We start from the raw sequence: 69,192 nt of genomic DNA, 5'->3' as shown, positions 1-69,192 counted from the left end.
CACCCAGACATTGTGACAGTACCATCGTCTGGCCTATGGAATTTCCACAGCACCTGCAATTTTCTAACACACAATGGTCAAATCCTACAGGGACTTCAAAATGTAGTGTGTTTTATGGATGATATTCTGGTCTCTGCGCCATCTCCCGAGGAACATCTGGAAGTACTGGACAAAGTGCTGTCACGACTACAACATGGAATAAGAGTGAAGAAATCAAAATGTGAATTCCTCTGTAAGTCTGTGGAATACTTGGGATTCAAGATTGATGAAAAAGGAGTGCATCCAACGGAGAGCAAGGTGGAAGCGATCGTGAAGGCCCCTGCTCCAACAAATGTCTCAGAATTACATTCCTTTCTGGGACTTCTGAACTACTATGGGAAGTCTGTAGAGGTCTGCACGGGCTTTAAACTGAAGCCCGAACCCGGCCCGTACCCACGATCATTTAACCCGACCCGACCCGACCCGACAATTACATTTACATGTTAAGCCCGAACCCGACCCGAACCCGAGGTCCACTCTGTTTCTAACACCAGCCTACCAAGACTACTATTTTTGCAATAGTGTAATGATTGCTTGAAACGGTAAGGCCATCCTTAAAAATATTTTGGTTTGCCGTAACAGCCAAAAAAAGGTCGGTAGGTCGGTCTGTATTTTTTTTTTAACTGAACACCGAAGAATAATATTATAGCGGTGGTAACGTGTTCATCTAACATAGGGTGCGCTGCCAATAACGCGCCTAAAAGCTGTCAGGGAAAAGTAGCCTAATGATTAGTATGTCAAATATATCAAGGACATTTCAATTGTTTATTAATAAACAAGTGTTTTCTGTGTCAAAGATAAATTTGACGATGCTGATTCGCGATCTTCGCAGTAAACGCGCCAGAGAGAAATTCACATTTCATTAAGCAGAGCACAGTCTGTTTTCTTTCGTTTTGAATTGTTTTGTTTAAAAGTACACATTTCATGCTTTCTATATATAATATATGTCTCAAGTCTGAGAGGCAAGTAGCTTATAGCCTATACGCTGTGTTTCGGACCAGCTCCAGTTCACGCGCCGGCGACACCGTGTCCTGATTATATTGCCTGCTATAGCCTATTTAGCCTCTTATTTATTAAATTCAAGAAATTGATTAATGAAAAATTGATTAAAATTAAGATACAATTAATACAAAACGAAATTCACTTTAAAGACAGGCTTTCTAAAAAAATAAACTTAATGAAGTGGTCAAAATCATGTCTGCCCACTCCATTTGTCTCCCGATATTTTCGGGATCATCTTATCTTATTCATGCTTTTCACTTTTCATATAATCTCAACATGAAATTTTAAATATATATATATATATATATTATTTTTATTTAAACATGAATATAAAACTAAATCGTTTTTTAATGACTGGGTTACAACACATATGTCATGGTTCATGAATTCACTGTTTTCTTCGTGTCTCATGTATTTGTTGTTCTGTGTGTGTGGGTGTGTGTGAGTGGGCGTGGCTGCTCATTTCAGCTGATCAGCGCTCCACCTGATCTCATTCCCCTCACCAGCTGCTGCCAATTCATTCAGCTATATAGACTCATCGCACTCTCCTTTCTTTGTCAGATCGTTGTTTTGGTGTCTTACGTGTGTGTCGTCGTGTGCCATTCCAGTCCTGTTCCTGTTCCTGATCGTGTTCCTGTTCGGTGTTCTCGTGGTGTTCGTCGCGTTGGATGTTCACTTCACTGGATTCACCGTCACCTGTCTTCACCATCACGCTGACCATCAAGTCCCTGCGCCACCAGCCCACCCGTGTATTTTGCCTTGTGTCTACTGGCCCTCAATAAAAGAGTACTTGCATATTTGCTTCCGCTTCATGAATCATGACAGAACGATCTGACCAAGCGATGGGAGCAGCAAGTGGATCCTCTTCTCCTCTGGATGACTTCATCAGAGCCACCATTTCTCGGATAGAGGCCCAGGAGAGGACTTCTAATGAGTCGGGTCGGGCCATTCAAGCTCTCGTGGCTCAGGTGTCCGAGCTCACCCAGCAGCTGCAACAACTACGAGCTCCCACTGCGCCACCACCCGCACCGCCCGCTCCCCCAGTACCACCACCGAGCGTCTCGCAGTCAGAACCCCGTCTACCGGTTCCTGAGCCGTATAGTGGTGAGCCGAACTTTTGCAGAGCATTTCTAACACGCTGTTCAATGCATTTTTCTCTGCAGCCCAGAACATTTGCCACCGAACAGAGCAAAGTGTCGTTCGTGCTCACACTGCTGACTGGGAGGGCAGCTCTATGGGGGACGGCGGTGTGGGAGAATCAAGATCCGTGCTGTGCCTCGTTCCAGACACTCGCCGCCGAGATGAAGATGGTGTTTGACCGCGCGGTCGCGGGAAGAGAAGCCGCACGAACCCTGGCGGACCTCAAGCAGGGAGGTAAATCTGTATCGGATTATGCCATTGAGTTCCGGACCTTGGCGGCTGAGTGTCAATGGAACGAGGAGGCGCAGTGGGACATGTTCCTGCATGGGCTGGCTGACCGCGTCCTGAAGGAGATCTACAACCTTGGATGTACCTGCTACACTCAATGGACTTATTGATCTGGCGCTTCGCGTGGATTCTCGTCTCTCCCGAGTGGAACGGATGAAGTGACCAGCTCGGGCTTCTGCAGTCACTGAGACCACGCAAGCCAGCGGCGGGGACGCGGTCAGCCCCGTCTACGATCACGAGCCCATGCAGGTCGGGCGAGCTCGGCTTTCCCGGGAGGAGAAGGAAAGGCGGAGATCCCAGGGCCTTTGCCTGTACTGTGGGACTGCTGGTCATTTCGCGTACAACTGCCCGGTAAAAGGGCAAGCCCGGCAGTAAATCTGAGGCTACTGTCGGGTGGGATCTCCGCTGAGAAGACCTCATCAACATCTACGCTACTCCCGGTAAGACTTAGTCAGCCAACACTCACGACTGTCTAGCACTTTTGGATTCCGGGGCAGAAGGTAACTTCATGGACTACACATTCGCTCACAAGATCCACGTTCCCCTGTTACCCCTCACCCACTCCATTGCTGTTCACGCCCTCAACGGTCAAGCTCTTCCTACCATTTCATTCACCACTGGAGCCATTACACTTACCGTATCCGGAAATCACACAGAGACTACCTCATTTTACATCCTGGACTCCCCTCTTGCACCTATTGTTCTCGGTCACCCCTGGCTCATCAAACATAATCCCAAGATAGACTGGCAGCAGAGATCAGTGTTGGAGTGGAGCAGTTTATGTCATGAGTCCTGTCTTGTGTCTGTTTGTCCGTCTGTTGTTGTTTCTGCGTTACAGGAGGAGGCAGTGGATTTGTCAAACGTGCCCACGGAGTATCTGGACCTGAAGGAAGTGTTCAGTAAGTCTCGGGCTGCTTCTCTCCCTCCGCATCGTCCCTATGACTGTGCAATAGATCTACTGCCAGGTACGTCTCCGCCTAAGGGCAAGCTTTACTCTCTGTCTGTTCCCGAGAGGGAGGCCATGGAGAAATATATTTCTGATTCTCTGGCATCCAAATTCATCCGACCTTCCTCTTCTCCAGCGGGGGCGGGGTTCTTTTTTGTGGGGAAGAAGGACGGTTCTCTGCGACCTTGCATTGACTACCAAGGGTTGAATAACATCACGGTAAAGAATACTTACCCTTTGCCGTTGATGTCTTCAGCCTTCGAGAGGTTGCAGGGAGCGTCGGTCTTCACAAAGCTGGATTTACGTAATGCTTATCATTTGGTCCGCATCAGGAAGGGGGATGAATGGAAGACCGCTTTTAACACCCCCAGGGGGCACTTTGAATATTTGGTTATGCCTTTTGGGCTGTCCAATAGCCCGGCGGTCTTCCAGGCACTCGTCAATGACGTGCTGAGAGACATGGTCGATCAGTTTATTTATGTCTACCTGGATGACATATTGATTTTTTCTTCGTCTCTCCAGGAACACGTTCAGCACGTCAGACGAGTGCTTCAGAGGTTGCTAGAGAATGGGCTTTTTGTCAAGGCGGAGAAATGCGCTTTTCATGCACAGTCTGTTCCTTTCTTAGGGTACATTGTGTCGTCTGAGGGGATGCGTATGGATCCTGAGAAGGTTAAGGCTGTGGTGAATTGGCCAAGTCCAGATTCCCGTAAGGCCCTACAGAGGTTTCTGGGGTTCGCCAATTTCTTCCGGCGGTTCATTCGCAATTTCAGCCAACTAGCCTCACTTCTGACCGCCTTGACCTCCCCCAGAACTACGTTCAGGTGGTCAGACGCAGCTGAGGCTGCGTTTGCCAAACTGAAAGGCCGCTTTGTTTCAGCCCCCATCCTAGTTACCCCTGATCCATCACGTCAGTTCGTGGTGGAGGTCGACGCGTCAGAGGTGGGGGTAGGTGCAGTGTTATCCCAACGTTCTTCTACAGACGACAGAATGCATCCGTGCGCGTTTTTGTCTCATCGTTTGTCCCCTGCCGAACGTAATTATGATATTGGTAACAGAGAGTTGTTGGCAGTCAAGTTAGCATTGGAAGAGTGGCGTCACTGGTTAGAAGGGTCGGGGGTACATTTATCGTTTGGACCGATCATAAGAATCTGGAATACATTAGAACCGCTAAAAGATTGAACTCTAGGCAGGCTCGGTGGGCACTTTTTTTCGGACGTTTTGACTTTACTCTCTCGTACCGCCCGGGCTCCAAAAACATCAAGCCCGATTCTTTGTCACGCATTTTTGACCATTCCGATCGCCCGTCTACTCCCGAGTGCATTTTTTCCGGAGACCCTAATTATCTCCACACTCTCATGGGAGGTCGAATCAAAGGTCAGGACGGCCTTAGAAGGGGTAACGCCTCCGCCCGGTTGTCCACCGAACCGTTTATTTGTGCCAGAGGAATTACGGTCCAACGTCATTCAGTGGGGTCATTGTTCCAATGTGGCTTGTCATCCAGGAGTCAGTCGCACTACGTCCTTAGTTAAGCAACGATTTTGGTGGCCACGCATGGCTTGTGACGTTCACTGTTTTGTTTTGGCTTGCTCAGTTTGTGCCACTGGTAAGACTTCCAATCGACCCCCAGATGGGCTCCTTCAACCGCTGCCGATCCCTTCGAGACCCTGGTCCCATATCGCACTAGATTTTGTTACCGCCCTCCCACCCTCTCAGGGTAACACGGTAGTTTTGACAGTGGTGGACCGGTTCTCGAAGGCGGTCCATTTCATTCCCTTGCCCAAATTACCCTCAGCCAAGGAGACAGCGTTAACAGTCGTTAACCACGTCTTTCGGTTACATGGCCTCCCGACAGACGTGGTTTCCGACAGAGGACCCCAATTTGTGTCCAAATTTTGGCAAGAATTTTGAAGATTACTGGGTGCGACAGTTAGTCTGTCCTCAGGGTTTCATCCCCAGAGCAATGGCCAAACTGAGAGAGCCAACCAGGATTTGGAGAGAACGTTGCGATGTCTGGTCTCCAAGAATCCTTCCTCATGGAGCCAACAACTGTCAATGGTGGAGTACGCCCACAATTCGTTACCAGTATCATCTACGGTCCTATCGCCGTTTGAGTGTAGTTTAGGTTACCAGCCACCAATTTTTCCTAGTCTGGAATCTGAAGTCGCGGTCCCCTCCGCTCACGCCTTTGTCCAGAGGTGTCGTCGCACTTGGACTAGAGCCCGTGAGACTCTTCTCCAAGCGGGAGCGCGCACCAAGGCTAAAGCCGATCGCCACCGGTCTAGGCCTCCCGTATACGTCATTGGTCAAAAAGTGTGGCTTTCTACTAAGAACATTCCTCTCCGTTCCGTCTCTAATAAACTAGCTCCCAAATTTATTGGCCCATTCACTGTCACCAAGATCATTAGACCGGTGGCAGTCCGCCTCAAACTCCCTCCAGTGTACAGGAGGATTCATTCCGTCTTCCATGTTTCCAAAATTAAGCCCGTGTTTCATTCTCAGTTTAATCCGCCTGCCCCGGTTCCTCCCCCGCCGCGTCTCGTAGAAGGGGAACCTACGTATTCGGTTAATCGTATTCTGGACTCAAGGCGGAGGGGACGCGGATTCCAGTACTTGGTGGACTGGGAAGGTTACGGTCCGGAGGAGAGAAGTTGGGTTCCTGCTAGAGACATCCTGGATCACTCTCTTATCGATGATTACAATCGACAGGTAAGGGAGTCTGGGGACGCCAGGAGGCGTTCCTAGGAGAGGGGTACTGTCACGGTTCATGAATTCACTGTTTTCTTCGTGTCTCGTGTATTTGTTGTTCTGTGTGTGTGGGTGTGTGTGAGTGGGCGTGGCTGCTCATTTCAGCTGATCAGCGCTCCACCTGATCTCATTCCCCTCACCAGCTGCTGCCAATTCATTCAGCTATATAGACTCATCGCACTCTCCTTTCTTTGTCAGATCGTTGTTTTGGTGTCTTCAGTGTGTGTCGTCGTGTGCCATTCCAGTCCTGTTCCTGTTCCTGATCGTGTTCTTGTTCGGTGTTCTCGTGGTGTTCGTCGCGTTGGATGTTCACTTCACTGGATTCACCGTCACCTGTCTTCACCATCACGCTGACCATCAAGTCCCTGCGCCACCAGCCCACCCGTGTATTTTGCCTTGTGTCTACTGGCCCTCAATAAAAGAGTACTTGCATATTTGCTTCCGCTTCATGAATCATGACAACATAGGCCTATTAGCCTACAAAGAAATTTAATGTCGGTGCATCTTGCCGGTGAGCATGAGGAGGGAGAGATAGCCTACAATTTTAGATCACTCATATTATTTTGCTCGATATGCCAATTCTTAATATTTGATGTTTTAATGCCTGTTTGAGATCTCTGTGAAAGTTTTAATTGTAGTGCCGCTTTCAGAGCTATTTACACAAATATATCCTTCTCAGTATGAGTTATGAAGGAAGAGAACGGCATTGACAGTCTGTGTAGCCTATGCACATTGCACATCTGCGCACGCATGTAGGCTACTTTCTCTCTCGTGCATGCCGGTCACCACAACACAGAAAGCAGGCAAAGCACACGGCATGCAAACTATATATAGCCTATTTTTTTTTTCTTACAAACCCGAACCCGACCCGAACCCGAGGCTGTTCATTAAACATTAACCCGAACCCGACCCGAAACCCGCACATTTTTCGGGACCCGTCGGGCTCGGGTCGGGTAGCAGACCTCTAGAAGTCTGTAGCAAATCTTTCCACACTGTTGCACCCACTCCACCGACTGTTGTAGGCCAATGTAAATTGGCAATGGTCTTTGCAGTGTGCTCAAGCTTGCAACGCCTGTAAACAGTACCTGTTGTCAAGTAAGTGGTTAGCTCACTATGATCCCAAAAAGCCACTAAGACTCGCCTGTGACGCCTCTCCCTATGGCGTTGGCGCAGTAATCTCACATGTGCTACCTTCAGGGGAAGAACACCCCATTGCATTTGCATCGAGGACTCTGACAGCAAGTGAAAAAAATTATGCGCAGATTAAAAAGAGAGCCCTGAGCATAGTCTTTGGTGTGAAAAAATTTCACAAGTATCTGTATCGCCGCAAGTTCCATCTGCTAACTGATCATAAAAATGAGGGTCACCCAGGCATAATAAGAATGAAAACATTGGCAATAGGATACCTCTGGTGGCCGGGTCTCAACCAAGACATTCAGAAATTTGTGAGTAAGTGCGCTCCATGTGAGTTGCGGCGAAACCAACCACCCTGTGCTCCTCTTCACCCAGGGTCCTGGACGACAACACCCTGGGAGCGCATTCACGTAGACTATGCAGAAATAGACAAGCAACACTTCTTAGTGATTGTGGATGTTCATTCAAAATGGGTGGAAAACTTTCCTACTCAGCTAACCAATGTAGAGAAGACTATAAACCTTTTGCGTCATCTATGGGCTGCCTATGGATTACCAAAAGAGCTGGTATCGGACAATGGCCCACCATTCACCTCCAGGGAGTTTGAGGAGTTCTTAAGGAATAATGATGTGCAAAAATAATATATAAATAGTAAACTATAAGTATAATGTCATGTTCACTTAAAGAAAACTTACAAATATACTTGCAGTATAAGCTACTAAACTAGTAGTTTACTAAGTACACTTAAGTGTGTACTTTCATAAACTAAAAAATTTACTAATATTAAAATAGTAAACTACTAGTATACTTATAAGTTCACTTGTAGTACAGATGCATTACAAATGAGAAACCTAGTTGTGTACTTAAAGTCTACTAATGTTACACTTATAGTACACTTAACGTATACTTTTATTTACTAAAAGTGGGCCAATTTAGTCCCAAGCAGTATTGAAATAATACACTTATAAGTTTACAATTACACATTGATATTAGTATACTTACTACATAAAGTATACTTAAAAATATACTTGAACATTACTTAAGTATACTTAATTAAATTAACTTGAAGTATATTTTTCGTAAGGGTTAGCTGGACAATAACTTTATTCTAGAGCTGCTGTAAAGCAAAAAAAAATTATGTTACTGTAATTTCCTATTATCACTGTAAAGCTGATTTGAAACAATCTATATTGTTAAAAGTGCTATATAAATGAAAGTGACTTGACTTGACCATCCCATAAATACTAGTGATGCTAGTATAACTCTCTAATTCTCTCATTTAAGTAGCTTTTTAAAATGTGCCATAGGAAAAAGAAAAATGACTATCGTGCATCTTGAGACAAAACAATGGCACTGACATATTGCAAGATATTTCAATGCAAGTTGCTTTCAGTTAAAACAGCTCAAACATGCAAACTCCTGGGATTAGGCTTAAGCCTTGTCTGTGAAAGAGGGCATTCTTGTTATACTTTAATGCATGACTCAAGGAAAAAATAGGCCAAAATATTCAAAAGCTTTATTCTGTCTTCATGAACAAGCAGACAAGTAGCATTTTTTAAATTTGACATAGGCTGGAAAACAATACACTCTCAAATGTAAACTCAGTATTTACAAAAAAAAAAAGAATAAAAAAAAAAGATTGAAAGATGTGGATTATGGAAATCCCTTTAGGATAGTTATTTCTTTCCAGGTGTAAAACAAACTGCAGTAGAATGTAATTAAATTTGAGAAATAATTTGAGGAATAGAGCAGAACATTAGATTTTTGGTACCTTTTTATTATTCGAAAGTAGCCTCCAAGTCTGGTCAGTGTGTAACCAGAGCCATAAAGAGAAAGAGTTGCGACACTCTTTGATGTCGCCGCTATGGCTGTCACGTGGTTCATGTAAGCCCCAATAGTTCTAAAACATACGCTGGCTGTCATGTTCTTCTATGGGACAGACAGCAGCGATTGCATTATTGAACGGTAAATATAAGATAAAACACACCCCAAGTACTTTTTCAGCTGTTATTGCATTTTGTTAATGTCAGTTTTGCATTTGGAGACAAGTTTTAGGCTATATTTTTGGAGGGAAAAGCTTAGTGTTCATGTTCGCATGGGTAGTAGCACTGGCTTTAGCGGCTCTAACTTAACTTTTCCATATCATTCATCTGATGATGGACGTCTCATATTTATTTTAGCACAACTGGGCTGTATTAGGCTATTGATTCACGTGATTTTGCTTATAAATTTTGATTCAGCCATTAGCCTACCTTCGTGATCACGCAAAGAGGTCTGCCGTGGCGGTCCGTTCAGAGTTCGCTTAAGCTAGCTCACTTCTTCTGATGAAAGTGGCCACCCCAGGACCACAACGTGAAACATTATCATGTTAAGACTAAGAATATTATTTTAATATTAAGCCATACACATTATCAAAACTATAACAGATTAAAAACGAATTTAAGCATTGCTGATACAAATGAAGGTTTTCAAATAAACTATTTTTATTAAACAATCAATGACAGACAACAAAAATGTATGCTTGTGTGAACAAGAAAAGCAAAAACCAGGGGCAGGTGATCCATGAAACAGACAGGACTGGTGATGGCCATAACAATCCTAGAGGTCCAGCATTGTTCTCACAAGCCGCCTCACTCAAGACAATAACATAATGAAAAGTTAGTATATCCCAAAAAATTAAATTAAATAAAAGTTGCTATAAAGGTGGCAGCGATTCATTACCGAACTCTTAACTGACGAAGTCGCGCTAGCTAACTAGCTAAGTTAGCAGGCAGTGCTTGAAAATTGGTTGAAACAACTAACATAAAATATAAATAATTACGCTGTGCATGTACAAATGAAGACCAGTATAAGCATCGCAAAGGGCCTCTGATACAAAATAGACAGTTGACAATTCAAAAGAGGTCGATATTTCAACAACTTAACTCTGGAACAACTCGACGCGCAGCAATGTAAGTGAATGGGGTCCAACGCCAAAATGACAGTGTTTAGAACTATTCCGCTCTTCAAATCCCGGAAGTGGGCGGTTAAAAGCGCCGCCATTATTTACAACGGAGGTCTATGGGAGTGTCGCAACTCTTTCTCTTTATGGCTCTGTGTGTAACCAATCATAACTGATTTACTCAATTAATGTGAATGTAAAATGTTTTCAGTAAATGAATAAATTATTAGACCAATTAAAAGAAAGTCTTAAATCTACACAACTTGGCCCTGACTTCAAAATATGTTTACAGGTGTTTACAATTGAATCTTCTGAAAATATTGTCCTGAAAATTATACACATATTAATAAGATAGAACAATAGAGGATCTGTCAGTCTATATTGTCTCTCATCAAGCTTGAATATTTACTATCCTTTTGTTTGACAATCCAGGGAGAAACACCAGGAAAACATTTCTTCATTCTTTATTCCACCCCTTTCATGAACTCCAGGAACTCTGCAGTAGAAGGATAGTGGAGATGCATGGGACAGAGAAGAGGATAGATTTACATCACATTGGAGGGTTGTGACACAAATACTGTATCTGTAGCAACATTGCAAAACGTTTAAAGCAATCTCACAGCATGGACACTGCCTCCTGAAACCAGTGCTGACTTTTTTTGATCAAATTGAGCTATTTTAACTCTTTCCCTGGCAGCATTTTTTTTTGTAAGTTCCCAGCCACCACCAGCATTTAAAAAAAAAAAAAAATTCACAAAATGTTCTGAAAAAAGTCAGAAAATGCAATATATCAAAAGAAAGACAACAACAACAACAACAACAACAACAACAACAATCTTCAAGCTGCATGCATTCTTTTTTTTATCAACACTTGAATGTGGGTAAGTTTCATAAAAATACATTTTTAACAAAAAGTTAAGAAAATCTAGTTTTATTTTTCAAAGACTACACCATGTGCATAATCAATGCTTCTATTGCTTGTTTCTGCTTCTTTTTCACCTGTGTTTTTGATCAGGAGATTCTGTACTCTTTCAGAAGATTTGTATTTGCGTCTCCTACCCCTGATGCTATGGGGACGTCATACCCACTACGCCATGCTGACCAATGCCTGCTTTTAGATATCAAACCAACAAACTAAGCACTAAGCTTGGAGGCCTCAGCCCTGAACCATTAAAGCAGAGGTCTTCAATCCTGCTCCTGGAGGGCCACTGTCCTGCAAAGTTTAGTTCCAACCCTAATCAAACACACCTGAATCAGCTCATCAAGCTCTTCAGAATCGCTTGAATATTCAAAGGCAGGTGTGCTAAAGCAGGTTGGAATTAAACTCTGCAGGACAGTGGCCCTCCAGGAGCAGGATTGAAGACCTCTGCATTAAAGTGTCAGTGTGCGAGCAGTACACCTTGCTCCCATAACAATGTTAGGAAGGTCCTGAAGCTTCAATGCTCAAAAGGACTCTAAACTAGTCTGAGGAGAATCTAGACCCCTTAGAGCAGAGCTACCAGAAAACAGACAGAGCCTCAGCTAAGCCAATGACCTCCTTTTTTCCCCAGCACCCAGATCTATTATTGTTTCTCTGCGCTCCCAGTTCCTCAGAAGAAGAGCTTGCTTTAGCCAGACTCGCCTTTTGCTCTTCTCCACAGGAACTTGCTCCTGGAAAGGGCACAGACAATTTAGAAGGAGCTGAAAGAAATTAAAAAAGGGGGGTAAGAGCTTGGGCCTCATCCCTGCTCAATCACATTCCTCTTTCTTTGTCTCATCCACAGCTCCCTGCTCTGTGTGCAAATTTCTCCTGTTACGGAGCCTTTGCCCCCACTTGCCTCTCTAAACCTGTCCAGAGTGTGTGCCAAACAGTCCCGAGGGTGAGACATGAGTCAAACAAGCACAGCTTTATCTGAGTCCTTGATCCCTGACAAATTAAGCCACAGATGCCACCATAGCAGCCATGGACCGGCCAATATAGCTAGATCGGTGACGGTGACTACCAAAGTTCAGAGACTGTTTTATGGGATAAGCCCTCCCCTTGATCCTGGTAAGCTTGCAGTACTGCCATCGCGTGTAAAGCTCCACCAGTTTCTCCAGCCGCCACATACGCTCTGCCCACCAACCTCAACGTTGTCTGATATGGTTTAGAGGTCAAAACGGGAGCCTCCAGCAATGAGGATGTACCCACGGAAAGGTAATTTGTTAAATTGCTTTTCACCTGAGGCATTCACCCATAACCCTTCTCACCGAGCCCCTCTACATTTGAATAACTCAAAGCCAAATTAACCAAACAAGCTTAATTAGATTCAAGCTTAATCGGGTTGAGTCATGAGCTCCCTTAGCTCATCGTATTCAGTGTGATGCTGCATGGAGCCGGAAACAGATCTAGCAGATCACTACTGACACCACATCCTCAATGCGAGATCCCAGACAGATAACACACAGCTCCTGACCATCGGCAGGCCTTAAAAAACAAGAGCATAGAGGAACACGGTGTTTGAACTGTCTGCTTGCCACATTCTGCTGACCTTCTATCCTTTCTTTTACACATACTGCTATCCTCACACAGCACGCAAACAAACTTCCTGAAGACAAAGAAGCTGATGACGTGTTCTCAGGCATCTTTCTGATACACTGGGGCGCACCTTGCAGCGTCATCACACTGCGTCAGTCATGTGTTTGCACACGTGCCACAGACACCGGGTTCCACAAGGGCACGTCCCATAGCTTCAGCTGCTGACACTGTGTACAAGTTCCCTCGAAAGGGAACATGGGTTGTCGGAAAATTTTGTCAATGGCGGGGAAGCATTGTGTCATAAATGATGGGAAATTGCATTAATGGCAAGTAAGGAGTTAAGTAAGTTGTTTTAATGCAGCATAATCAAACTCTGCAGAGTTTAAGAGGATTGCTCAGAGGGGAACATACTGAAGTTTCAGATTCCTAGTGTAATGGGAAGGAACTCTATATTTTCACTAATTGGGAAAGAACTCTATGCATTCATGGGGGGGGGGTGTTGTTGTTGAGGGAACTTGAGCATAAGACAGCAATAACACATGCTTACCATCATAATCGATTTTTCCATCATTGTTTTTGTCTCCGTCCCTCATCAGTTCCTCAATGTCATCTTCAGTGATGGTTTCACCTGTACCTTCCAGCATCAGCTTCAGTTCATCAAGATCAATGTACCCATCTGTATTCCTGTCCAGAACCAATTACAAACCATTAGAAACTACTAAACCCACCACAGGTTAGTTATCTTACTTTAGCTTAAGGACACACATACTTATCAAACATACGGAAGAGTTCTGCCAGTTCTTCTTCTGACTTTCCTTTACTGTCATCTTTCATGCATCTCACCATCATGACCAAAAACTCTTCAAAATCCACCGTACCACTGCCTGCACACATGCACAAACAATCGTTTTAGCACATGCTCATTTCAGAACTGCAATGACAGTACATGCACTGACATTTTATTTTTTATACACTATATACTGCATTTTAATGTTTTTCCACATTTTTCAAATCACTATTACATGACATGGTAATGTGGTAAAATGGTAAAATGACATACATTGGTAATGTGTACCAATAGGTGTAAAAAATAATCTTGTATTTTATATAAATATTGTGATTAATAATAAAGTAATTTATTATAACATAAATATGTATAAAATAAAATACCATGTAACATACTGTATATCATTGCATCTTGCTGTACATTTAGCACCACACCATACTACAGTATGTTTCCTTTCTGCCATCCTGCATTGGCTCTACACTCGCTTCTCACAGTTATGTGTTAGGCCTCACAGTTAGGCCAGTTAAAAACGTCTGGGTTTTGGCACAAATATAAAAAAAAAAGTACTTAAAACATTTGAAAAAGATAACAAAACACACATTTTGTATTAATATCATTCTAAAAAAAACAAACAAACATATATATATATATATATATATATATATATATATATATATATATATATATATATATATATATTGATATTTATATATATATATTTGTAAAGGTATCTATATCGATACTGCAGTATTGATGTGCCCATCCCTACTTGCTAGTTGTACAGATTACTTTTACACTTATGTCCTGAGTATATGAAGACAGAATCTTCATTTTTGGGGACCTATTCCTTGAATGGAGAAAGTTGGACTATAATATCAAAACCTCTGAGACTCCAAACAGATTGTAGGCTTTTATGAAGATTTATCATTGTAACTTGGTTAAAAGTCAGAGTCGCCTTGCTATTTCCTTTAAGATATAGGAGATTGCTACAATCTCCTATATAGTGTATTTTAGTTGAGATTAGTGTTACTGTACCTCATTTTTGAGCATTTCTTGAAGGTTTTGGTCTTGTCTTGTTCTCGACTGCATTTACACTTGCTCTTGTCTCTATCTCAGACTAAGAGGACTCACGATTTTATTTCAAGACAGATCAAGACCACAACAGTGGGGATCTCACTAAATTTAAAGTGTATTGGCCAATTTATTTGTTAACATCTTTACTGTGATTGGATGTAAACTTCCTGCAACAAATGCAATATTTTATATTTTTATTTCTGACCTGGCAAAAACAGTAACAAAATAAATCAAATTAGAAATGTTACTGATTATGATGCCAGGTCAGAAACAGATGTTGTGCCAGGTCAGATATAAACAAGGGATTAGGGGTGTGCGATATTGACAAAAAAGTATACAGTGTCTCGATATTTTCTGGGATTTTATCAATAACGACAATTAGACAATATTTTGCTGAGTGATTTTATTGTGCTGGTACCTTGCAGGTTTAGGACTGCTGTGGACAGCTGACTCCTAACGTTTTTGATATTCTACATAATCTATATGGTAGTCAATTTGCAGCAGTGACAGAAATCAACTTTTCCAATAAAGATTAAAATGATTTTTACCTTTTATGGGCATTTTTTTCCCTTTATAAAGCCATTTTTACCTAATTAATTTGTTTTGTCAAATTCTTACATTAAATCAAATTCTATTAGAATAATAAGACACAATAGGGCTGTTAACAATCAAATGAAATCAGCAATTTTTGTTTCTTTGTTTAATGCAGATCAGAGGGACATGTATGCATTTAACCTGCAGTTACATACGCAGAAATAATGTTTTAAAGTTTTAAACATAAAACGTTGAATATTGAGATTAGAAATAATTGAAAAAATGAAAAGGTGCTTTAATTGTTAAATTAAAACCGCCAATAGGTGGCAGCAAGTCACGGTTAATGAGTGAGTCATTGGGCCCTATCTTGCACCCAGCGCAATTGACTTTGTACACCGACGCATGTATCATTCCTATTTTGCACCCGCGCAAAGCACGCTTTTCCCTCCACAGAAGCACGTCGCTAAACTAGGGAATGAACTTGCGCTCCCTGGGCGGTTCAGTGCAAAAAAGGAGGCGTGTTCCAGCGCAATCGTTCCTTCATGCTATTTTGCAGGTTTAGAAAACAATTGCGCCACTAACCAGGAAAAAATAGTTTAAAGTCAGTGGCGCGTTGCGCATGTTATTCATATGCTATTTTAAGGCCGCATGCTTGGCCATGATCAATGTAGCGTGTGCACAACGCGCATACACTTTGATTCTCTCATCTACACAGAAGCAGGAGTTTTCATTTTTGCAAATCATACATTATTACGATAGATAGATAGATAGATAGATAGATAGATAGATAGATAGATAGATAGATAGATAGACAATTTATTATAAAAGCATACATCTAGCTTACACATTTACCCAAATTATCATACGCCTTTTTAACCGAAGTTAATTTGGGTGTGTTTCTCCATCCCCAATGTCACTTCTCTCTCTTTTACGGCCGTGACGAGAGCGTTGCTCTCCTCGGCTGTGAACCGCTCCTGGCGCGCGTGCCTGGAAAATCCGCCGTTATAATAGGGATCCGCTTTAGAAAAAGGCGTCTGCTCTTAAAGGGAATGTGAGATGACGCTCTGATTGGTTTATTTCACGTTACGCCCAAACCACACCTATGAATAATGAAGCTCTTCAGACCAACCCATTTTAGATTTGCGCCTGGCGCAAGAGTCATTTATCCCGCCGGGAAAATAGCAACAGCGCCAAGACCCGCCCACAAAGTTACTTGCGCTTTTCGCTTCGACACTTGCGTTTCAGATCGTTAAAATAGGGCCCATTGAGTTTCAACCGATTCATTTAAACTGCTGATTCATTCAGGAATTAAAGTCCACATGAAATCAAAATTGACCATATTTACTTTGTTTGCCTAAATTGATCGTTTTGTGGTGAACAATTCATCCATGCAAGTCAATCCACACAAAAATTTTTTTTGGCTTCGTAATCTTTAATCAAAATCTGAAAATGCCCCTCCCCTCTGCATTGGAGGACCTTCCCTGATGACGTGACGGCTTGGTTTGGGAAATGCTTAACCACTCCCCTCAAACCGTTAGTCTGTTATGAGCAGAGATGGAGAGGAGGAGTGCTAGAGTAAAACCCTGCCCTCTGTTCAATATTCCGTTTCACTGGGAAATACGTCACAACACTGGAGAAAAGTCGTTTGCAACTTCCGGTTCACGCGGACTTGAATAATTTGGTTCAAAGCAAAATGCAGAACAGTCCTGTGTCTTTGTTTGGAACTATTTTCGTTGGTGAAATGGCGCAAAAACAGGCAATACTGAGTCTAAAATGTAAGTCACTTAATATTACCTTATTGTTTATTGAACTGTTGTATAAAATCAATATCACAATTTTAATCGTGCTGAATATAAATTTGTGTAATATTGATTATGTACTGTATATTAATTGATATAAATATGAAAGACATACTGTAACGATCACCAGTGAGAGTGCCCGGGATAACCATCAGAGGGCACTCCAACCCGGACTATTACCACACATCCACAAACTACATTTCCCATAATCTTTTGCCCAGACTAATCAGCCATGATCATATTCACCTGTATGTCATTACCTTGTTTAGCTCACCCCATATAAGCCTGGTTTTCACATTCATTCCCTGCGAAGTCTTGTTAGTTCTTTAGACTGCATCTCTGAGCGTGTTTGTATCATGTTTCTCCTGTGTCCTGGTCACTTTGATTCTCTGCCTGTTTGGCATTTGGATTACATCTTTGGATTACCCTTTCAAAATAAGTACTGCATTTGGATCCTCAACCTTCTTCTCTCAGAGCAGTGCGTGACTGAAGACTTCGTCTTACATGGATCCAGCAGAGGAAATTTTGTTTCTACATCAAGGTACCTCTACTATAGAGGTCTACACTGAACAGTTCTGTGCTCTCACAAACCTGTTAAACTGGAAAGATGCTGTTTTTAAGGACTTGTATTGTCATGGCTTAGCTGAGCCTATAAGATCGCTTATGCCTAGAGGACAGAACAAACTTATTCTAGAACAATACATTATGCTTTTCTGTTTAGTGGAAGTTGAGGAGGACATGTCCCCTAAACGTTTTTTTGGGGAGGGGCATCACACTCCAAGATCCAGTGGCCATGGAGCTTGGCCCACCATAGTCACCAGCATGCCCGAGCCTGAGCTTCTTTGCGTCAAGGTCGCCCTTCCAGAGTCCTCGAACAAAGATGGCCGCTGTGCCTAAGTCAGCTCCAGATGATACAGCGCTGATCCTCATGGCCACGGCTTTTTTGTGTATGTGGGAAGCACACACATCCTGTGACCCCTCAGCAAAGATGGTCGCCACCGCACCAGAGTCCTTGCACAAGATGGCCGCCCCCACGCCTGTGTCTTTGGACAAGATGGCCGCCTCCACGCCTGTGTCTTCGGACAAGATGGCCGCCTCCTCGCCTGTGTCTTTAGACAAGATGGCCACCTCCATGCCTGTGTCTTCGGACAAGATGGCCGCCTCCACGTCTGTGTCTTCGGATAGAATGGCCACCTCTACGCCTGTGTCTACGCCGGTGTCCTCTGACAAGATGCCAGCTTCTATGCCTGTGTCTTCGGACAAGATGGAAGCAACTACCCCTTTGTCTTCAGACAAGATGGTCTACTCTATGCCAGTGTCTTCAGACAAGATAGCCGCTTCTAGGCCTGTGTCTTCGGACAAGATGACAGCTTCTATGCCTGTGTCTTCGGAAAAGATGGAAGCAGCTACACCTTTGTCTTGGGACAAGATGGCCGACTCTACGCCGGTGTCTTCGGACAAGATGGCCACCTCTGCACCTGAGCAACCGGCGCCTCCCTGGCCCCCTGAAGCGTCGCATTGCTCCTTGTCTTGGAGCAGTACATGACACATACAGAGGTATTTTTTCCCATTCTCTTAAATATTGAGGGCATTATAAATGCAATTTATTGAACTAAATCACGCAGTGAAAACATGCACTAGCGCAAGTGCACTAGTCTAACATACTAGACTAAGTTACATCACATAGAATAGGTGTGTTTTGTGAAGGACATACTTGTGAAGGACATACTTGATAATGTCAACCTGGCTAAAACCAAACGATTACATTACTTTAAATGAGTCCACCCCGCAAGATTACTGTTATAAACATGAGCCTCGTCTGAAACGCAAAGGGGGTGGTGTTGCTGTAATTTATAGTAATATTTTCAAAACCACTAAGAAATCAAGTTTTAAATATAATTATTTTGAAGTGTTGCTGCTTAATGTAAAAATATATAGCATAAACGATAAATCACGCTTGAGATTTATGCTGGCTACTGTATACAGGCCACCAGGGCACCATACAGACTTTATCAAAGAATTTGCGGACTTTCTATCAGAATTAATATTGACTGCAGATTAAGTACTAATTGTTGGTGATTTTAATATACACATCGATAATGAAAAAGATGCATTGGGATTGGCATTTAAAGACATTGTAAACTCTATTGGAGTTAGACAACACGTGTCAGGACCTACTCATCGTCGTAATCATACTCTAGATCTAATATTATCACACGGAATAGATGTTGATGCCGTTGAAATTCTGCAGCAGAGCGATGACATCTCAGATCATTATCTAGTCTCGTGTAAACTTCATTTAGCCAAGGCTGCAAAGCCGACTCCATGTTTCAAATATGTTAGAACTATCACTTCTGCCACTAAAGATTGCTTTATTAATAATCTACCTGATCAGTTTCACCATCTCAGCATCCCAGATAGCTTAGAAGAACTTGATATTGCAACAGAAACTTTTAACTCTCTCTTTTCTAGCACTTTAGACACAGTTGCTTCGTTGTGCTTAAAGAAGATTAAAGAAAATAGTCCAACAATGAGCACACTCGGGCCCTTAAGAGAGCAGCCAGAAAAATGGAACGCAACTGGAAGAAAACAAAACTAGAGGTATTTCGCATTTCATGGAAGGAGAGCTCGATTACTTACAGAGAGGCTTTAAAAGCTGCTAGATCTGCTTATTTTTCAACCATACCATAGTACCGAGACGGCTCTTGTTAGAGTCAAAAATGATTTGCTCTTATCATCCGATCGTGGTTGTATCTCTCTAATAGTGTTACTCGATCTTAGTGCTGCTTTTGACACCATTGACCACAACGTTCTTTTAAATAGACTCGAACATTATGTTGGCATTAGTGGAATCGCACTAGCATGGTTTAAATCATACTTATCTGACCGTTATCAGTTTGTAGCAGTAAATGAAGAGATGTCTCATCGATCACAAGTTAAGTATGGCGTACCACAAGGCTCAGTACTAGGACCGCTGCTGTTCACTCTGTACATGCTACCATTAGGAGATATCATTAGGAAACATGGAATTAGCTTCCACTGTTATGCTGACGATACTCAGCTGTATATTTCTTCAAAACCTAACGAAACTTATCAATTCACAAAATTAACAGAATCCATAGCTGATATAAAAAAATGGATGATTTGTAATTTCCTACTTCTAAATTCAGAAAAAAATGAGATTCTAATTATTGGACAAAAAACGTCCTCACGTAATAACCTAGAATACTGTCTAACACTCGATGGCTGCTCTGTTATGTCTTCGTCGTCGGTTAGGAACCTGGGTGTGCTCTTTAGTACCAATCTTTCATTTGAAAGTCATGTGTCTAGTATCTGTAAAACTGCATTTTTCCATCTTAAAAATATGCTCTCATTGACAAGTGCGGAACAATTAGTTCATGCGTTCATGACCTCAAGGCTAGATTATTGTAATGCTCTACTGGGTGGTTGCCCTGCACGCTTAAACGGACAGTATGGCATTTTTCGCCACTAGGGGTCGCTAACCTATTTACAATAACAAAGGCGTAGATTGATGACGCAACATTTGCTAAGAATTATGGATCTTGTCGTCAACGTCAAGCCGACCGATCTAATAATGTTTATGGATGACTGAATACATCGATGCTTTTATCATGACTGTGATATGAAGCAGTTCGGGATTGCTAAGAGACAGCTATCAGCTCCACACGTGACGCGAGTCCCGCGGATATAAAAGGAATATGGACATTTCATTCTACCGAACTACACGCAGAATTACTACTCACAGGTCAGTTTATTAGACAAATTAAACTTGTGAGGTAACGCAGCGCTGTTTCACTTGGTCTAACATTACACTATCACACTAAACTGCATTTGAATGTGTTTAAATGTATGTTTTAGTTTGTCTGTATGAGACTAGCAGTAAGCTTGATCAACATTAGAATAACATACAAATCATATTCTGACATGTTATCATTGTTGAACTATATAACATTGATTAGTTTTATGTAAATGTGCTCATCTGTTTAATAAAGCACATGTAGGAGCGGTCGAAGTCTCGGACGTGGAGCTCTCGTTTATACAGTATACTGTCTATGGGAGCTCTAGGCATCTCGAAAACACCGCACTGATATTGATTCTCGTTTTAGTTCTCCTTTTTTATCCAAAGTCTGCTTGCCATGGTCCATTATGTTTGAACGAAACAACAACAGCGTGCAGATAGACATTGCGAACTGCAAAGTTGTCCGCGTCAGTCACTTTGGCTACTATCAGAGGGCTCTGGTTGCTATGGCAGTACGAGCGGAAGCCAGGGACAACGCGGATATGATGCCATTGACAGCGACAAAACGGAAATAAAGAAACTGGACGTTTCTCGAATTAAATTACAAATTTCTCCTGGTTTGAAAGTTGTTGGAAACAGTCGGAATAATGTAAGTACACAACTAAAAAAATATAACATAGATATAGTTATTTTTGCTATTTTTAAAGCAAAAAAGTTACATATTGTGCCTTTAATAAACAAACTACAGCTGGTCCAAAACGCAGCAGCGCGAGTTCTTACCAGAACCAGGAAGTATGACCATATTAGCCCGGTTCTGTAAACACTGCATTGGCTGCTTATTAAACATCGCATAAATTTTAAAATATTGCTGATTACTTACAAAGCACTAAATGGTTTAGCTCCGCAGTACTTGAGCGAGCTCTTAACGCATTATAGTCCTTCACATCTATTACGATCTCAAAATTCCAGCCAGTTAATAATACCTAGATTATCAAAATCGACTGCTGGCGGTAGATCCTTCTCCTATTTAGCACCAAAACTTTGGAACAGTCTTCCTAACATTGTCCGGGAAGCAGACACACTCTGTCAGTTCAAAGCCAGATTAAAGACACATCTCTTTGACCTAGCATTCACATAATACATTATAGACTTCTATAATTTAATGTTAGGCTGCATAGATTAGGTCAGCCGGAACCGGGAACACTTCCCATAAATCCTGATGTACTCGTTACATTATGAGAAGAATGGCATCTACGCTAATTTTAGTGTCTGTGTTTATCCCGAGGTTTTCCCCCAGCCTGCCGGATCCAGGCCGTATACAGATCTGACGAAGGACCTTCGCCTGGACCCAATGACAACGCAGTCCTGAAGTGCCAACTAGTCTCTCCCTATGGAGGATCCCTTTACCACTCTACAGATAAGGCATTGTCGGGAAAATTCATTTCGCATTCCTAGTCCGAAGTGCCAAAATAAAATAAAATTCTTTATCAAAATTTATAAGGAAAGACAAGTATTTTGTTTAGGCTTGGTTTGTAGGGAATTCCAAACCTGCGTACATATATTCAAACGCACATAACTATAGATCCAATTCTAAATGCGCATGTGAACGCCATCAGCGTTTCTCACAGGTTCGCGTTTAAAGTCTGTGGAGAGAGAATGGTGTCGTCTTAGCGGCCCCTAATTTAATAACAAATGATCGTTGTGACGGAAGCAAATCAATCAAAACTAACTTTAGCTGGAAAATAACTTTATTAAAGAACTGCTATAAAGCCAAAACAATCTCTGTTACCTTAAATTATACACGTATCTCTGTACATGAACAAGAGAATTGTTTTCACAAAAATGAGCACACAGGCAAACGTGATATTGATTTTATATAAACGTTCAATAAACAATGTTATTTTTAAAACATTAATCTCAACATTATTTATCATAGTTGGAATTGTAGCTTCTGTGCCATCTCTGCAGTGCAAAGATGAATTTTGTTGTTAGAGATTTCATTTAATTGGTAACGGCTCTATAGATTGTCTTATTTTTCTAACTGTATTAAGACATCTCTCAAGCAGTAAATGGGGATTTTTTAGAGGAATTTGAGGAGACCTGGTCTGGTCTTAGTCTTGACTCGGTCTTGCCCTGCCTTGGTCTCAACCCCACAATGTCTTGGTCTTTTCTTGGTCACAACACACACTGGTCTTGGTCTTGACTTGGTCTCGGTCTAGGTGGACTTGACTAAAACACTTGTTGACATTACAGGTTTCTGGAATGTTACTTATTCTGGATTGTTCTAGACTTTACCATCCTCATCCACCTCGTCAATCATCTCCTGGAGTTCTTCCGGTGTGGGGTTCTGGCCCAGCATCCTCATTACCTTTCCGAGCTCCTTAGTGCTAATACAGCCATCTTCAGCATCCTGAATGAAAATATCAAATGCTGCGCGGAACTCTACAAAACATAACCACAGAACTTAAGCAGTCAGTTAAGGTTTTGTGTACATTATAGTGTCTCTGTCATGAACAACTTAATGATATTGTTAATTAATGTCAGTTTAGTAAATCTTTATTGCATATAGCCCTGCTGAAAAACCTAGCATAAACCAGCATTAATTCCATGTTGGTCCTGGCTGGTTTATTCTGGCTAGACCTGGAATAGTGCTGGTCTAGCTGGTGGACCAGCATAGTCATGCTGTTCTCAAGCTGGTGTTGCTGGTCCACAGGCACTCCTGCTTCCCCTGGGGACCAGCAAACCAGCATCCCATGCTGGTCCCAGCATGCAAAACATACATGTAACTTATGCTGGTGACCAGCATTGCTGAATTATTTTAGCAGGGAGGCTATAAATAATGCTGTTATTGTTTTTTATTAGTTGGGCATGGGTGTTAAATTCAGCCAGTTTTTGTTTTCGGTGGGAAACACCGATCTTGATTGGTCAAAAGTGTGGTCAGGTGATGTAGCATCAGCTGAGACCATAAATAGATGCCTGAAATGCACGTCACCAGCTTCTTTGTCTTCAGCAAGCCACTGTTTGCATGTGTGTGAGAAGTCTTGTTCTCTGTGTTAGGAGTTCAAAAAAAGAAACAAAAAGTTTGTCTACTGTCTTGGCCTCAACCCTAAAGAAACCCACACTACCCACGAGACATTGCAGAATTACATCCAGCCTTGTAGGTAAAGAGGGTCAGGCTGGTGCATTCCTGCAAACTATGTCTATTCTGCAGGTGTACCAGGCTGACCTGCTTAACGACTGTCATGGTCACCTGTTAGTCACCGTCTTCACTACATGTCCCATCATCCTCCCCGGCTCACACCTGCACTAACTTCACCATTACCCGCACATGCCAGCGATCATCATCATTACTCACCATGTTCAGCTGTTGTCACCTTGTCTTCCCATTTTCTTCTGTGTATTTAAGTTTCTAATTGTTCTCTGTTGGTTCTCGTCAACACTGTTGTAGTTTTGGTACGTTTCTGTTTATATTAAATTCCTGTTGTCACTTCATCCTGTCTTCTGAGTCTGCCTCGACGTGCCTCACGCAGCCTAAAGCGTGACAACGACCTGGACTCCGGTGAGGCTATTGACTTTTAAGGCAGTCAGGGAACACTGGCAGGCCACAGACCATGTCCTCCGTGCCCCTAAGCAGACGGTTGCTCTGTTGACTGTGCAATGGCTGCTATGGTTGCGACGTAGCAGCACCTGTTTGGCATCAGCGTAAAATGGTTTCGCTATCAGGCCTGTTCAGAGACACAGTCAATGCTGTTGTCGACAGGTTCCAGACGGCCAAAAAGCAATCGGCGGAGTTCAGACTGGTATTGCTTTTGGTTTCGGGGGCGAAGTGTACTAGGGATGTAACGATTCACTCCAAGCAGGTTGAAAATCGATACAAATATGTGACGATTCAAGTCGGTTGAGATGTTAAACTAATCGCGATACACATTTTAAACAGCAGAGGCGTTTACTGTTTACTTGCTTTACAGGAACGATAGCAGCAAGTGTTTTCAGTTCATTCCTAGGGAAGTTGAGTTTGTGAGCACGCGTGAGCTGGAAGCTCAACTTCTATAGGAATGAATTGAAATGCTCTCTCTGCTCTGCGCCAGTGTGCACGCACCTTCAAACAGAAGCAAACATGGCGACGGCAAGCATGTAGATGTTGACATTGACTCATTTAAATCAGAGGTGTGGCGGCATTTTGACATTCTGAAGACTAATAATCACCACAGTGAGACTGAGAAGCTCCAGTGCTCACCAAGAGAAAGACCAGCAGCACGAGGATGTATTCCAGAGAAATCTTTGCTGTTGCAGAACCAGGTGTTGTATCTCTTTCTTTTAAATGTCTACATGGATTTCAATAATTGGTTGATTATTATGGCAATTTTTTCTAAATGTGTTCTGTTTTTCTAACTCTTGCAAGTGTAATGATGCAAATTAAAATAATTAATAAAATAATATTCAAATCTTGCCTTTATAACAATGTGAAACCCCTGTCACTGTTGTACTTAAATTTTATAGTCTTTTTATTTGTGCAATTCCTCTGACTTTTTTGGCAATTGTTTTAAAATGTCAAATTAGTGTTGTTATTATTACATAAAATATATTTAAATTTAATAAAGAATTGTGCAGCATTTTGTCTGAGATATACAAAAGGACACTTTTTGTCTTAAATCTTAATTTGTAAAAATAACGTGAGAAAATCACATTGCAAAACCAGTATTGTGAATCGTATTGCATCGTGAATTGAGTGAATGGTTACATCCCTAATGTGTACCAGTATCGTCCTAGCTTTATCACCTCACACATTCACAAAGTGCATGGATGCAGCTCTGGCTCCTCAGCGTCCATGTTCTCAGTTATATTGACGATTGGCTCATACTCCCCAAGTCAAAGGACCTGGTGATTTGGCATCGAGTTGAGGTTGAACATAAAGAAAAGCATCCTTTTTCCTAGTCCGAGGACAACCTTTTTGGGGTTGGTATGGGATTCGACCCCCATACAGGGATACTAGAATGAATGTTAGAGCTCTTTCCACTAGAAAACTTTATACCATGAAGTGGTGTCTCTTTGAGTCTTGGTGCACAAGGCACCACACATACCCAGTATGCTGCCTGGTTGGTTCAGTTCTGGAGCTTTTACAGGAGCGTGTTTCGGATGGCTTTTCAGATTTATCCCCTGCTTAACTTAAAGAATATGTGGGCGCTATATCTGCTTGCCACAACCACATAGATGGAGTAACTGTGGGGAGGCATCCCCTGATATCTTGCTTTCTTCATGGTTCTAGACGGCTGAAGTCTACCTGCAGACCATTAGTTCCTTCCTGGGATCTTTACATAGTCTTGGAAAGATTATCAGAGCCTCCATTTGAGCCTTTGGACTCAGCATATGAGAGGTTTCTGACTCTCAAGGTGGCTCTGTTATTAGCATTAATTTCACTAAAAAGGGTGAGAGATGTGCAAGCCTCATCAGTTGTCCCATCCTGCCTACACTTCGCCTCTGAACTGGTTAAGGTCATATTACACCTGAGGCCGGATTACATTAATAAGGTGAAGTTTTTAACTGTTTTCGGTCATTCTTCTTGCTTTTTCTCCCCCGCCATTTGAATCAGAGGAGCAAGAAAAGCTTAATCTTTTGAGTCCAGTCAGGGCGCTGAGGATTTAAGTTGACCATTCAGCCTTGTAAGGTAAATCTGATCAGTTGTGGGTCTGCTTTGGAGACTTTGGCAGATGTTCCTATTCAGTCAGTCACTACGAGTTACGTTAGTGACTGCCAAATTGGGATCGCGCCTGAGAGCCTGCTGCGGGTATAGGAAATGATCAGAGACACATTCAGCAAGTTTTTGCTTCGGAGCCGAGCGTTTCTACGTTGATTCAGCTCTGTTTTCATCTAACACGTGTGGACTTCAGAACCCAGAAGTGTTCCTGTGTTGGTGTGACAGTGCGTCAGCGGTGATCATCTTCCTGAGAAACTTTGCTGCTCCACCCTCAAGGCTGGATGATTGGTACCCAGGGGTGGGGTCCACTGAGCAACAGCGCCCCGCTCTGGTGCCCTTCTTCCCAGAGGTGCACGAGAAGGTAACAAAGTCGTGAAAAGCACCTTTTTCTGCCCAAAGCCACTCTGGAGCCTTCTCCACTCCTCGGCCAAAGGGTACGAGGACATCTCTCAGGTGAAGCGTGCAGTTGCGGTTCAGTTTCTGCCATTGCTGTGTGACAAGCATATACCGGTCCGTACGGACAACACATCAACCGTTGCGTACATCAACTGTCAAGGTGGTCTACGTTCCCGATGCATGTCGCAACTTGCCTGTCATCTCCTCTTCTGGAGTCAGAAGCGACTCCAGTTGCTTTGTGCCATTCATATGCCGGGCGATCTCAATCGTGCAGCTAACGCTCTCACGACAGCTCACACTCCCGGGAGAGTGGAGACTCCACCCCCAGGCGGTCCAGCTGATTTGAGGTATCAGGGCTCACTCTAATAGGAGTGTCAATACTTCTAAGGCACTAGCTAAAGTGTGCTGTGGCAGGCTGGTCCTCTCTCCTTTTGGGTTAATTCTTCTGTATCAGTTCTCATTCCTTTGAGGCGCGCAAGTATGCTTCACTTTTACCTTCTTGAAGAAATATTATACTTTTATGTGTTTGTGCTGTGGCAGGCTAGCCCTTTCCATACACGTTCACTTATATTTATTATGGAGTTGGTTTTCCCCAGGTTCGTCTCTTTTGGGTAATCATTCTTGGACTAAAGGGTTTGTGCTTTTGCATACTTCACAACCTGATTGGTCAGGCATGACTTCAGTATGGCGACGTGGGTATTAACGTTCCCATAGCATCAACATTGTGTTGAAGTGTTGAGTTCCATTTGAAAGGGAATGTCTGAGGTTATGTATGTAACCCGGTTGTGTCACTTTGCCATACTTCATGCAATGCCTGAAAATGTCTTCGATCAGACCATTTGAATCTGGTGACATGCATTTCAAGAACCTCATACCAACTTTGAATCACCACCAGTATATAATAATTATTTGTGGGTATTTTGCTGCCATAGGGCCAGGCAAACTTGCTATCATAATGTAAACTATGAATTCCACATTATCCATCTTATTTTACAATGTGGAAGTAAGATTTTCTGTGAATGTGGGCAACTTCCAATTCATAAGCTGCTATAGTTAAATAACTAGAAGAATAACAAAATGCAGTATACAGCAAAACGTCTCGGTTACTGATGTAACCCTCGTTCCCTGAAGGAGGGAACGGGAGACGTAACGTCGACGTGACGACGTAATTGGGATCACTTCAGGGAGCCCTATCAACTTCGAGTGTCTACAGAACGAGCCAATGAACGTTGGCGTGCGTGAATCGCGTCACGCGCCCCGCCGCGCGGGTATAAACAGGAAGCGGGCGCACGCACACATTGTTTTTCGCTGAGGAGCCGAGATTTGTGACGGCCATGCAGCGATGGTCAGCAACGGTGGCGACGGGACGTTACGTCTCCCGTTCCCTCCTTCAGGGAACGAGGGTTACATCAGTAACCGAGACGTTCCCTTTCAGTCGCTCACGTTCGACGTAACGTCGACGTGACGACGTAATTGGGATCCCATGGAAAACGCCACGGTTGCTGCCACATCCAGCGCCCTACGCAAGACTCTCAGACCCCCAACTGCTGGGGCGGAAGATCTGCGTAGAGGGAGTTCAACTGCTGTTCCATTATACCCCACACAGCGGAACTCTTGGATAACACTGGGAAAGCGTACCTCTCCAGGGGAAAGAACGCTGCGGAGCCACATCCTGCCCGAAGGGAGGTAACATGTGGAGAATACACATATGGACTGGCCGAAGGGGCAGTGCGACATATGGAATGTCACTGGGGTGGCTCCACCCGAAGGGGGAGACACACCGGACAGTGACGGCAGAGCAGACTCTGCCAAGGGAAGACACGGGCTCACCGCAGGGAACTGGTCGTGGAAGAATACACATATGGGATCGCCGCAGGGATCACCACATATGGAACCCAGCCTAGCACAAGTTACACAAGCATACGAGCACTAGGCCTGGCGTCGGACGCTCCGCAACGTCCGACTGCCGAAGGGGTGCGGAGGAACTCACAGGGTTCGCCAATGGGGAACTCGACTGGAGTAAAAAGCGCACGTATCCGTTCCTAGGAAGGGAGTGGCGCAGCAAGCCGACACTAGAGCGGGAACTTCGGTGTTACCGGCTAGTAGAAGCGAGCACACAGGAAGAAACCGGCTCAACACGTAAGCTATAAAACCTAGCGAACGTGTTAGGTGTCGCCCAGCCCGCAGCTCTACAGATGTCTGTCAGCGAGGCGCCGTGAGCCAGCGCCCAGGAAGAAGCGACACTCCTAGTGGAGTGGGCTTTCAACCCAGGCGGGCAGGGCACGCCTTGGGCTTCGTAAGCCAAGGCGATGGCATCCACTATCCAGTGGGCCATCCTCTGCTTGGAGACAGCCTTCCCTTTCTGCTGGCCTCCGTAACAGACGAAGAGCTGATCTGAGGTCCTGAGGCTTTGCGTTCTGTCCACGTACAGACGCAGAGCGCGAACGGGACAGAGAAAAGCCAGGGCTGGGTCTGCCTCCTCCGAAGGCAGCGCTTGCAGGTTCACTACCTGGTCCCGGAAGGGAGTGGTAGGAACCTTGGGCACGTATCCGGGCCGGGGTCTCAGGATGACGTGAGAGTTATCCGGGCCGAATTCTAGGCACGATTCGTCGACCGAAAATGCATGCAGGTCCCCTACCCTCTTGATAGAGGCCAATGCAACCAGGAGTACTGTCTTACAGGACAGAATTTTTAACTCAGCTGATTGCAGAGGCTCAAAGGGTGGTCTCTGAAGTGCCGAAAGGACCAGAGACAAGTCCCAAGAGGGTATAGAGAGTGGGCGAGGAGGATTCAGTCTCCTCGCTCCCCTCAGGAACCTGACGATCAGGTCATGCTTTCCCAAAGACTTACCATCAACAGCATCGTGATGTGCGGCAATAGCGGCAACATACACTTTAAGGGTGGAGGGAGACAGCCTTCGCTCCAGCCCTTCTTGCAGGAAGGAAAGCACGGCTCTGATCGAGCAAGATCGGGGGTTCTCCTCGTGAGAGGAGCACCAGTCAACGAACAGGTTCCACTTCAACGCATAGAGGCGCCTCGTAGAGGGGTCAACTACCGCAGGGGGTAGGTCACCTAGAACCTCCGCGTCCCGTCCAGGGACCAGACATGGAGTTTCCAGAGGTCTGGACGCGGGTGCCATAAGGTGCCCCGTCTCTGAGAGAGCAGGTCTTCTCTCAGAGGAATGGGCCAGGGAGGGGCTGTCGCGAGGAGCACTAGTTCCGGGAACCAGGTCCGGTTGGGCCAATACGGCGCAACTAACAAGACCTGCTCCTCGTCCTCCCTGACTTTGCACAAGGTCTGTGCAAGAAGGCTCACTGGGGGAAACGCATACTTGCGAAGGCCCCGGGGCCAGCTGTGTGCCAGAGCATCCGTGCCGAGGGTCCCCTCGGTCAGAGAATAGAACAACTGGCAATGAGACGTGTCCGGGGCGGCAAACAGATCTACCTGAGCGGTCCCGAAGCGCCTGAAAATCAGCTGGACCACCTGGGGATGGAGTCGCCATTCTCCCGGTAGCACCTGCTGCCGTGAGAGCTCGTCGGCTGCACGGTTGAGCAGGCCCGGAATGTAAATGGCACGAAGCGACCTCAGATGCTTCTGACTCCAGAGGAGGAGATGGCGGGCGAGTTGTGACATGCGGCGGGAACGTAGACCACCTTGGCGGTTGATGTACGCAACGGTCGCAGTGCTGTCCGTACGGACCAGTACGTGCTTGCCTAGAAGCAGCGTTTTGAAACGGCTCAGTGCAAGACGTACTGCTAACAACTCGAGGCAGTTGATGTGCCAATGCAGTTGAGGCCCCGTCCACAGGCCTGAAGCTGCATGCCCGTTGTACGTGGCCCCCCAGCCGGTGGTAGAGGCATCCGTGGAGACCACAGAGTGCCTGGACACTTGTTCCAGGGGAACACCTGCCCGCAGGAACGAAGGGTCCGACCACAAGCTGAGAGTTTGGCGACAGTGCGGGGTCACTTGGACCCGGCACGAGCCGCTCTGCCACGCCCATCTCGGGACTCGATCGTGGAGCCAGTGTTGGAGCCAATCCGAGCGGCGTAACCGCGGCTGCAGATGCCATATTCCCCAGGAGCCTCTGAAACAGTTTCAGTGGTGCCGCTGTTCTGCGTCTGAGCGTGCTCACGCAGTTCAACACTGACTGGACACGGGCCTCGGTGAGGCGCGCTGTGATGCTGATCGAGTCCAACTCCATACCGAGAAAAGAGATCCTCTGCCCGGGGGTGAGTTTGCTCTTTTCCCAGTTGACCCGAAGCCCTAGGTGGCTGAGGTGACTGAGCACCATGTCCCTGTGTTCGCACAACTGCTCTCTCGACTGGGCCAGAATAAGCCAGTCGTCGAGGTAGTTGAGGATGCGAACACCACGCTCGCACATGGGAGCAATGGCCGCCTCCGCGACTTTCGTGAAGACGCGGGGCGACAGGGCCAGCCCGAAGGGTAAGACCTTGTACTGATATGCCCGTCCCTTGAACGCAAAGCGGAGAAACGGTCTGTGTCGAGGGAGAATCGAGACATGAAAGTACGCGTCCTTCAGGTCGATCGCTGCAAACCAATCTTGGGGACGGATGCATTTGAAAATGCGTTTCTGCGTAAGCATCTTGAACGGTAGCCTGTGAAGGGACCGGTTCAGGACGCGCAGGTCCAAGATTGGTCGTAACCCACCACCTTTCTTGGGTACAATGAAGTACGGGCTGTAGAAGCCGGTCTTCATATCGGCTGGAGGGACCGGCTCGATCGCGTCCTTCGCCAGTAGGACTGCAATCTCCGCCCTGAGCACCGGGGCATTGTCCGCCAGAACACGGGTGAACAGAATGCTCCTGAAAGCAGGGGGGCGCCGGGCGAACTGAATCGCATAGCCGAGTCTGACGGTACGGATGAGCCAGCGAGACGGGCTGGGAAGCGTTAACCAGGCTCCCAGAGACCGAGCAAGCGGGACTAACGGCACCACAGACGTACCCGGGGTGGGGCAGCGCGGCGGAATGCAGGGACCCGACTCGGACGGCACAGCGGCCCGAAGTGGGGTCTGAGTGTGTGGTGCAACACATACCTGCTTCCGTCGAGGGGCAGAGCGGGTGTGCGGAGGCGTCAGTGCGTCCAGGACACAGCCACTGCTGCCTGCTGGCGATGAAAGAGGGGCTGGGGAGTGACAAGGCATGGCGGCGTCGTCGACTGCCAAGCGCGCCCTCTTGGGGCCCAGAGGTTTCAGAAATTGCTCTTTTTTTGAAAATGTGGGTACCACTGACCCGTGGGTCAGTGGCGGAACAAAAAGAAAAGGAAACAAAAGATTCTCCGCCCGGCCCTCCACCGGGGGAAGGAGTGGCGCCTTCGCCATCTCCTGAAGAGCAACTTGATCCACCTCCGGGCCGCCCGTCTGAGGGTCGTTTGCACCGTCGCTTGCCTCCTGGTTTGGCAGCGGCCTGGACGGGCGGGGTCGGCTTCCTACGGCTTGCTCCGCGCTGAGGCCTGGATGGTTGCTGCTGCTGCTGGGGCTTAGCGGGAGCGGAGGACGCCGCAGAAGGCCGACCGCGGCGACGAGCAGACGGAGGGTCTGCGGCCGGCGGACGGGTGGGAGCAGCAGCGGTCCGCCGGGGCAGGATGTGCCGGATGGCCTCCGTCTGCTTCTGTGCGGCCGAGAACTGTTGGGCAAAGCTCTCGACCGCGTCGCCGAACAACCCAACCTGGGAAAGAGGGGCATCCAGGAACCGATATTTATCGGTGTCCCTCATATCCGCCAGGTTGAGCCAAAGGTGGCGCTCCTGGACCACCAAGGTGGACATCGCCTGACCAACTGAACGTGCGGTTTCCTTCGTCGCCCGGAGGGCGAGGTCGGTTGCCACACGGAGTTCCCGGAGGAGCTCTGGGTCAGAACCACCCTCGTTCATGTCCATGAGCGCCTGGGCCTGGTGGACCTGCAAGAGCGCCATGGCATGGAGGGCGGAAGCAGCCTGTCCACAGGCCTTGTAAGCCTTCGCCGTTAGACCGGACGAAAACTTACAGGCCTTGGACGGGAGGCGTGGATTACCCCGCCAAGAGGAAGCGGACGCCGGACACAGCTGCATCGCGACGGCCCGCTCCACTGGGGGGATATCCACATACCCCTTAGCTGCCCCGCCGTCGAGGGTGGCGAGGGGTGAGGAGCCACTAGAACGGCTTCGGGCACTATACGGTGCCTTCCACGTCCTAGAAAGCTCCTCATGCACTTCCGGAAAGAAAGGTACCGGGGCGGCGCACTGAGAACCAGCACGGCCCGCCCCGAGAAACCAATCGTCCAACCGAGAAGGTTCGGGACGTGGTGGAGGATTCCACGCAAGCCAACCTTCTCGGCGGCCCGGGAAAGCATAGCAGTCCATTCTGGATCTGGCTCGGACAACGCTACACACCCCGAGGGGGGCAACGCAGCCGAGTCGTCATTTCCAGAGGACAGCTCCCCCTCCGATGCTGCGATCGACATCTGATCGTCAGCTGGAGCCCCAAAGGAAACGGTTGGCCATTCCGGAGAAGGACCAAGACGTTCACTAAGGGGCCCCAATGGCGACAGCGCTTGTGAGGCGTGAGGGGCCCGCGGAGGATGACTCGACGGGGAAGCCCTCACGGTAATCCTCAGATCACCCTGGTCATGCACTGAAGTAGGTCTATTCTGCGGGGCAGAATAGACACTAGATCGGGGCATAGGCGAGGGGACTGCACCTCCCTTGAGGTAAGCGAGTCTCGATCTAAGCGCTGCGATAGTCATATTCCCGCAATGGGAACATGAACTATCCACAAAAGCTGCCTCAGCGTGTTGAATGCCCAAACACGAGAGGCAACTGCTGTGGCCATCTGCTGGCGCCAGGGAACGACGGCATCCAGAAACGCACAAGCGGAATGACATCTTGAAAAAGACGCAGGGTCACGCTTGTGTTGCTCTTTTAGTAAAAATAAAAAAGGATTTAGAAAACTCTCTTTTGTGTTGAGGCACCCAGGGGTAGCCGCAGTGTGAATGCACACACAGAGGAAACGCCCACCGAACCGACACACACACACACACAAACACAAACACAGTGCTGTGAAACAGCAGTTGAGAGCTGCAATGCTCGCGGCCACCGCTGATCGCGCCGTCACACCAACACAGGAACAGAGAGATGATCCTCTTTTTGAAGTCTTCAAAGGCTGATTCTGATAGACAAAAAGTCTCATAGAAACTCGGCTCCGAAGTGAAAGACAATGTGTGCGTGCGCCCGCTTCCTGTTTATACCCGCACGGCGGGGCGGGGCGCGTGACGCGATTCACGCACGCCAACGTTCATTGGCTAGTTCTGTAGACACTCGAAGTTGATAGGGCTCCCTGAAGTGATCCCAATTACGTCGTTACGTCGAACGTGAGCGACTGAAAGGGAACTATTTGTGCTACAAACCAGTGTTTTTATTAAAAATGATAATTAAAACAATTTGATAACAATTATCAGTTTGCAATATCATGCAGCATAACAGTGTTTGTGTACAGATAAAATAAGTGAACATGGAAAACACTGGAAGCCTCGCACATTCAAGTTACAAATGGCCCGTTCTTATGTTAAAAATAATGTAGATACCAAAGAGTGCTTGAGGACACCATGAGGACATTTGTTAAAATTAAAGCTCAAGCGTAAGTGGGCCTTTTGACATATTGACCCAAAACCATCAAAACTACAAAGGAGTGACTTGGGGTGGCCAAATTAATGTCCAAATCTCAAATCTAATTTAAATAGTGTGGGGGGACTTTAAACGGGCTGTTTCTATTTTCATTGTTATTTTACACTGTTGTACTTTTTTTTTACAGCACTGTAGGTAGTAAAAAAAAATATATATATATATAATCTAGAGGCATTTTAAAACATATAACATAACATTTTTGGCCAGTCTGAGACCAAATGCCGTATAGTATTACTATGCCATACCATTTTTCTGCTCATCAGTGAGCTGCTCTACCTGTTGAAGACATCAATGGATCAATAATTATGACAAAGTCAAAACAATGTACACTACAAAAATAAACACAAACATGCATTCACACAGATATTATGTTTCGGTCAGTGGACTTTGGTAAGTGGATTTGTGTGATTATGGTGTTTTTGTAACAAACAGTAAATTAAATATTAAAAATATTAATTAAAAGGTTTCTAATCAAAAAAAAAAAAAAAGATACCACAACAACAGGCATAACTTCCTGCCCTCTTCTAATATAAGGCTGTGTCCTCTGAAAATATATATATTTTATTTTACAATTTATGCTACACAAAGAACAACGGTCAATTACGGACCATCTCTGCAAACTCATAGAAAATAACCAAAACAAAGGCCTAAAAAAACATGGTAATGAGGAGTTTGTTTTTTGCCTGTGTCATGATTTTTTGTTAAACTCTATGCAAGAACTTTGGTCAATTTTCAGGATGAAGCTTTTTTCTTCTGTGTCGATATCTTCATTTCTAATAAACTGTAACTGCTAATTATTCAGTATGTTCAAAAATATCTTATTATTATTTCTTTCTGTCATTTATTTATTCAGTAATTTACTTATTTATTTATCTAAATTAAAGGCCCTTACCCCAGCAAAATATTAATAGGGAAACATGGGCTGAGTTTTTGGCCCAATCCAGCCCTGATGAATTCTCCTCAGAAAGAAGAATTTTTAATGATGAAACTATGTAAAGTAAACTTCTTAAAGCAGACTTATGCACAAAAGTTGTTGCTGTTTGAAACCTGTTTGCCTTGACCTCATATCTGGTGTTAATGCATTTATGCTTGTGTTGTAGCTTGGAATATTTTTTACATTTTATGTGTGTTAAAGATATTATTTTTTAAATACTAATTATTTTTAAATACTAATTATTTCGAAAGTATAGTGGCACCAAATCGAAGTTATGTTAAAAAATGTCCTGGCTCTTCCAAGATTTATAATGGCAATGAATGGATGTTTCTGTTTTGAAGTCCATAAAAAAAGTGCATCGTTTCAAAACGCTCTGCGTCCACACAGTCCACATTTTTAAGAGCATTGTGAGCTAAGTTTGATCGTAGAGGCCATTGGTGGCAAATGTTCTATGATCAACTTAGGCTTACGATGCTTTTGGGAACCGCAGCCCTGGGCAGTGGATCTGTAGTTCCCAGCATGCTTTGCAAGGGACTGCATTAGTGGAGTAAATTTATGGATTAAGTGTTATTTTATGTGTTTTTCAGTAAAGGGAAAGATGTTGTAGTTTATGTTAATGTTAAATGTTCAGTTATGTTGGACATTTAGAGGAGTTTCTGTTACTGAATGTTGTGGTTACCATTGTGCTGAAGAGAAGCGCTTGTGCTCATGATGTGGGCACTCAGCGTTTGACATTGAGTACTGACACTTGTCTTTTTGTTTTTAGAAGTTCAGTGTATGTGTTGTGTGTAATAATGAACAACTCTGTTAAATGAAAAAGATTATATCAAACATAAGTAGTTTTTATATACTGGAGAAATCAGGATCTACTGACAGTTATGCTTCAGTAAAACGTACTTGGTTACTTACGTAACCTCGGTTCCCTTAGAGATAAGGGAACGAGTACTGCGTTGAAAACGCTGTGGGAAAACTCCTTTTCTCGAGAATATTGAAGCCTTTATTTTAAAACGCATTGCTGCAGCACATGCGAGAGCTAGAAGCTCGCGTGAGCGTGCTGATTGGCTTGTGCAAAGCAACTGCACGAACCAATGGCGCAACAGCAGAGGAGCGCGAGCCAATCGGGGCGCTTGGCACTCTGCCAGAGTCAAGCGCGCGAAACTGCACGTGACAGAAGAGTATAAATACACAGAGAATCCGCCATTTGACAGGTTTAAATCGACTGAAGCGAAAAGACACCTGCCATAAGAGACAATAGCACGGCAAGGCAACGCAGTACTCGTTCCCTTATCTCTAAGGGAACCGAGGTTACGTAAGTAACCAAGTACGTTCCCTTACGAGAACGTTCTCTCGTACTGCGTTGAAAACGCTGTGGGAACACTATTTAAAACGCCGTGCTTGTCGTCTTTGGCCAATCTGACTCACCGAGAGCTCCAGGAAGTACAGAATAGCCTAGGATAAAGAGACCGAATCTTCGGGCCCTTAGATATCCAAACAGATAAAAGCTGGGCCAAGGGCCAGTCTTAAGAATCCCACAACTCAAGATGACAACCAGTGTCTGAGTCAAAAACTAGTCTGGGTCCACAGAGCCAGCGTTAGATAGAGACTACTCATGCCTATAAGGCAGGTACCATAAAGGTCTAAGATGTGGACGGAACGGACCAGCCGGCCGCCGCATACGTTATATAGCGCATAACGTCCTGCATAGACATTTTCATAACTAGTCTGGATCCATAGAGCCAGGGCCTAGCTAGAGAGAATTCGTACCTGCGGAGCAGGGACTTTTGGGTTGTAACGTTTCCAAATGTGGACGAAACAGACTAGCCGGTCGTCGCACAAGTGTGACAGAAAGAATGTCAAAACCAGCCTGGGTCCGCAGAGCCAGAGCTTAGATAGAGAGAACTCGTGCCTGCAGAGCAGGAACTTCCAGGTTGTAAAATCTCACAAATGTGGACGGGACGGACCATCCGGCCGCCGCACAAATGTCTTCGATAGGAACACCACTCGACCAGGCCCACGAGGAGGCGACGCCTCTCGTGGAGTGAGCTCTAACACCTATGGGACATGTAAGGCCCAGTGAGGTGTAGGCCAGAGCAATGGCATCCACTATCCATCTGGACAGCGTGAGCTTCGTGACGGGAAGACCTTTGGTTCGGCCCCCGAAACAAACAAAAAGCTGTTCAGACTGTCTGAAAGAGGCTGAACGCTCTAAATAAATTCTCAAAACTCTGACAGGGCAGAGTGTGAGAACATCACTGAACTCTTCTGAAGTGGGAAGAGCTGACAGAGAAATAACCTGGGCTCTGAACGGAGTTGAGAGCACCTTAGGAATATATCCATGTCTTGGCCTAAGGATGACCTTAGAGTCATTGGGGCCGAATTCCAGACAGGAAGCGCTAGTAGAGAGCGCCTGTAAGTCACTTACTCTCTTGACTGACGCCAGTGCCAACAGCAGGGCGGTTTTCAGGGAGAGAGGTTTTAGGTCGGCTGACTGAAGTGGTTCAAAGGGAGGTCCCTTAAGAGCCCGCAGAACCAAAGAAAGGTCCCATGCTGGGACAGATGGCGGCCGAGGCGGGTTAAGCCTTCTGGCGCCCTTAAGGAAGCGAACTATAAGGTCGCATTTTCCTAAGGAGGCTCCGGCTTCCGATACATGCTGTGCAGCAATGGCTGCTACGTATACCTTGAGAGTGGAGGGGGAACGACCCGCATCCAGCATCTCCTGGAGAAAGGATAGCACTCTTGGTACTTCACAAGTGTGTGGGTCGAGGTTTCGAGCTAAACACCAGCTGGAAAACACTGACCATTTATGGTGGTAGAGGCGTCTGGTAGACGGAGCTCTAGCCTCCCTGATCGTGTTCAGGACGCCCTCTGGGAGGTCCTGGGGTACCCGTTGAGTGGCCAAGCGTGTAGGGCCCACAAATCGGGACGAGGATGCCATAAAGTCCTGTTGGCCTGAGCCAGGAGGTCGCGCCTCACTGGGATTGGCCAAGGGTCTGTCACAGACAGCCCTATCAGCTCCGGGAACCAAGATTGGGTTCGCCAGAGAGGAGCTATCAGGAGCACTGCGCATTTCGTGTCTCTGATCCGTTCGATGACCTGAGGGAGCATCGAGACCGGAGGAAACGCATAAAGGGGAAGGCTGGGCCAGTCGTGGGCCAACGCATCCCTGTTCTTTGAAAAGAAGATTGGGCAGTGACGATTGTCTTCTGAGGCGAAGAGATCTACTTCTGCCTTCCCGAAGACCTCCCAAAGTAGGAGAACCGTCTGAGGGTGGAGAGACCATTCCTCTGGGGGAACCCTGCCCCGAGAGAGCATGTCTGCTCCTGTGTTCAACGTGCCCGGCACGTGAGCTGCCCTGAGCGAGCGCAGATTGGTGTGAGCCCATAACAGTAGCTGGGTGGCTATGGCAAGCAGGATGCCGGACCTGAGGCCGCCCTGGCGATTTATGTAAGATACCACTGACTTGTTGTCCGTCCGGACCAATACGTGGTGTCCAGCCAGGTATGGGAGGAAGGTTTTCAGGGCCAGAAAAACTGCTCTCATTTGAGGCAGTTGATGTGTAGGCGTTTCTCCGAGCTCGACCAGAGGCCGGAGGCAGGCCTGCCCTCGTACAGCGCTCCCCAACCTGAGTTGGAAGCGTCTGTTGAAATCACCCTCCTCTCTGAGACCACCCCCATGCTTACGCCCTGCTGGTACCAGCTGGCGTCTTTCCAAGGTGCCAGGGCTTGAACACAGCGCTGGTTTACCTTGATAACTAAGTGGCCTGAATGCCAGGCATGGGGTGGCACCAGAGGTGCTAGCCACAGGTGAAGAGGACGCATACGCAGTAGGCCGAGTTGGAGTACTGATGATGCGGAGGCCATGAGGCCAAGGATCCTCTGGAACGTTCTGAGGGGTACATAAGAGCCCTCTGTGAGCGATGCTGCGAGCTGCTGAATCGTTAGAGCACGGGCCGGTGTGGGCCATGCTCTCATAAGTACAGAGTCGAGAACTGTTCCCAGGAACGTGATACGTTGGCTGGGCAACAGAATACTCTTGGCAAATTTGACCTTGAGCCCTAGACATTCTAGATGTCTGAGGAGCCAGGCTCTGTGAGTATGTGACTCCGCCTCTGACTGGGTCAATATGAGCCAATCGCCGAGGTAGTTCAGGATGCGCATTCCCCGCTGTCTCAGGGGGGAGAGAGCTGCATCCATGTACTTCGTGAATGTACGAGGTGCCAGTCCAAATGGTAGGACTGTGTACTGGTATGTCTGCCCCTTGAAGGCGAATCTCAAGAATGGCCTGTGGTGGGGGTTCACTTGAATGTGAAAGTAAGCGTCTTTTAGATCTATTGAGAAAAACCAGTCTTCTGGGCGAATTTGCGCCAGGATGTGTCTGGTCGTGAGCATTCTGAACGGCCGTGACATGAGAGCCTTGTTCAGATGTCTCAGATCTAAAATGGGTCTCAGGCCGCCGTCTTTCTTTGGAACAAGAAAGTAACGGCTGTAAAAACCTGACTCGCTCTGAGAAAGGGGGATCTTTTCGATGGCCCCTTTGGCCAGCAGACTTAACACTTCGGTGCGGAGGACATGACTCAGTGTGCTCCTTACCGTGGTTTGTATAACCGCACGGAAACGCGGTGGTCTGCGGGCGAACTGAAGCGAGTAACCGCGCTTTATGATGTTCATTACCCATTCTGAAACTCCGGGAATAGCTTGCCAAGCTAGAGCCCGCAGAGACAGAGACATTATCATATCTGGAACGCCCAGTGTTGGGGGTTCGAACTGACATGTATGTGAGGGAGAAATTTTTGCTCGATTTGTGCTTTTTGTGGGTCGCTGTTAAAACAGCGTTTGAGTGCAGGGGTGCGTGACAGGTGACGGGCCCATGTTCTGCATTTAATACTGCTCCAACCGCCTGAACTGAAGAGGGGGCTGAGAGTAGCACTCGAGCGATCTTCGGGGCTGGTCCGGCCGCGGCGGGACAATGACCCCTCTTTAAGCCGGTTAGGACGGCTTCTTGGGCTCGTGATCGAGCGTGAGCTTCGGCTGCGGGCCCTGGCGCTTAGGGAACAGGAACCGTTTTGCATGCTTCATGTGCTGGCTAGTCTCAGCCACTGGGCGGGGCTGGAGGACTTGTGAAGCTACCCTCTCAGGTCGCGGCGTGCTCTTGGGGCGCCGTTGGACCGAACTGGAGCGTTTAGGGAGGAAATGCTTCATGGCGCTGGAGACTTTCTGAGCCTCAGTGAAGTGGTCTGCGAAGCCACTGACAGATGGGCCGAAGAGACCAGATGCTGTGACCGGAGAATCGAGGAAGGCGGTTGTGTCTACGTCCCTGATTTCGGTCAATGTCAGCCATAGGTGGCGCTCTAAAACTGCTAGGCTGCCATGTTGCGGCCCAGTGCTTGAGCGGTGGTCTTAGTGGCCCGTAGCGCTAGATCTATCGCACTTCTGAGGTCCTTAAAAGTGTCTGGGTCAGGTCCTGACTCATCCATGTAGCGGAGGAGCTTCTCCTGAAACACTTGGATGGTCGCCATGGCGTGGAGAGCAGAGGCGGCTTGACCGGCGGCAGCATAAGCGCGGCTGGCAATGGCCGAAGTAGTTATGCACGGCTTAGATGGGTGCACAGTCTTAGACCTCCAACTTCCTGCAGTGGGAGGGCATAAGTGTGCAGCGACCGCTTCCTCCAGTGGGAGGAGACACACATAACCTTTTTCTTCAGCGCCGTCAACATTGGAGGGCGTTGAAGAGGCAGATGAGCGCGTTCGAGCTGAAAAGGGCGCGCGCCAGCTTTAAGTGAGCTCTTAGTGGACCTCAGGCAGAAATGGAGCGGCGCGCTGACGAGGGGCCTGTTGGCGCCCCGGCAGGTACCACTCGTTGAGGCGGCTTCTGGCAGGCTCAGCTGGAGAAAAACCAGTAGAGTCCCAGCTCGTTGACAGCGCGAGACATGACGCGGAAGAGTTCGGCGTCGATGTTCGCTCGAGAGTCAGAAGGGTCTAACTGAGACGGGGGGGAGGGGTCCGCGGAGCCCGACCAATCCTCGTTCTCAGATGCCGCCACGGAACTGCGTCATGCAATAACATCAGCAGATCCGTCAAAAGAGACGAATCCCGCCGCTTCAGACAAGGGGCGTTGGTCGCTCTGAGAGAACAGAACTGAGAAGAGCGTGGGGGAAGCACGTGGAGAAAAGCCCAGCGTGCATCCGCTAAACTCACCGCATTCAGGACGCCTCATGATCGCGCCGCTTCTTCCTACGGGGCTCGCGGGGCGCCGAAGACGGAAGAAGGGCGGGATAACTCACCGACGAAGCGAGAGCGAGTCTCGAGCGGAGAGAAGAAACAGGCATCCCGTCGCGGAGAAGGCAGCCGCCTATAGTGAGCGCTGACTCGGCGTGCTCAGGGCCGAGACAGGCAGCACACAGAGTGTGTGTCTGTAAACACAAGCAGGGGAAACCCGCAGTATTCACAGATAGAGAGCGGCATTTGAATCAAAACCGCGCGCTGTGAAAACAGCGAATTTGCTCTTTTAGGATAGAGAGAAAGAGAAAAAGGATACTCGTCGGATGCCACAGGGAAACGCTCAGCTGGCAGATGCCGGGATGCGAAGCTGTTCCGCTGGACGGCTGTTCGACGACGAGCGGCTTCACTCGGAGAGAATCAGCGACGAGGTGAGTCGAAAGCTGAAGGAGATAAAATCTGTCAAATGGCGGATTCTCTGTGTATTTATACTCTTCTGTCACGTGCAGTTTCGCGCGCTTGACTCTGGCAGAGTGCCAAGCGCCCCGATTGGCTCGCGCTCCTCTGCTGTTCCGCCATTGGTTCGTGCAGTTGCTTTGCACAAGCCAATCAGCACGCTCACGCGAGCTTCTAGCTCTCGCATGTGCTGCAGCAATGCGTTTTAAAATAAAGGCTTCAATATTCTCGAGAAAAGGAGTTTTCCCACAGCGTTTTCAACGCAGTACGAGAGAACGTTCTCGTAAGGGAACCTTGTTTATCAGGTTGGTTGAACTCAACTCAGTTATCATCAAAAGGTTCCAGATGCTTAAATAATATAAAATACTTAATTCCTTGTTTGCATAGGAAATACAGGTATAATGTCAATTATTAATTAATGCTGTAATCAACTTTGCATGTGAGGGCAATAAGTGATCTACCACAAAAAAAAAAAAAAAAAAAAAAAAAAAACAATGAAATTAACAAGTAGGACTCTGCTCAAATGCTTCACACTTCAATGTTTCAACCAGGAAAATGTATGGGTTAAATGTGTACCCTGTTCGTGTCCATTGCCAAAACATATTTCAAAGTTGTGTTCCCATTAAAAACAGGTTTCCTTTAGTCCAAACTCATATTTTATTAAAATTCAAAGAGTTATTTTGCAGATTACACACTACACTGTAAAAATCTAATTAGTTAGTCTAACTTAAAAAAACCATGCAAACCTATTACCTTAAACAAACTAAGTAACATGAAATAGGAATAGTATGTTGTACTGGCAAATGCTTTGTTGTTCACTAACAGGAGAGTTCTAGTAACTAAGAAAGAACTGTAGTATTACTTAATAATTTACTTAAGATTTTGCTTAGCATAGCTACTCAGAATTACTGACTCCCAGAGTGCATTGCGGCATGAATAAATTATGCAATTGTTTGTAGTACAATTATTTATTTATTTTTTTTGGGGGGGGGGATTTTAGTTGCTGTCTTGTGTCAGCAGTAGCACATCAAGAAACATCAAATCAAATTGTAATTGTTACAATGAATGTATAATAAATACATTTAATTGATACCATTGTTGTGTTTTGCTACTGAATGTTTAAGTCTGTGAGTGACTCAAACATGCTTAATTGTGATATATTGCTGCAAATATAAATGGATTATATTAACGCAATTAAAAGTTTCACAAGGTGTTTATGATGCAAGTGTTAGCAGAAGTTAAGACAAGTTAATGATTCAGTCAGAAGTTAGACCACCTTTTAAAAGCCACCTATTTATTATTTCCCTTTCTTTGAAAACATAACTGTGATTTCTTATTGCATCAATAGAAAGAGAATTACAATAATATAAATGAAGTTTCAAGTGCCCAACCAATGAGAACACTAATCACCATAATGGTGAATTCACAAAAACATTTTAGGAAAATCAACATTCATTTTTAAAGTCAGCATGTGATGTTCTCTCAAATTTTTCAGTTGTATTGACAATTCAACATTCAAGATGACTTTGGGGAATGAGTGAATGCAACTAGAGACAGATAACTGAATGAGTGAAAAGTCTATTCCCATTTTTGCTTGATAAAATGTCTCTCAAACCAGTTAATTTTAACTTAGGCTTTCTGAGTAACTAAGGCATAGTGTGTGAATAGTACAAATGACTAGATTTCTACTATTAAGTTAAGACATTAAAGGGATAGTACACCCAAAAATGAAAATTCTGTCATAATTTATTTACGGAAAAAAACTGCACTGTTAAAAAAAACTGTGAAATTTACGGTAAAAAAACGGCAGCTAGTTGCCAGTATTTTACCGTAAAAAATACGGTAGTAATATTTTAGGTTATATGGCATTGAACTTCAGTTTATGTAAAAAAAAAAAACCTGCCAGCTGTGGTTTCCTGTAATTTAAAAAATATTGTATTACAAACCAATTTGTCATAATAAAATGTATTATTGAGAATTACCAGAGGTTCAGACGTTGATGTTTTATTGAAAATAATAAAGTTTGAAGTTACCATTATGTAGATAAGTGTTTGCTGTAGTTGGGCTCTTGACCCTTGACTTTCTAACTTTAGATTTACTCTGACTGCCTTAACTGTGTGCTTATATAACACAAATGTTATGGCATGAAAATCAGAGAGAAAATGTGACAAGGGGATGTTAGCAGGTTAATGATGACTTAATCATCATGTAGTGGCCTGATTCACTGATCTCATAAAGAGTCTTATCTCTCACTTTATGAGCAAAGTTATAATATTAATATATTTCACATTTTAGAGTGTAATATCTCTGTGACCCCACACGTGACCAACAAATAATCTGAAGAACTTTAAAAATACATGGTGTAGGAAGAAGGTTTTGAACTACTGCTTGTTTTAAACCAACACAGACATCAAGAATCAGCGTTTGAATCTCAACAACGGTGACAATCAACACAATAATCAGATAAAACTCTGAACATCACAAAACAAGCTACTAAAAAGCTGCAACAAAAACAACATCAAAAATAAAAGCAGATATAATAATAAAAGAAAATACTATGGCAATTCAGCATAATGTATTCCTGCTGCAATGCATGCTGGGAGATACTGACTAGTTTTGATTGGAGGCTTCATCAAGTGCACTGCACTTTTATCATCACCGTTGTTGAGATTTATACGCTGACTCTTGATGTCTGTGTGTGTCTGAAAGACACAGTAGTTCAAACTTGTATTGTGCACAATGTTTTAAAAATTCTTCAGATTATCACAGCAATGATGGATCACATGCTGTAAATTCATAGAGCTATTACAATCAATAATGTAAAATTAATGACACATATTATCAAAGATAAGACTCGTTAAGAGTTCAGTGAATCAATTATGGTGATTGCTATCATTGTACCAACATTACATGATTCATTTTCTCTCTGATTTCCTAGCCATAATCAGCATGTCTTATAAACACAGAGTTATAGCAGGCAGAGCAATATTAATGTTAGAAAGTCAAGGGTCAAGAGCCCAACTAAAGCAGTCACTGATCTCCATCATGGTGACTTCAAATGAAACAATAAATCATCAACATCTAAACCTCTGTTAATTCTCAAACAGAACTGTAGACGTCTGACAGAAAGAAAGTCAGTCTGGTCAGTAATAAGTGAAGCTGGTAATGCTGTTTGTGGAGTTGTTTAATCCTCCTCTGCTGAGATCTTCACAGATTTAATGTTTTTTTATCTTCAGTTGATTTCATCTAAGGCTGTGGCTGAAGTCAGTTGTAGTTCTTGTGTTTCTGCTCGTCTCTTTTTCTGTTCCTGTTGTTTCTCTAAATTGACATTCCCAGAATTCCTTGCGTGACACTTCACATTTGATGCTATTTCATTTAAATAATTATGTTTCTTCTTGGTTTTTGTTATCAGTTATATACATTTGGGGTTTATATTACATCATATATTGTTTAATGAATGTTTATGGCATTATTTGGAGTCATGTGTGTGTCACCATGATGGTGTTTTGTATTTGTGTGTATGACACTGTGCACCTGCTTAAAGGTATAACGGAGAATTTTCTTTTTCCGGGTGGGCAGTGTAAACTATTGGTCCACCTAAGTGTCAATCATTCTGGTGATATGTTAACGTAAGGCCGTTGTACGTTCTCGTCCCTTAGTTTTCGCTTTTTGCGCATGCGCACTTTCAGGTGTTTATGTGTGGTGGTGAGCTAGAGCTATGGTTTAAGCCATTCATTGAAGCTCGCCGTTTCACCGGGTCCTTTGAAAATGTCTGAGGGTCGCAAGAGAAAAAGTTTGTACGAACTGTAGGAGAAGAAGAGAAAGGCATCAGAAGAGAGAAACAAGATCAGAGTGTTTTTGGGAGATTGTTTCACACGATGGCGTGCGCTGAAAACACAGGTTGGGCTTCCCACTGATGCCTCAGTCGCGAAGTTTCTACTCGACAGGTAAAGTTTGGCATGCTATTTGGTGAAAAAGTGCAAATCTTCTTTTGGAAAGTAATCTTGTATGAGCGATGCCGACAGCAACTTGTAAACAGAGCGTGCACGAGGAGAACCTCGCACACGTTTAATAGGCGTTCCCTCTCGGGAGCAGGTAGTGTGTTGAGCATGTGCATTTTTTCAAAAAGTGGAGAGGGCGGTTCTTATCTAAAATTCGGAAAGATCCTCCGCTATACCTTTAATATTAACATGTGCCTCAGTTTGTGGAAAACTAATGGTGTACTTTAAATCATCATGTGCTTTTCTTTTTAACCATTTGTAATATTATGATGGTTATCAGTATATTACAAAGATATAAAGCAGACTTTAATACTTTAGTGAAATTAAATAGTAACATTTATCGGTTTATGAAATATAAGTGTTGTCCCGTGAAAACTAAAAGTTTACTACTGTATTTTTTATGGCAAAGTACTGGAAACCACAGCTGATGTTTTTTTTACCACACATTTAAATCCTGCTGATGTTTTTTTTTTTTTTTTCAAAGTAAGGTTGCTACCATTTTTTTACGGTAAAATACTGCCAACCAAGCTGACGTTTTTTTACCGTAAATTTCAGTTTTTTTTACATTGTGTTTTTTTGCCCGTTAATTTAAATCCCGTAAAAAACATAAACGGTTGCCACCATATTTTTTACGGTAAAATACTGGCAACCACAGCTGCCGTTTTTTTACCGTAAATTTCACTGTTTTCAGGTACTGAATGACAGCTTGTCTGAAGGTATGATGCCGCTGAGTTGTCGTAGAGCGATAATCACCCTCATACCGAAAAAAGGGGATCTCACTGAAATAAAGAGCTGGCGCCCCGTCTCACTTCTGTGCAGCAATTACAAACTGCTCTCCAAGGCCTTAGCTAACAGACTGGCTGGAGTGTTGGATGAGGTCATTCATCCGGACCAGACCTATTGTGTTCGTGGTAGATCAATGTTTGATAACATTTCACTAATTCGCGATGTATTAGAAGTTTCAAAATTGTTAAAGTTAGACGTTGGCTTGATTTCTTTGGATCAAGAAAAAGCCTTTGACCGAGTCGAACATTCCTATTTGTGGGGGACTTTGAGAGTTTTTGGTTTTAGTCAAGATTTTATAGACAAAGTCAAAGTACTCTATAGTAAAGTTGAGAGTGTACTGAAGATAAATGGCAGCTTATGCGCTCCTTTCCAGGTTCAAAGAGGCATAAGACAAGGATGCTCCTTATCTGGGATGCTATATTCTTTGGCCATTGAACCATTGTTACAACAAATAAGACAAAAGGTGTGTGGCTTATTTTTACCTAATTGTAAAAATAACATTGTTTTGTCAGCTTATAGTGATGATGTGATGGTTTAAATTAGTGAACAAAATGATGTAGCCTACAAATGTTATTTACATTAATTAGAGATTTTATGTTGTTATCCTCTGCTAAAGTCAATTGGTCAAAATGTGAGACACTGTTGGTTGGTCAGTGGGCTGATGGCAAACCAAACCTTCCTGATGGGTTAGTTTGGGGTAAAAGAGGGATTAAATATTTAATCCCCAAATATGTCTTATAGAGGACGAACTCTTGTTGTAAACAATCTGCTTGCCTCCTCTCTGTGGCACAGGTTGGCTTGTGTGGATCCTCCAAAGCAACTTCTAGCGAAAATTCAAGCTGTCCTTGTGGACTTTTTCTGGGACAAATTACTTTTTCTGGGTTGCAGTTTCTACAAAGATTTTTTGATGGTGCGTCTGATGTGAGTTGGAGGGCTGCTGCCTCTGCCATATTGCAAAACTTTGGGGGGTTTGGATTGGATAAACATCTTTTTTTGATGAACCCCTTAAAAATGGACTTTTCAAAGATGCCGTACTTTTTATAAAAACCTTTTTAAAGTGTGGAGTTTGTTTCATATTCAAAAGACTGAAAGTTCATACTCTCTTCATTGGCTGTTAGAGGAACCTTTGATATTTGGAGCATGTCTGGATATAACAAACAATTGTAATTTACATGGGTTCAGTTCTGCTCTCCAAAAATCCCGGGTTGTCACTTTAGGACAGATATTGACTTTGGCTGGCTCAAATTTGGAGAACGCAGAGATGGCATCCCAACATTTGGGTATTAGATCTGTTCGTCTTGTTTCTTTGTTTTTGTTTAAACTGAGATCAGCTCTCACAGATGAAGAGAACCAAATGTTAAAAGATTACAACTCTGGGACATACACTCCCAATGCTCAGGACCTTTTTCACTGTCTAGAGTTTTTACCTAATCTTGATGGGTGTACAGGTTGTTGTTGTTTTTTAAAGAATTGGCAATCTTTGTGATTGGATTTATTGTCAACTAAAGGTAATTTGTTGTATAGAGCTTGTGTTATGGCTTTTAATAAGACATATTTTGAAAGAAAGGTTGATACACCATGGCGCTCTTTTTTTGGGCTAGATGAAAATGTAAAACCTGAGTGGAGATCGCTATATAAGCCGCCATTATCAAAGAGGGCAGGGGATTTACAGTGGAGAATCCTTCATGGTATCATTGCTGTAAACTCTTTTATTTCTGTTTTAAATCCAGAAGTTAGTTCGGAATGTCCCTTTTTGTTTTCAAAGGGAAACAGTTTTTCATGCGTTTATGCAATGTTCTAGATTACAACTTTTATTTATGTTATTAAAAGAAATATTTAACTGTTGTAAAGAGATTTTTTCTGAAAAAAATTTTATTCTGGGTTTTAAATATAGTCGGAACAAGATGTATGCTTGTCAATTTTTGAATTTTGTTTTGGGACAAGCAAAATTGGCAATATATACCAGCAGGAAAAGGAAAATTGAGCAAAAGCCTTGGTGAAATCAAGGGTGGTGATTGATTTTAAATTTTATAAAACTATGGATGACTTGTCTACTTTTGAGACGATTTGGTGTTGTAATGGAGCATTGTGTGTTATTTCTGAAGATGAGTTAGTTTTTTCTTTGTAATGTCCCCCTCTTTTGTGAGGCTTGATGGTATCTGTTATTGTGTGTTGGTTTAAGGTGTGTTGATTAGTTTTTTCCCTTCTGTTGTAATAGCTGTGTGAATTATTGTTAATTTTCAAAATTCAACTCTCTCTCTCTCTCTCTCTCTCTCTCTCTCTCTCTCTCTCTCTCTCTCTCTCTCTCTCTCTCTCTCTCTCTCTCTCTCTCTCTCTCTCTCTCTCTCTCTCTCTCTCTCTCTCTCTCTCTCTCTCTCTCTCTCTCTCTCTCTCTCTCTCTCTCTCTCTCTCTCTCTCTCTCTCTCTCTCTCTCTCTCTCTCTCTCTCTCTCTCTCTCTCTCTCTGTTCTGGAATCTGAGTGTTTTATCTTAAGCGCCTGCTTTTCCAGCACACAGACACACATGCACGGCTGAGCAAAGCATGCCAGAATTAGCCACGGGAGTGAGGCGGCGCTCCATGTGTAGTCATGAACGATAGTGTCTCTGGCCTCTCGAGTGGCTCCTATCTAACTCTGATAATGCTCAAGAGTCAAGGTATTTTGAGCTGTCTTTTTTAGCTTATGACATCATGTTGGCTGCTTGACTGATGCCTAATTCATGCACATTATAATATGATTCCCAGTCATTGTTGCTGCAATAGAAACTATAATGTTGTATTTTATTTTGAACATCCTTATATACGGTAATAGCCTAAGATATTATTGAGTCACTTTTTCTATGAATCAATAATGTGTTTATGAAGCCTTATAATACTCCTTATGATGAGTATGTTTTCATGAATAATTTTTAACCACAGCTGTAATAAACATTTATGGTTATGCATGGCTACATTTAAATGGTAAAGTGCGTTACAACACATGATCAACACCAAATGTCATGTTTTACAGTAGGGTAAGATGGGACGATGCCCCTCTACGTGCACCAGTGTGCCTTTACTTTTAAATTGTAACATATTTAGATTTAAATTTAGCATGTTTAGGAAGATGATATACTTGTTATGTGTCAGTAATGCAAAATACTAAATCAACCATTCTATTTAAAATTGTGTTCTGACAATTTAGTTCAAAAATCGACAGACAAAGCAAAGTAAAAGAGATTCATCTGAAAGGAATTCATTCTATGACTTTCTGATTAATTGATTTCACTCAATTAGCCTATAGGGTTTAATGACTAGCACAGATGTCTGAAAGCGTCAAGACAACAAATGAAATACCACACTCTTTAGAGGTGCAACCAAGTATTACAATGTATTATATAACTGTAATCACAACTATTCATTAAAAAGTTTAAGTATTTTGAATGCTTAAAGTATTTCAACACTAACACTAGGACGTCTAGATTGAATGCATTGTTTTACTCAATCCAAGAAAGTTCTATGAAAAACTGCACAGACTCACCGCTGCTTTGTAGATATCGTTCATTGTGAGGAGATCAGATGAGCAGATGAAGTGGCGCTAGTGCAGGACACGGAGCTTTATAGCAGGAGAATGGGACAGCCTGTTCCCTCCGGCCCCTCTGAGTGCGGGATGGCCCATCACAGTCACAGTCCTGATAAAACAGATATAGTCATGATAGGGGTTCAGGCAAGAACGGAAGGGCAAACTATCAGTGTAGATAACTGATGATGTGCCATCCAGTTAGTTAAGACACACTTCTACTTGAGATGTGTTTAAGGAACTACATGGTGTCAGAAGTTACTGTAAAACGATCAATAAAGGAAGAGAATAGGAGAGGACACAATGGCCGAAGGATTTTGCCAGCCAGACCCGCTGATCTTCAAAGGCAACATGGCAGAAAACTGGCGAACAATTTGAACAAATTTCACAGCGAAAAGCCAAATAAAACTAAAGCCTACATACTCCTCAATCCTGCGGGACCATGGGAGACTGAAAGAGAGCGTTCATTCACATATGCTCCAGCGATACTGGGTGCTAATGAGCAAGATGTGATTACACCAGATTCAGAGAAGGATGCTACCTGGAGACAAACATGACAATGGAGAGACATTCATTTAACACCAGAAATTAAAAACCATGAGAAACCTTCAAGGCTTACCTGAGTACACTGAGAAATAAAGAGAAAACGTGTAACTTTGGTTCCTCACAGATGAATTACAGTTTTTCTCGATTGTTTACACACATTTTCTGAAAGCATGCCTCATATTCTCAGAACTCTACACACAAATCCAAAAACACACACACAATGGGCAAATCCCCTCAATTCTCCTGCAAAATTAAACTTTACATTCAAAACAATGTTATTTCTTCTCAAAATGGTATTTTGTTTTCAAATGACACACACAAACCATCATATGAATAGACATTTATAAGAGCCAGTTGAACACTGATGTGCTCAATGTAAAACACTATGATGAATGGAAAACACTTCTTCTCCATTCATCATAATGATTTAGGCCTTTTTTTGATTCAGTGTTACACTTACTACAGACAGTACATACATAAGTGTGTTGTAAAATATCTGAGAATATTGTTTTTATACTCAGAACACACAAATACACGGTAACAAATATATTTTATTTTTTCCACAAAAACAATGTAGGCCTACACAGTGTACATCCCAACCAACACAAAGTAGGACATACAGTGGTCTACATACAAAACAACAGAAGAATTGACTGTATACAGTTACAGTTTTTTTCAATTGTTTACACGCAATTTTGAAAACCGGGTTCTTTTTTTCAAAACAGAATCACAATTATCCAAACACCACACTCAATTTGCATAATTCCTAGATTGTTTGCAAAATGACACACTTCAGTCAAAACACACACACTTCAGTCAAAACATATACACATATTTGTGAAAATGCTATTAGTTTTCATTTAACCAACACAGTCCTCAATGATCAGACACTATTGCAGCCAGTTACACACAGCTGTGATAAATATAAAACACATTTGTAAAAAAAACTAATTTTAGGAAATAGCATGTGCTAGATTTTTGGCCAGACATTGTTATGTAAGGAATAATTTAGATGACAAAAAAAAAAAATAGTGACATACCCACAACATTCTTCATGATTAGTTTGAGATATAGGGAGAATGTACACAAATAGGCCTACTATAAACTTACCAAGCACTGCACAACACTGATCCTGCAGACTGAATATTTCAAGTATTTATTTCAATACTTACACAGTATTTCAATCAGTTACAGTAATCAACCAACAATGAAATCAATGAAACAAATAAAATCTGTAGACAAATAAAAATTACTGCATGAAGTACATACACTTTGACTCTGAAGAAAAACTACTGTAAAAGCAACAAGAATACTGTAACTATTCATCATCTCTCCGTCTGGCTGGATCAGGCCATCAGATTTCATCCACATCACAGGCTATGTCTTCAATGGCATAAGTCCTTCCCTACCTCTTCCTCTACCTAGGCCTCTTCCTCTATCTCCTTCTTCTCCTCTTCCTCTACCTAGGCTTCTTCCTCTGTCTCCTTCTTCTCCTCTTCCTCTACCTAGGCCTCTTCCTCTACCTCCTTCTCCTCTTCCTCTACCTCCGTCATCTCCTCTTTGAGCTCCCCCTCTCATTCTCACTCTTCTTCTTCTTCTTCCATCTTTGCCTTTTATAGCACACCTGAGTGCTGCGTTTTCAAATTAGCACATGTGTGCTTCCACATCTGGTGGTTGTGTTTATCCAATTCGTTCATTAGTGTTGTCATTGGCATAGAATTTTGCAAATTGTGTGGAAATTTTTATTTTAGTGTGTAAACAATCGTAAAAAACTGTAAAAAAAAAAAAAAAAAAAAAAAAAAAAAATCCATTGAAGAGCTGACCTGTTGCCCTTTTATGCTAAAGCTCTGACTGCTAATTGTAAAAGTGTGTGACGGGTGTTTGCCCATGTGATGAGTCAGTGTGTGTATCTGAATGGCAGTGTGTTCCTTGTGAAAACAAGAGATTTTCTGCATGAAAATTGTGCCAAAAGCAGAGAATTGTGTGTAGTGTTTTGAAAAAAGTGTGTTTTAGAACTGCAATTTGAGTGTAAAGCAGGAATTGTGCTTGTAGTTTAGCAGAATTGGTTCAGGGGGTTGGTGAATGAGTTACATGTTGTGGTCATTGTGTCTCAAGTACCAGTATTTGTGTGTAAACAATAGAGAAAAACTGTAAGTTGCAAATGTAACTATATCACAAGTTTAAACTAAGTATAGACCAGTCACTGAAGATTAAGTACGACTCTCTGGAGGAAAAAAAATGCTAATGATATACAACGACAACAAAAGGGGAATAACCACTCAAAACATCAATTTAAGTATTAACTATAAGAAAAGTATATATTTTTCGTAACTTTTTATATTTTCTTCTCTTAGTAACTCTTGAAGTGAAATATTAGAATGGAAAAACAAAACACAATATAAACAACAGTATGTCTAATTCAATTGAAATGTCCAATAAAAAAAAAAATGTCTTAATTCAGAAAATTAGTGTTTCAGTTCAAAAAAACAGTATCTCAGTTCAGATAATCAGTATCTCGGTTCAGATTCAAGGAAGAAAAAAAATGACTTAGTCCATGAAAAATCAGTTTCTCAACCCAGCGAGTCCGAAAGACGAGAGAGAAAAAATAAATATAAATAAAAATAAAAATAAAAAATAAGTTGCTCAGTCCAGTAGAATAAAGGTGATTAAAGAAGAATGGTTCGCCCTACCAATATGTATTCCTCACGCTTGAAACTATGTCATCAAGTACGATTCAGATGGGAATGGCTCGCCAGTGGTGCGGTAAAGTAGGTTTTATGTTGGACATTCGTTAGACATTCGCCAAGCAAATTAAGGGACTGTCTCAAAACTGCACACACACACACACACACACAAATAAGCATTCCAAGGTGCGAAACCACGCAAAGCATACTAATAAAATGTAAAGATGTGAATTAAGTGGACAACCTATTTTTTTGTCAAATAGGCTTAGATAGTTTTAAGCTGTGCATGGGATATTCACTATGAATGGGTACATGGTTATTACATTGTACTCCCAAAATTTCATTTTATCTTATAGAAACAGGTGATGTCACACCACCTGGAATTTGTTCACCAACCGTTGGAGCACACCATACACAACTTGAATTTGGAAAATGTCATTTAGTCTATTTTTAATGAATTTTTGAAATACGCAAATCTATATAACTTCCTGGTCATGTGACCTGATGATGTCACACCACTTGTAATGTATTCACCAACCCTTGGAGCACACCATACACGACTTGGATTTCGAAAATGTCATTTAGTGTATTTTTAATGAATTTTTGAAATACGCAAATCTATATAACTTCCTGGTCATGTGACCTGATGATGTCACACCACATGTAATGTATTCACCAACCCTTGTTGCACACCATACACGACTTGGATTTAGAAAATTTAAATTTGTCTATTTTTAATGAATTTTTGAAATACGCAAATCTATATAACTTCCTGGTCATGTGACCTGATGATGTCACACCACTTGTAATGTATTCACCAACCCTTGGAGCACACCATACATGACTTGGATTTCGAAAATGTCATTTAGTGTATTTTTAATGAATTTTTAAAATACGCAAATCTATATAACTTCCTGGTCATGTGACCTGATGATGTCACACCACATGTAATGTATTCACCAACCCTTGTTGCACACCATACACGACTTGGATTTAGAAAATTTAAATTTGTCTATTTTTAATGAATTTTTGAAATACCCAAATCTATATAACTTCCTGGTCATGTGACCTGATGATGTCACACCACTTGTAATGTATTCACCAACCCTTGTTGCACACCATACACGACTTGGATTTAGAAAATTTCAATTTGTCTATTTTTAATGAATTTTTGAAATACGCAAATCTATATAACTTCCTGGTCATGTGACCTGATGATGTCACACCACATGTAATGTATTCACCAACCCTTGTTGCACACCATACACGACTTGGATTTAGAAAATTTAAATTTGTCTATTTTTAATGAATTTTTGAAATACCCAAATCTATATAACGTCCTGGTCATGTGACCTGATGATGTCACACCACTTGTAATGTATTCACCAACCGTTGGAGCACACCATACACGACTTGGATTTGGAAAATGTCATTTAGTGTATTTTTAATGAATTTTTAAAATACACAAATCTATATAACTTCCTGGTCATGTGACCTGATGATGTCACACCACCTGGGATTTATTCACCAACCCTTGGAACATTTTTACAGGTTTTCTAAAGTTTTCTATTTTTTTATTTTTCTAATTGATATTAAAAGAGGAATTTGACAAAGCTGTGAAATTAGATTGATTTCACAAGTAATGACCATTCACATTAAGAAATACATGTTTTGTCATATTTTCATAGAAGAAAAAGAAATTAAGTGCATACAGTTAGCTCATGACATCCCTTTATTGAAGAAAACATACAGAAGTTAAACAATCAAGAGTTTTATTTAATTTTCGTCTGTTTCTTTAAATATTAACAAATGTGAACTTATGGTATTGGGATTTTGTAATATCACCATTATGTAGGCTAGTATAACAGTGAAAAAAGTAGTTGCATGTCTTATAACTGTAAAACCAAATGCTATATTTCAAAAGGCACCAGAGTTTTTACTAAAATGCAATTTTGATGTTAATAACATACACTGTAAAAAATTTTACAGAAAATAACTGTGATTTTTTGACGATCATTTTCTTTCATTTTAAATTGTACTCAAAACACTGTAAAATTACAAATAATATCTGTAAAATAAAAATGCAGCTGTTATTTTAGGTATTATGACATTAATGACAAATTACAGTAATTCACATTTTTTATACAGAAAATTGATTGTATTTTTCATACAGTATTTTTTCTGTTTTCTTAAATTTAATCTGTAATTTAACAGTAACAAAACAGTTAAATGACAAAATGGTCAAATGACTGTCAGCTCCCCAAAAAACTGTAAAACATCCTAAATTAAATAAACTGAAAAACGCTGTTATTTCACAGGTATTTCCTGAATAATCACGATCATACACCTTCATTGTAAAAAAAAAATTGTAAAAAAAGGGTCAAATGACTGGCAGCTGCGGCTGCCAAACAAAAACCTTAAAATTAAAGTAAAATATTCGAATTTAAATAAACCGGAAAAACACTGTTATTTCACAGGTATTTCCTGCATTATTATGATCAAATACCTTCATTGTAAAAGAAAATCGTAAAAAAAGGGTCAAATGACTGCCAGCTGCGGCTGCCAAACAAAAAACATAAAATTAAAGTATAATATGCTAATTTAAATAAAGTGTAAAAAACTTTAAAATAAATTTGATGTCACCATGATTGAGATCAGTGTCTGCTTTAGTTGGGCTCATGACCCTTGAGTTTTTAACTTTAGTTTTCTCTGGCTGCTTTAACTGTGTATTTAATACACATTTGTTATAGCAATAAATGCAGGAGAAAATATCAGATGATCTTAATCATTCATTCATTGATGATGTTATAGTCATCATATGATGATCTGATTCACTGATGTATCAGTCAAATCTCTGAATATATTAGCTTAGATTTCATAATATGTAGATTGAGTTTAGATTTACACAAAGTCTATAATTAATGTCATAATTTTTCACATAATCCTTAAAATATTGTGGCATCAGTATTATAACACTCTGAAAAATATATATATATATATTATACAGAAAAAGTTTTGAGCTGGTTCATTTTTTTAGTAGTATAGAGACATCAAGAATCAACATATGAATTTCAACAATGGTGACAACCAACAAAGCCTTTTTGTGACTTTATAGTGGTTCAGAGTTGATCAGATTTTTTTTTTCATTGTCACCATTGTTGTGATTCATACGCTGATTCTTGATGTCTGAGTGAGTCTACATGATCCTGTCAAAACATTTTCTGTATAATGAAATCTGAGTATCACAGCACTGCAGGATCTGCTATAGCAGTTTTATCATGCAAAATGAACAACTAATATTTAACCATTTAATCAGATGTTTCATTCAGGTGTATTAACAAAGCAGGACACTACATGATGATTCACTAAAAAGTGACCAACATCATCTGATCTGAGTTTCTCTTGGATTGCTACTATAACTAATATGCATCAGAGACACACAGTTAAAGCAGCTAGAGAAACATTAAAGTTAAACACTAAAAGTTCAAGAGCCCAACTAAAGCAAACACTGATCTCCACCATGGTGACATCCAACTTTATTCTTTTCAATAAAGCTTCAACTTCTAAACCTCTGTTAATTCTCAATAAGAATGTTAGTATGAAAGAAATAAAGTCTGGATTGTAATAAGTGAAGATGCTGAGATCCTGAGAGATCTGTTAGTGTTTAATGTTCTGTTGGGGTTTAAAGTGTTTCTGTATGGTGTGTTTCGTGTGTCACCATTGTGTTGAAGAGTAGAGCCTGAGCTTCAGTTCAGGATGAGCAAATAAACATTGATGATATGCTGCATGTTGCTTTATTTAACAGACAGTAACTGTGTAGTTGCTGTTGCAGTGACGTATAGTCACAACAAATCATGCATATAATTAACTGCATGTTTTTCAGTAAAAAAATCAGAAAATAAATGTGAATTAACTGTGTTTTAACTGTGTGTTTCTGTTAAAAAAGATTTATGAAGATTTCTGTAAAAGTATTTTGCACTTATTTAAATGAGGATATTTTACATTAATTTTACAGTTTTTGTATGTCAGCCGCAGCTGACAGTCATTTGTTATTTTATAGGATTTTTTTACAGGGAAGGTGTTTGACTGTAATAATTCAGGAAATAGCTGTAAAATAACAGTGTTTTTCTATAAAACATTTAAGGAAAATTTCTGTAAATTTTTTTTGCATTTCATTTAAATTAGGATATTTTACTTTATTTTTACGGTTTTTGTTTGGCAGCCGTAGCTGACAGTCAATGACTGTTTTTTTACGATTTTATTTTTTACAGTGTACCAATTACACTTATGCACTCATAAATAGGTTTTACTTTGTGCAATAATAATTTCTTCCTCCACAAAGGATTAATGCACAATTTGGAATAGTAAATAAATCAAAGTTAGAAACAAAAACTTTTTTTAATGACAATTGGTTTGGGAAAACAGTGAAGTTTTAGATCATGACTTTGCTCTCTTGCAGATTCAATGTGACAGGTGTTGTAGGTTGTTTCACATTTTATGTGTAGGCCTACAGCTACCGTGCAGTAGTTCTGAAACGGAATGGTTCTGTGTGTTGTGCAGGACGCAGTAAAAAGGGACAAACAACAGGTAAACAGTTAGCCTATATGGTAAATATGTGACATGGCCCATCATCATTTTGAGTTGCTCCTTTGACCAAGACAATTTTTCCATTAAATCTCTGTTTTTTTGTGAAATTTAATTTTAGGCTTTTTTTTTTTTTTTTTTTTTTTTTCTGACACAATTTTTAAATTGCTTGCTGTCATTAACACTTTTTGTTCTTATATATACACTACTGGTCAAAAGTTTTAGATCGGTTAGAATTTTTATGTTTTTAAAAGAAGTCTCTTCTGCTCACCAAGGCTGCATTTATTTGATAAAAAACAAGAAAAGAAAAAAAACAGTATTATTGTGAAACATTATGACAATTTAAAATGACTGTTTTCTATTTTAATATATTTTAAAATGTAATTTATTCCTCAGATGAAAGCTGAATTTTCAGCATCATTACTCCAGTCTTCAGTCACATGATCCTTCAGAAATCATTCTAATATGCTGATTTTATGCTCAAAAAACATTCATTATTATTTTCAATGTTGAAAACAGTTGTGTACAATTTTTTTCAAAACTTCTTTGATGAATAGAAAGTTCAAAAGAACAGCATTTATTTAAAATAGAATATTTTCTAACATTATAAATGTCTTTACTGTAACTTTTGATCAGTTTAACTCATCCTTGATGAATAAAAGTATTGATTTATTTTATTTCTTTCCCCCAAAAATAAAATTAAAATTCTTACTGACCCCAAATTTTTGAAGGGTAGTGTTTAATGTGACAAAAGCTTTCCATTTCAGATAAATGCTGTTCTTTTGAACTTTCTATTCATCATAGCATCATGAAATAAAAATGTAAAAAACTGTTTTCAACATTGATAATAATCATAAATGTTTCTTGAGCATCAAATCATCAATGATTTCTGAATGATCATGTGACACTGAAGACTGGAGTAATGATGCTGAAAATTCAGCTTTGATCACAGGAATAAATTACACTTTACTGTATATTCACATAGAAAACGGCTGTCTTAAATTGTAATAATATTTCAATATTTCAATATATAGGGGAGAGCGGGGTAAGTTGTCACACGGGTAAGTTGTCACACTGTCCATAACTCCAACACTAGAGGCTCTATCTCAAAAATCGAATAGCCACTTTGTGACTTCTTCTTCTATAGTCAACTTCCTGTTCACATGTGGTCAAGATCACTGTAATCTGAGGTTAGCACAATTTTCTTGTTTTTCTGCTTAAAAAGTAAAAAAATCTCACTTTACATTTTATGCAATACAACTTTGTTAGGTATGAATGTTTAAAATTATTATTTTGCACAAAATAGAGGAGACAGTAACGTGTCTTTTGGTACTTTAGCTAAAGTGATATGTTGAGTTAAACTTGAGATTTAGCCAACATTAGCTCACATGTCAATATGGGGCAAGTTGTCTCAATGACTTTGGGGCAAGTCGTCACATGTGCCCCAGCACCAACCCTGTCCTGCCTAGCACGCCCAGTTATGCTTCTGCTATCACCAGCTCACCCTTACCCAGCAATACTATTGCTGGCAGTGGGCTACCAACTCCAGTGGACATCCGGCCATATCCAAAAAATGGCCCCCGAAAACCAGCCAGCAAAGGAAGAAAACGATGCAAATCAGCAATACTTACTGACACGCCAGTGAAGCAGCAACTAGAAATAGAAAATAATAAGTCTCAATCTAGCAAAAAGCGGTTTCAAAAGAAAAGGAAGCAGAAATCTGGACCTATGAAAAACAAGGCAGCTACATTTACATTTAGTCATTTAGCAGATGCTTTTGTCCAAAGCGACTTACAAATTAGGACTAATTTAAGCGAGTCATTGTGAAGAGGCAAAAAAAACACAACACAAGAAGTGCTCAAAATACGAAGTTCAGGCATTGTTCAGAGTAGCATATGCGTAAAATGTGTAAAATGCAACAATTGGGCCCATGATGCTTGCACCTCAGGCCAGGCAATTTATGTGTGTCAGAATTGTGACTCTGGAGATGAGTCCGATTAGTCAGATACAGGGCATCTGTTTTGTTCAGAGGTTAAGTTAAGCAGGTTATCTGCAGCATTCCATTCAGTTATCAGGATCTATGTGCAAGCCATAGAACGTTTGAGTTTAAAGTTCAAAGTAAAGTGGTTTTGCCACTTAATTGAAATGTGCATTATTTGGATTGAAATAATTGTTTTTCCAGATTCTCCAGGCACGGATGTTTATATTTCCAGTTCTGTTTTGAGTTTAAAAAACAAAATCAATATTCACAATTAAGTAGTTGTGTTCTTATTTTTAGATAATCTAGTGTGACAACTTACCCGCCGATGGGGCAAATTGTCACAAGTGCACACTCGCTATTCAACAGTCTACAACTCCGTAATGAGATAAGATATGAAGATGTTATGAATACAACATATGTGCCCAAGACTTCCTTCTTTCATTTGGTATGAGATTTATACCATTTTGATGTATGGTGCTCAGTAAATGTTAGACAGTGTGAAAAGTGTGACAACATACCCCGCTCTCCCCTATATATATATATATATATATATATATATATATATATATATATATATATATATATATATATATATATATATATATATATATATATATAATTTTTTTTTATCAAAACAAAAAATCTAACATTTTTAGTCATTACTTTAGAGAAAGAGAATGAAGCATTATAAATAAACATTGTGATATCAAAATGATAGATCACGTCACATCTTATATGAATAGAGATGTCCTTCTATTTATATATTAATTTATTTTATTTGTTTGTTTGATGTATCAAAGACATTTTTTTCTCTTTTTTAGAAAACATCAAAACAATGTATAGTGGCAATGGATTTTTTTATTTTTTTTAAACATTAAATACATAATAATACTAAACAGTTGCATGGTTCGTATTGATTTTAAAGTTTTACTTTTATAAATAGTTTCCATATATGTAAATGTCAATTTTAAATTGTTTAAAAATATTTATTTTTCAATCCACTTTGGTTATAGGCCTAGTAATAAGCCATAATAGTTATGAAATCACATATAAATATTTATCTATATCAATTGTAAAACATTTAAATATCACTTTCTTCAAAACAATATCAGCTTCAATATGAGTGGCTCATGGGCATAAAATATACAATTGTCTTCCACATCAACTTTAAAGCACAAGTGTCGAATGAGTGTAGGCCTAGTACTCAGTGTTATGTATCTTATATGAAAACTCATTAACTTTGTTCGTTATAGAATATCTATGAGGTGTCATCTATAATTTACTCCAATCTAAAACATGTTTCTTGAACAGAGAGTTCAATGTATTTGTAACATCAAGAATATATTTTGTTTAGACAATGGAGCATAGGCAATTATTACATCCGTAACTTAAAAAATGTTTATTATTCAGCCTAAATTGGGAAGTACTCCAAGTGTCTCTAATCCAATAAGCCTCAAAAGTTCTCTGGGAATTGCATACAATTAAATATTAGCTAAATATTTGTAAGTTCTATAAAACTAAAGATACCATCATCTTTAATCAATTTCCACAACCAAAATTCCCAAACCAATTGTCATTAAAAAAAAGTTTTTGTTTCTAACCTTGATTTATTTACTATTCCAAATTGTGCATTAATCCTTTGTGGAGGAAGAAATTATTATTGTACAAAGAAAAACCTATTTATGAGTGTATAAGTGTAATTTGTATGTTATTAACATCAAAATTGCATTTTAGTAAAAACTCTGGTGCTTTTTGAAATATAGCATTTGGTTTTACAGTTATAAGACATGCAACTACTTTTTTCACTGTTATACTAGCCTACATAATGGTGATATTACAAAATCCCAATACCATAAGTTCACATTTGTTAATATTTAAAGAAACAGATGAAAATTAAATAAAACTCTTGATTGTTTAACTTCTGTATGTTTTCTTCAATAAAGGGATGTCATGAGCTAACTGTATGCACTTAATTTCTTTTTTCTCTATGAAAATATGACAATGATTCAATGATATGATTCTTAATGTGAATGCTCATTACTTGTGAAATCAATCTAATTTCACAGCTTTGTCAAATTCCTCTTTTAATATCAATTAGGAAAAAAAAAAAATATTTGAAAACCTGTAAAAATGTTCCAAGGGTTGGTGAATAAATCCCAGGTGGTGTGACATCATCAGGTCACATGACCAGGAAGTTATATAGATCTGTGTATTTCAAAAATTCATTAAAAATAGACAAAATTATATTTTCCAAATCCAAGTCATGTATGGTGTGCTCCAAAGGTTGGTGAATAAATCCCAGGTGGTGTGACATCATCAGGTCACATGACCAGGAAGTTATATAGATTTGCGTATTTCAGAAATTCATTAAAAATAGACGAAATGACATTTTCCAAATCCAAGTCGTGTATGGTGTGCTCCAAAGGTTGGTGAATAAATCCCAGGTGGTGTGACATCATCAGGTCACATGACCAGGAAGTTATATAGATTTGCGTCTTTCAAAAATTCATAAAAAATTGAGGAATTGACATTTTCTAAATCCAAGTCGTGTATGGTGTGCTCCAAAGGTTGGTGAATAAATCCCAGGTGGTGTGACATCATCAGGTCACATGACCAGGAAGTTATATAGATTTGCGTCTTTCAAAAATTCATAAAAAATTGAGGAATTGACATTTTCTAAATCCAAGTCGTGTATGGTGTGCTCCAACGGTTGGTGAATACATTACATGTGGTGTGACATCATCAGGTCACATGACCAGGAAGTTATATAGATTTGCGTCTTTCAAAAATTCATAAAAAATAGACGAAATTACATTTTCTAAATCCAATTCGTGTATGGTGTGCTCCAAAGGTTGGTGAATAAATCCCAGGTGGTGTGACATCATCAGGTCACATGACTAGGAAGTTATATAGATTTGCGTCTTTCAAAAATTCATAAAAAATTGACAAATTGACCTTTTTTTAAATCCAAGTCGTGTATGGTGCGCTCCAACAGTTGGTGAATACATTACAAGTGGTGTGACATCATCAGGTCACATGACCAGAAGTTATATAGATTTGCGTATTTCAAAAATTCATAAAAAATTGACAAATTTACATTTTTTTAAATCCAAGTCGTGTATGGTGTGCTCCAAGGGTTGGTGAATACATTACATGTGGTGTGACATCATCAGGTCACATGACCAGGAAGTTATATAGATTTGCGTATTTCAAAAATTCATTAAAAATAGACAAATTGTCATTTTCTAAATCCAAGTCGTGTATGGTGTGCAACAAGGGTTGGTGAATACATTACATGTGGTGTGACATCATCAGGTCACATGACCAGGAAGTTATATAGATTTGCGCATTTCAAAAATTCATTAAAAATACACCAAATGACATTTTCCAAATCCAAGTCGTGTATGGTGTGCTCTAAGGGTTGGTGAATACATTACATGTGGTGTGACATCATCATTTTTCACCAATCTAAGTTGTGTATTATATGCTGCATGTGTGTATAAATACATTGTTGGTCATTTGAGGTATTTACATAAAACAACCACAAAGTTAAATAGCCTAGATGTATTTAATTTAAAATTGGCTTAATCTATTTTTAATCCATTTACTAACATCAACTACATACGTAAAAGGATCACGTTTTTAGTGTTTTTGTGGAATAATGCACATACTTTACCAACTTTGTTGCCGATTTGGCACTTTTGAGACACTCCCTATCTTGAAGTGCCCAAGTGGGGATAGTTGTGAGGACTTTTTCACTTCCAATTCTTAAAACAATTACATCGTCGAATAATATTAAAATTCACATTTGACATTATGCTTTACAATGTGACCTAGACGAGATACAGCATCATCCACGACTATTAAGCCATTACATATCAATTAATGCTGCAGAAAAGATCGAATGTCTAACGAATGTCCAACATAAAACCTACTTTACCGCACCCTCGCCAGTCCTCGCAATGCGCACACAGCAAAAGGCAAGGACAATTCCTCGATGTCAATCTCAACTGCTGAAGCTCAGGATCGGCAGCAGATGAAACACTCACATATGCTCAACAAGAAAGAAGAAAAAAAAACGGCCTTGGAAACACAAAGCAAAAAAATAAATAATAAATAAGTCATTAAATCACATTTTCCAAATATTCAGTCAACATATCTCATTTCAATTTCTAATAAACTATTTTAAACTCAACATGTCTGTCTGATCAATTTCATTCTCCGAGAACGTGACATGCTAATCAACTTATGTGCGGTTGATACATATTGAAATATATGGACATGGTTAGCAAGCTAGCACCTCGTGGTGATGAACTCGGTAATGAGAAAAAACAAAACTAACTAACTTCACACACATTCACATTTTCCTTCAACATTAAACACCATTTACACATTCACATCACTTTACAGCTGTACACAGCTCATTTAAACAGCAATTGCATCATTTCTCGTCATTAAAATTACCATTGTATATACGTGCACATTAGTCAGATATTCATATTACTCGTTTCACATTCAAAAACAACATCTTATAAATAAAATGTTACTCACCAAGGAGAATATAATCCAAAAAGAAAAGAAAATGTAGGTGATTATCCTAAACACCCATCGATTTGGCCTTGTTACTTCAGTAAATCGCCACTGCTCACATTTTCCTGTTGTCGAATGCGCATGCGTCGTGTCTGAACGCGTTGTTGTCTTTGGAGCTCCATCGTTATGATTTATAATTCTTGATTTTACTCTTTAAACTTACTTACAACTAACATTTTCTATTTTTCCTCACTGAGAAGCACTACTGCTCAAACCTCATAGTTACAACGCGGACTGTTGAGCAGACGTGTCTCAAGCCTGTTCGTGATCCAACGCTGGATACTCTTATAGGTTACGTCCGTGGATCACGGCTGAACGCGTCTTCTCAACACTCACTTACAAACATTTTTCGCCTATCGTGCGTCTACTCTACACCCGTAAGTTACCACAAAAAAAAAACGGATTATATCCAAGACTTCAGTCATAAATTAGTATTAATATTGATAGCATCACTGGTAGCGTATGTAGTCTACCTTTTGGTGCAGGTGAGGACACATTTGAGCTGCACGTACTGCAGTCTGAGCTGGAAGCTGTTGAGAAACAGATCCACGACCTTTTAGTGAGACAAGCCGAGCTTATAGACTGGCGGTTAGCTCTTGAAACATCACGCGCCGATGCACACAAATCAGAGATTAACGTTACTAACCCGCTGACTCCGACCTCGTCTACTCCGTGCGTTACTCAGCATCGGTTCCGAGCGCCAAGGTCGCGATCAGCCATGGTCTCGTTCACTCCGGCTCCAACACGCCACCACGAAGCCTGGATATTTCTGCAGCGGAAGACGCGAGTCAGGTCTAGACCAAGACCCTCTCCGACCCTCCCGGTTTTCGAGTTATCCACACAAAACCGCTTCTCCCCTCTTCGCGAAACAGAACGCGATGCTGTGATCATCGGTGATTCCATCGTTCGGCACGTCCATGCTACATTAGGTAAAAGTAAGGTGCACAGTCACTGCTTTCCTGGTGCTCGTGTTTCTGAAATCGCTGCTCGCGTACCCGAGATTCTGAACGGTGACGTGCGCGTCGGAACTGTGGTCTTGCACGCGGGAGTGGATGGGTGTTTCTCAATTCGCTCCGTGCACAAAATGGCGACCGTTGAATTTCGAACTTGAGTGTGTGGGCCAGTACTTCCGGTGAAAACTTCCGGTGATCTGACAGCCAGAGCGGGAGGCAGGGAGGCAGCGAGAGCGAGAGACAACAGCGACCTAGGTCCATTACCACAGCGATGTTTTTCACATTGAGTGTTTTTAGGATTCAAGAGAGGTGACTTGCCTTTCAGAGGGTGACAGCCTCAGCACTTCATCGCTGTGTGCCGTTATGTACCATGTCGTCACGTTATAACAGAGAAGTCAGCTTTCATGCATTCCCCGTTGACGCTGCGGAACGGGCATGAGTGGATACAGAAGATCCGGAGGGATGACTTCAACCCGACCAAATGTTTAAATGCATATCATTTTCAGTGTATTTCACCTGTGCGTTTCTATGCTTTCTATTACTGCATTTATTTTGTGCAAGTGAGATGAGTAAAGACCATCTGTTTAATAAATCATTATCTGTCTGGTGTTTATATGCAGCACATACAGTATTTTACTACAGCAGTTTTACTATACTCATACAGCACTATGAGTAAAATATACACAAACTTACCCATATTAAATTGTTTGTCGTACCATACAGTTAAAAATGTAAAATATGTGATAATAATATTGATCGTGCAATTGATGCAAGTAAAAACAGTACTTTTGAAGTGTCAAAAAGTCATTCGGTAAAACCGATATAGTAAATATTTAAATGGAATAATATTGCTTTTAATAACTAAAGGAACTACAATAATACAAATACAAGGCTCTTTTTTTACATTTCCCCTTTTCTCCTTTCCCTGTGCAATGTTTTACTTGAATATGTTGGAGTGTTTAGAGTATAGTCCAATAAATGATTACATTATGAGATCAGTGATAATTTGTTTTAATTTCTTCTGTGGTACACACTATATACTATCTCAATGTCAAATCCGTTTTTAACTTTCAAATCAGTGGTTAAACCGAATGACTTTTTTGGTGACATTTTTTCCATCTTGTAAAAAATGACAAAAAACAGTGTTAATTGATTGTACAAACCACAAAATCTTAAACTAAAAAAACTAAGTAAACTAAAAAATGGTTTCAAATATAGTTATATCTCCATTCTATTTTTTTTTTACACTTTTAAAAACCTTATTCGTCAATGACCCAATAGAGTTATAACTACGATTAGAGTTGTTTGCATAAAATGCACCGTGAACATTCACATATTTGCCCTGTGATAGGCTCTCTACAATTTATCTCCATATACTATTTTCTCAATTCTGCGCATATATTTTTACTTGCATCAATTGCTCGATTTATATTATTATCACATATTTTACATTTTTAACTGTAGGTACCACAAAACGTTTTATGGGTAAGTTTGTGTATATTTTACACGTAGTAAAATACTGTATGTGCTGCATATAAACACCAGACAGATAATGATTTATTAAACAGATGGTCTTTACTCATCTCACTTGCACAAAATAAATGCAGTAATAGAAAGCATAGAAACGCACAGGTGAAATACACTGAAAATGATATGCATTTAAACATTTGGTCGGGTTGAAGTCATCCCTCCGGATCTTCTGTATCCACTCATGCCCGTTCCGCAGCGTCAACGGGGAATGCATGAAAGCTGACTTCTCTGTTATAACGTGACGACATGGTACATAACGGCACACAGCGATGAAGTGCTGAGGCTGTCACCCTCTGAAAGGCAAGTCACCTCTCTTGAATCCTAAAAACACTCAATGTGAAAAACATCGCTGTGGTAATGGACCTAGGTCGCTGTTGTCTCTCGCTCTCGCTGCCTCCCTGCCTCCCGCTCTGGCTGTCAGATCACCGGAAGTTTTCACCGGAAGTACTGGCCCACACACTCAAGTTCGAAACGTCAACGGTCGCCATTTTGTGCACGGAGCGAATATGCGTTCTTCAGCGATCTTGCGTCCTTGTGTTCTCGTTTTACGTCATCATAACCGTCGAAGTTCAGACCCAATTCTCAAGAACGCAAGTACAGATGACGCATGAAAGAACCCGGATGTGTTCTTGATACCGAGGATGCATCGAATGCAGACTTGAGCTAGTACTCGCCTGGTGTCCCAGAAGTCATTGCGGCCGGTTCCGAGTTCGTTCTTCCAAGGAAGCTTGGCAAGACCGGTCTCCACGAGAACACAAGTCCGTTCTCTGTGTTCTTGAAATTGAGAAACAGCCAACGACATCAGGCTGCGCCAGACGGAAGTTCTGAAGAAAGACTTCAGGAATCTGATCGATACGGTACGCAGCACATCGCCTGATATAACGATCATTGTGTCAGGACCGCTTCCCACGTATCGACTAGGTCATGAAAAGTTTAGTAGATTATTCGCGCTAAATGAATGGTTAACGTCATGGTGCAATGAGCAGAAACTGCTCTTTGTAAATAATTGGAATCTGTTTTGGGAGCGTCCAAGGCTTTACCGTGCTGATGGCTTACACCCAAACAGATTCGGATCGGATCTTCTGTCGGATAACATCTCCAAAATGTTAAATACCTTTTGACTAGTAACCAAAAGTCCAAATCATAGTCTCTGCTGCACCAAATTAACTGATATTAATACTAGTGTAGAACATTGCATAGAAACTGTGTCTATTCCTCGTTTAGTGCGATCAAATAATAAATCTACTGCAGGATCTAGGAAAAATCTAATTGTTATTAAAACAGAAAATGTTGCTATTAGTAAACAAAAACAATTTCTAAAGCTAGGTCTTCTAAACATTAGATCACTCACACCTAAGGCAGTTATTGTAAATGAAATAGTCACTGATAATAGCTTCGATGTACTTTGCCTTACTGAAACCTGGCTTAAACCAAATGATTATTTCGGTCTAAATGAGTCTACTCCATCAGGATACTCCTATAAGCATGAGCCCCGTCTGATTGGTCGTGGCGGCGGTATTGCAACAATCTATAGAGATTTTCTTAGTGTTACTCAGAAAATGGGTTACAAGTTTATTTCATTTGAAGTACTTGTACACAGCAAAATCTCCAGTGTTAAATTAACACTGCTCAGAGTTTATATGAGTCCACACCCAGGCTACGTTTACACGTAGGTGGCTATTTTCATAAACGGACATTTCACCCCTCTTCGTTTTCAAAAATAACATCGTGCACACGAACCTGTGTATATGCTGTCAAGAGCATGCCAAACCTGTAGGTGGCAGTGTAACGAGAAGCTCAAGCCCACCTTAGCCAATCAGAATCCCGAAAATAGTCACATTCTGTGACGTCGCTACCTAAAACTCCGGTTTTCTCTGTTTACATGCAAACGTGCAAACGAAGATTTTCAAAATCTCCACTC

At 41.9% G+C, this 69,192-nt stretch overlaps 1 protein-coding gene across 1 annotated transcript; it reads right to left on the bottom strand.

The window, feature by feature from the left end:
- Positions 1-8,792: 8,792 nt before the first annotated feature.
- On the bottom strand, positions 8,793-64,867 carry tnnc1a (troponin C type 1a (slow)). The gene is made up of 7 exons (XM_081386768.1): positions 64,750-64,867; positions 50,365-50,515; positions 34,702-34,732; positions 22,985-23,131; positions 13,505-13,619; positions 13,283-13,419; positions 8,793-10,734 (listed from the first exon to the last, which is right to left on the bottom strand). Exons 2-7 carry the CDS (start codon positions 50,386-50,388, stop codon positions 10,703-10,705), a joined length of 486 nt encoding a protein of 161 aa, XP_081242894.1. The 5' UTR covers positions 50,389-50,515; positions 64,750-64,867; the 3' UTR covers positions 8,793-10,702.
- Positions 64,868-69,192: the final 4,325 nt, after the last annotated feature.

Source organism: Scardinius erythrophthalmus, assembly GCF_964197995.2.
Source record: "Scardinius erythrophthalmus genome assembly, chromosome: 15".
NCBI classification, from domain to species: Eukaryota; Metazoa; Chordata; class Actinopteri; order Cypriniformes; family Leuciscidae; genus Scardinius; species Scardinius erythrophthalmus.
Note: the sequence above shows the minus strand (reverse complement) of the source record. Positions and strands in the feature narration are given on the sequence as shown.

Excerpts from the sequence above, each read along its gene's own strand:
- tnnc1a (XM_081386768.1), bottom strand. The coding sequence starts at position 50,388 with ATGAACGATATCTACAAAGCAGCG. Across the intron at positions 23,132-34,701 it reads CACTGATGAGCAGAAAAATG|AGTTCCGCGCAGCATTTGAT; the intron begins GTATGGCATAGT and ends TATGTTTTGTAG. Across the intron at positions 10,735-13,282 it reads TGGAAAAATCGATTATGATG|AGTTCCTGGAGTTCATGAAA; the intron begins GTAAGCATGTGT and ends CTTCTACTGCAG.